Source organism: Camellia sinensis, chromosome 13 (genome assembly GCF_055761805.1).
Source record: "Camellia sinensis isolate YWXY chromosome 13, ASM5576180v1, whole genome shotgun sequence".
NCBI lineage: Eukaryota > Viridiplantae > Streptophyta > Magnoliopsida > Ericales > Theaceae > Camellia > Camellia sinensis.
In genome coordinates, this window is record NC_138973.1 from 12,401,168 (window position 1) to 12,473,256 (window position 72,089).

The 72,089-nt window shown below is 36.3% G+C and overlaps 3 protein-coding genes and 1 long non-coding RNA gene across 10 annotated transcripts; 1 reads left to right on the forward strand and 3 right to left on the reverse strand.

The window, feature by feature from the left end:
• Positions 1-20,204: 20,204 nt before the first annotated feature.
• Positions 20,205-20,910, reverse strand: LOC114300702 (uncharacterized). The gene is made up of 3 exons (XR_003642757.2): positions 20,864-20,910; positions 20,690-20,771; positions 20,205-20,569 (listed from the first exon to the last, which is right to left on the reverse strand). It is a non-coding gene; the product is annotated as an uncharacterized LOC114300702 (long non-coding RNA).
• Positions 20,911-21,112: 202 nt separating this feature from the next.
• On the reverse strand, positions 21,113-42,049 carry LOC145805212 (zinc finger BED domain-containing protein RICESLEEPER 2-like). The gene is made up of 3 exons (XM_082900281.1): positions 41,969-42,049; positions 24,460-25,305; positions 21,113-22,132 (listed from the first exon to the last, which is right to left on the reverse strand). Exons 1-3 carry the CDS (start codon positions 42,047-42,049, stop codon positions 21,113-21,115), a joined length of 1,947 nt encoding a protein of 648 aa, XP_082756407.1.
• A 5,784-nt stretch (positions 42,050-47,833) lies between these two features.
• Positions 47,834-56,193, forward strand: LOC114279483 (kinesin-like protein KIN-4A). Of its 7 annotated transcripts, none has more exons than XM_082901476.1 (10): positions 47,860-51,046; positions 51,681-51,770; positions 51,915-52,063; positions 52,275-52,365; positions 52,618-52,733; positions 54,375-54,430; positions 54,537-54,599; positions 54,723-54,839; positions 55,396-55,468; positions 55,804-56,193. In XM_082901476.1, the coding sequence occupies exons 3-10, from the start codon at positions 51,929-51,931 to the stop codon at positions 55,975-55,977; spliced, it is 825 nt and encodes a 274-aa protein (XP_082757602.1). In that variant the 5' UTR covers positions 47,860-51,046; positions 51,681-51,770; positions 51,915-51,928; the 3' UTR covers positions 55,978-56,193. The 7 variants fall into 7 exon arrangements, with proteins under 7 accessions (XP_082757606.1, XP_082757607.1, XP_082757602.1 ...); XM_082901477.1 differs by having other exon boundaries at positions 47,860-48,797; positions 49,584-51,770; XM_082901478.1 differs by having other exon boundaries at positions 47,860-48,797.
• Positions 56,194-68,153: 11,960 nt separating this feature from the next.
• LOC114300694 (glycosyltransferase BC10-like) lies at positions 68,154-69,956 on the reverse strand. Its single transcript, XM_028245552.2, has one exon. The coding sequence runs from the start codon at positions 69,675-69,677 to the stop codon at positions 68,412-68,414; it is 1,266 nt and encodes a 421-aa protein (XP_028101353.2). The 5' UTR covers positions 69,678-69,956; the 3' UTR covers positions 68,154-68,411.
• Positions 69,957-72,089: the final 2,133 nt, after the last annotated feature.

The following is a 72,089-nucleotide window of genomic DNA, read 5'->3' on the forward strand; positions in this document are numbered from 1 at the left end:
AAGAGGCCAGCCGAGGCCTATGTATCTGATTCCCAACCACTTAAAAGGCTGAGGTCTGACCAACCTGAGGGTAACCGCAGCTTCCCTCGCAATAGGACCTGGGCTTCCAAGGTCATGGTGTGGGACAAACCCTTAACAGCTGGCAACAGCGCAATGGATATTGAAGTCGGCGCAGCCCTGTCAACGACTGTTCTTTTACCAGAAAATTTGAACCGTATTGCTGAGTTGCATGAGTATGAAAACTTTGGCCTTATGATGCAGCACTTGGTCTTGGTAAGTCTCTTCCTTTTCCTTATTAAAGTTTATTAACACTTAACCAGAATCTTAACTAATTTGTTTTACTTCTTCTAGGCCATCCATCACACACATTCGTATGTAGTCAAGACTGAGATGACGAAGAAGGAGTTAGTAAAAAAGACCCAAGAAGCTTCCAAGCTCCTATCATCGTTAAACCACGCCGAGGCTAACAACCGAAAGCTGCTGGATCAAGCCAAGGCTACCAGAGCTGCACAAGGCCAAGCCGAGGCCAAAGCCGAAACTGCGGAGGCAACTACCAAGGCCGCTAAGGCCGAGGTTGAGGCTGTTAAGGCCAAGGCGGCAGAGTTCGAGGCCAAGGTCAATGAGGCCGTCAAATCAAAGGAAGACGTGGTCAAAGAAGCCAACGAGAAGGCCTTTGAAATGGGTCAAGCCACCGTTCGTGACCAATACAAAGAACAAGTCAATAAGGTTTGCAACAGAGGTTATTACCTCGGTTGGACGGCAACACTAAACAATTATCCATTCCAATGGACTTCGACCTCCGAGACATCAATTAACTCCAAGTACCTTTCCCTCCAGAGCCCAAGGACTCCAACGATAAAGTCGACGAAGATGATGCCGATGATGGTGATGTCGATGAAGAGGATGAGAAGACTGCCACTGATGCCAAATCCCCATTCTAAATGAGCATGTCCTTGACTTGACTCAAGATGAAGAGGATAACTTGGCTTCCAAAGGCGCCTCTCCTAAACCAACTACTTCTAAGGCCGAGGTCCAATGTGCCAAAAAGAGTTTGGATCAGACTCTGCTCGAGATAGATGCCAAGATAGCAGCGGAGAAGAATGCAATGCTGCTAACCGAGGCTGATATAACTCTAACAGCCGAGGTTGAGCAATCCAAGACTAATCCCAGTGCTTAGGATATTTCTTCTTTATTTTGTACTCTTTCTTCCTTCAATTGTATTTCGTTTGATTGACTTTTGAATTTTCAATTTGGTTGATGTGCCTTTTGCTGTATCCGAACAAGTTTCTCCTTTAAATGCATGTTTTTCTTTTTAAGTGTTTGGATGCTTTTCTTGTATGCTTACTATTTTCCTTCCATGCCTTGTATGCCTTCATATTTAGAATATTTTTGTATGACTTCAAAGTACACTTTAACCATATAATAACTTTGGAGTAAAGTACCTCGGATGCAGACATTGGCTATTGTCTTGGCCAACAATTTGAATACCTCGGCTAACACTTAAAAATATTTTGAAATATTTTACAAGTGTTGTTTCTCTAGAATTTTTCAGTCAAGTATTGCTCCTTCATTTCCACTTACTGTCCTCTATCAAGACTTCGCCCTTCCAACCTTGACAACCTGGTTGGTCACCTCGGGTAATATGTATCTCAGATACATTTTTTATAATTACCTCGGCTAACTCCAACCTGTAAATTTCTCTAAAATTTTGACAAGTGTTAAGCCCATCTTAACTTGTAAATTCTTCTAAAAAATTTCAACAAGTCCCAAGCTCTTAAACTTTTAAGTTTATTCATCATTCTCCAGCTCTTTACCCCCTAATGTGAACCTAAGTTCCACGTAAGTTCATATTATGCGTTTATAGCTTTTTGCCAAAGTCAGATTCGAACAAAGACTAGCCGAAGTGTTCGACCTTGGTTTCTCTGTTAATCCGACTAAAACACACTTAGTTTCATTCGAAGTTTAACTCTGTCGACATGGCAAGTCTAGGTTAATTAAACTTAGTTCAACTCTATTTTATGCAAGTATAATTCAACTCTGCCATATAATAAGTCAAAGTTATTCGTCATGGTTCATTCGAAAACATTGTCAACTTAGTTCAACTCTATTATATGTAAGTATAATTCAACTCTGCCATATAATAAGTCTAAGTTATTCATCATGTTTCATTCAAAAATATCGCTAACTTAGTGTAGACGTCCCCGAACGCCCCGGGAGGAACGAGCTCCCGTTCCGTTCATTTGGGGGTCACTACAGCTCAGGACTCTCAAATTTGTCACGGTTCTAAGTCTGAACCAAAGAGTCCAAATCCGGCAAATCGTTTTGAGAAACAGATTTTTGAAAAGAAGTGCCAAACATGGACTGCTTTGCCAGATACAGAGTCGCCACCTAAATGTTTTTTAAATGGGAAATTTAGGAAACCCTGACTCGGTGCCAAAGGCCACGTGTCCGTCATCACCAAAGTTGCCTCGGCTCGGGAACTTAGGTACGATTGGGGAAGGTCACTTCGTGAGCACCCCCGCTCGCCCGGTCGTAGACTGGCCTCTACTAACCATGATATCAATTTTTGAAAACTTTGTGTGTCCTTATTCCGGTTATTAGCCTAGGTTACTATGTGATGCACACAGCATATAAGTATAGACTGAGTTGCCTGAATTGGAACAAAACATTTCATGTTTGTTTATTTGAAAGTGGTTTGATGGTGCTACCCGCAAGTAGGCTAAGACGTGGATTTGCCACCCTCGGGTGGGCTTAGAAAAGATGGTTTTGCCACTATCTAGTGGGCTTAAAACAAACAGTTGATGAATTGTTCCAATCCAAATAACCCAACCTTCACCCACAGGCATTCAGGCAGTTATATCACATAAGCATATAGCCTCATGGTAAGCATGCTATTCATGGCATTCACTCACACGCATGCAAGGATGCTAAAGCATAAAACTCACCAAGTACTCCAAGCCAAAACATAAACTATATTAGAAATCATGCATGATCCTTAAGTATACAGAGATGCCTAATGCAACACATGCAAAAATGCAAACTATAGCAGGCTCGGCTATTCTAAACATGGCATATGAAATGCTATAACTAACATGTATTCAATTTGGAATTGAAATACAAATGCAGTTAGTATGATGCGCCGAGCCCGGTGCATGCAAAACAGATGAATGATGCAAACATGCTGTCATACTGTATGCTAATTGAGATATGCCCTAATCTAACCATCATAAGCAGGTAAATAAAAGGGAGAAAGACGTGGGGTTGGAAGACATACAACACACACACGCACACTTATTACAATTATGCCCTCACACAGAGGGTCCGAATAAATATACAGTCCCAAATAGAAGAATATTACAATCCAAAATATTACAAAATCCTAATTAATTAATGAATTAACTAAGAAAGCAAGTAAAACTGGCGTGCAAGCCAGGAACTGCCTTGTTTCTGATGGATGATGCATATCCGGGTTGTCTTGCGCGAAAATCCACCGGAATGCCCCAATTAGCCTCTGTTTACACCTGTTATTCTTGAAAAGTGTGCCAAGTCCCGGAAAGTTGCTGATTCCTGATTTTGCTGCAACAGAGAGCAGGAAAGGGGCATAGCAATGTATTTTCACAAATGTATGCATGTCTCGATCCTCGTGCCACCAATCACGCATACCGAGGCATGATGGCCGAGGAGTCGAAATGCGCAACTCAATATAGGATGAATGCACATGAAACTACAGCTAAAACCTAACTCCATCATGGATAATCCGGAGTGTCGGTGACTGGGGAATTGAGACACATTCCGTCACTCGGAGTACGAAATGTATCTCGTTTCCCGTGCTCGGGCTAACTCCTATCCCGGACACGATGCAATATGCACGACATGCATGAAATGCAACTAAGATACAATCCTAACATACACAATGCTATAAAAATGAGATGTCTCGAAGCGCGTGCACACGGGCACGCAAACCGAGAAAATGACAGGATGTGATCTAAGATACAACCTAGTATGCGCAATGCTATGAAAATGAGATGCCTCGAAATGCGTGCACACGGGCACGCAAACCGAGGAAATGGCATACGCAATGCCATTTGACATGAAAATATGATATGGGCTTATACCAACATGAGTGAGCCTCAGCCACACTCATATAGGATGCCGATGGATGAAAACGAGGCGCCTCGAAATGCGTGCACACGGGCACGCAAACCGAGGCGATGATAGAATGCGATGCAAATGACATGGAAATATGATATGGGCTTATACCAACATGAGTGAGCCTCAGCCACACTCACATAGGATGCCGACGGATAAAAATGAAGTTCCTCGAAATGCGTGCACACGGGCACGCAAACCGAGGCATGACAGAATGCGATGTAAATGATATGGAAATATGATATGGGCTTATACCAACATGAGTGAGCCTCAGCCACACTCACATAGGATGCCGACGGATAAAAATGAAGTGCCTTGAAATGCGTGCACACGGGCACGCAAACCGAGGCATGACGGAATGCGATGCAATGACATGAAATGATGATGTGGGCTTATACCAACATGAGTGAGCCTCAGCCACACTCACATAGGATGCTGGCGGCTGAAAATGAAGTGCCTCGAAATGCGTGCACATGGGCATGCAAACCGAGGCATGACAGAATGCGATGTAAATGATATGGAAATGTGATATGGGCTTATACCAACATGAGTGAGCCTCAGCCACACTCACATAGGATGCCGATGGATGAAAACGAGGCGCCTCGAAATGCGTGCACACGGGCACGCAAACCGAGGCATGACAGAATGCGATGCAATGTCATGGAAATGGCATGAAATCATTCTAATGGAATTTCAGCACTAAAATATGGGGGAAAACAGTCCCGAAATTAGGCGAAATGACACCAAATGCATGGAATTGTCCCGAAATGCGAATTTAGGCACCCGAAATGGCCTATAGCTATGCCAAACATGCACAATATGGACATGCAATGCAAAGACAGAAGCTAGACAGTCCCAAAAAAGGCACTTTCACAGTTATAAACATGGCCAAACAGCAAGCATAGGTATGGAAAAAATGGCATGCAAGAATAGGGGCCAAAAGAGGGGTAATGAAGCAAGTGATATAAGCAAAATCCAAACTGAAAAATTCCCTTCTACAACACTGAATAGGGACCAAAAATATGAATATTTACAGTATATGGCAGCCCCAAAATCAGTATACAAACATGATAGAAATGTGATGCAAAATGAGGCTCAAAAGTGGCTATAACATGAGGTATACAAAATAATCACCAAACAGCCAAAGACCCTTAATAAAACATGTAGAATGGGCCAAAATAGGACTATTTCCAGAACTGTAAAATGGCCAAAAACAAAAGCATGATAGGTTAACTAAACATGCAAGAATGGGGAATAAAAGAGAGATATAACATGAAGTGGCATATGGAGGTCCCAAACCATGAAATGACCTAAATGAAATATGAAGAATGGACCAAAATAAGTACTTTTTCAGAACTGTAAAATGGCCAAAAACAAAAGCATGGTAGGCTGCCATTGCATGCAAAAATGGGGAATAAAAGAGGAGTATAAAGGTAAGTACAACATGGAAGTCCCAAATGGTGTTGAGCCCTTCTTCAATGTTGAAGAGGGGCTCAAAATAAGCCTAATATCAGTTTACAACATGCTCAAAAACAGATTGTTCATGGGCCAAAAATAGCATGCAAGATTATGACATATAAGAGGATCAATGAAGCAAGTGCATCATGGAGGGCTCAAACAGGGTTGAGCCCTTAATGAAAAGTGAAAATGAGCTCAAAAGAGGGCCCCTTTTAGTTAGGGCCGGAGCTTGAAACAAAAATCATATAGGGCTTATAAATGGATCAAGAAAAAGGGTCAAAAGAGGAGAAATGTCACTCACCCTTGAAGATCAAAGCTTTTGTTGCTTCTTGGATCAATTTGCAGCTCCTTTAGCCTTTGAGAAGCCTTCCTTGTTGCTGGAAATGAAGTGGTGATGGTAGAGCTTGGTGGTGTAGAAGAAATGGTGCTTAGGGACTTAGGAATTTTCAAGGAAATGAGAGGTATAGAAAGGGGTTTGTGTATGGAAGCTTGAAGAACAATTTTCCCCACCCCAACAAATGATATAGCTTGCTTGTTATAAGGGCCAAAAAGGGGGTGTAAAGGTGGGGGAAAAGGAGAGAAACTTTCCCCCACAAAATATCCCCCGGATATTGATATTTTCTGGGGGATAAAGCTCCACAGCTGTAAAGTGCACAGTGCAAGGAGTTCGGCCGGCCTGTTACTTTTGCTGCAGGTGGCCGGCCGGCCACACCCCCTATCCGGCCGGCTAGGGGTCAAAAGGGTCAATCAGATTTAGTGGCCGGCCACCAACTGATGGTGTCCTCCTATCTGTGTACAACACAACCCTGTGGTTAAAAGTCCAAGAAAGTGGGTCCAAGGGGTTCAACATTAGCCCGGAAAGAGGGGTTCAAAAGGGTCAAGTAACATTAATGGCCGGCCACCATTTTTTAGGGTCCTCCCATGTGTGTACATCACAAATATGTGGTTCAAAATTCAAGAATGTGGGCCCAAGGTGTTCAACATTAGCCCGGAAGTGTGAAAAACGGGCGCCGGAGGGCGTCGGAGGATGTATAACTGGTTGCTGCAACAATTACTGGCCTCTCCCCCTTCAGTGACCTCCCCGGTGATAAAACAGAGGTACCTTCCAAAAATGAACGAAAACCGTTGCAAAACGAATGCTCGGGGACCAAAACGCGCAGTTCGAGGTCCCGGAAATGGGCTGTCAAGCACCGAAAGTGGCGTTCGGCCACGAAGTGGGTTTCTCAGCCCCCAGTGTCCCTCAAAAGGGAGTATAAAGGAAGTATGCCAAAAATCAGAACAAACAGAGATGGTTAGGCGGTCCCGAACCGAGGCACACGGCCAACGGTCCCGAAAAACCAGAAACCGGACTCCAAAATGGGCAAAATGGCCTACGGCCACAAAATGTAGCCCACGGCCACTGAGAGATGGTCTACTGGACTTCTCCCTCCCCTCAGGAAAAGAAACAGAGAAAATCGAGCCTGGTTCACAAACCGAGGCAAAGTATAAAAGAGGGTTCGGAAGTCCGGAGGCAGGGCTCACGGCCGCGACTCTGAAACTTCTGAACGAGCACATTATGCAACATCACCAAGCGCTCAATCGGTGACGTATGAGTCTTAAGGTCGGTCAAAAATGGGGTGTCTACACTTAGTTCAACTCTATTATATGCAAGTATAATTCAACTTTTCCATATAATAAGTCTAAGTTATTCATCAAGTTTCATTAAAAAAATATCGCCAACTTAGTTCAACTTTTTTATATGCAAGTATAATTCAACTCTGGTATATAATAAGTCTAAGTTATTCGTCATGTTTCATTCAGAAACATCGTCAACTTAGTTCAACTCTATTATATGCAAGTATAATTCAACTCTACCATATAATACGCCTAAGTTATTCGTTATGTTTCATTCAGAAACATCGCCATAGGACTGGTCAGTCCTATCACACAAATTTCAAATTCATAAAAATCAAACTTAAATTTTGTTATTACTTTGGCTAATGACATAAACTTCGAAAAACAAAAATCTAATGATAGAAAAATTTCAAGTTGCAAGTGTTCCAAGGTCTTGACAACTATTTGTCATCACTGTCTTCAAGCTGATATGCCCAATTACAGGCGACTGAGATGATTCTATAAGGCCCCTCTCAATTTGGGCCTAGCTTGCCCTCCCTAGGATCCTTTTTGTTGCCGACTACTTTCCTTAGCACAAGGTCCCCAACTTTGAATTCTCTTAAGTTGACTTTCTTGTTGTAAGCCTTAGCAAGCTACTGTTGATATGCCCCCAGCCAAATTGTTGCTTTCTCTCTTCTCTTCTCTAAAATGTTCAGATCTCGGGTCAGCAATGCCTTATTAGTCCCATTTTTCACTCTCTGGGTTCTGATCCCTAGAATGTCGACTTTTTGTGGGATAACTGCTTTAATGCCATAAGCCATGGCAGATGGAGACTCCCCAGTTGATCTTCTCGGCGTAGTCCGATATGCCCACAGTACATTGGGCAACTCCTCCACCCATTTTCTCTTTGTTGCTTCCAGCCTCTTTTTGATCCCATCCAAGATAGTCTTATTGGATGCTTCTGCCTAACCATTATTTTGAGGAAAACTTGGAGTAAAATAGTAGTTCTTGATTTTGTACTTTGCATAGAAGTTTTTGATTAGCTTGTTGTCAAACTGTGTACCATTGTCTACTATTATTTCCTTTGGGATCCCAAACCTGGTGATGATGTTCTTCTATATGAAGTTCTTCACATCAATATCTCGAATCTTCGCAAGGGGTTCAGTTTCTACCCACTTTGTGAAGTAATCAGTTGCTACCAGCAGAAACTTCATTTGCCTAGTTGCTTGGGGCAGTTGTTCAACATGGTCCATACCCCATTAAGCAAATGGCCAAGGGTTGGATACTGGGTTCAAATCTGCTGCTGGTTGATGTATCAAAGGTGCAAACCTCTGATACTTCTCGCACTTTCTGATGTAGGCTTTAGCATCCTTCTACATGTAGGGCCACTAGTACCCTTGAGTAATGGCCCTACGAGCAAGTGATCTACCTCTAGCATGGCTTTCACATACCCCTTCATATATTTCACACAAGAAGTCTTCAACCTGGAAGGGATGCACACACCTCAAAAGGGAACCAGTGAAGGATCTCCTGTAAAGGTGGCCATCTGCTGTTAGGCTGAACCTGGCCAATTTCAACCTGGTCTTATGGGCTTCTTTTCTGTCGTCTGGTAGCTTGCCATCTCTAAGGAACACCACTATTGCATCCATCCAACTTAGACTTATCTCTACCCTTATTGCTTCGTATTCTGTGATCAGTGGTTCCACATTTGGACCTAACAAATAATCAACCATTATTGTCTTTGCCTCCCCTGATTTCATTGCACTAGCCAGGTTAGCCAAGGCATCGACATGACTATTATCATCTTGGCTAACCTGTTATAGTGGGCAATCCTGGAACAATACTAGTAGTCTAACAACTTCTTTGACATAGGCTATCATTCTTTCATCTCGGGCTGCGTACTCGCTTAGTACTTGATTCACAATAAGTTAGGAGTCACAAAAGACTACTACCTCATCGGCTTCCATTGATGCTGTTAACTTCAACCTCGCGATTAGTGCCTCATATTTTGCTTCATTGTTTGAGGCCTTGAACTCCAAGCAAATAAAACTGCTCTAACATTCGCCCATCTAGCGATATTAATACTACTCCTACCCTCGCTCTTTGACGGTTTGAACTTCCGTCCACAAACAGGCAAAAGGAGTCACCGATGTAGATGTCGCAAGGCTTTGGTTTCTCTACCTTCCTCAGCTCTTCTATTGTGGGGTTTTTCATTCCCAGCTGGGTTTCTTTTTGCTCTCCTGGGCACCCTAAACCATGGCTCACCAGATTCTGACGTGGAATGGCACCAGGTGTAAACTCGGCCACACAATCAGCCAGCACCTGGCCCTTAATTGCTGTTCTAGGCCTAAATTCCAGGTCATACTGGCCCAATACTACTGCCTATCTGGCTACCCTGCCTATCAGATCTCCTTGCTACAGCAGGGAGTTCAGGGATGCTTAGTTAAGACCACAATCCTGTAGGCTTGGAAGTAGTGATTCAGCTTTTTCGAAGCCATCACTAGGGCTAGTGTTAACTTTTCTAGGGGTAAGTACCTGGTATCTGCACTTGCTAAGGTTTTACTCACATAGTATATTGCCCTTTGTTCTTCATTCTCTCCTCTGATTACCACTGCACTCATTGCGTGCTCTGAAACTGCCAAGTATAAGAACAGTTCCTCCCCAGGTACTGGATTTGAAAGAACTGGAGTTGTTGTCAGGTACTTTTTCAAGTTGGCCAAGGTGACTTCGCACTCTTTTGTCCACAAAAATCTATGGCCTTCTTTAACAAGATAAAAAATGGTTTACACTTATCTGAATTTCTACTTATAAACCTGTTCAGGGCTACGGCCCTTCTAGTTAACATCTGCACTTATTTAGCCAACATCGGGCTTTTCAAGTCAATGATGGCCTTGATTTGATCTGGGCTTGCTTCGATGCCCCTTTTGGCAACAAAGTATCCCAAGAACTTACCAGACCCGACTCTGAATACACATTTCGAAGCGTCGAGTCAGAGCTGATATGTCCTCAGGATGTCAAAAACTATCTTTAAGTTGGCCAGGTGATTCTCATGTTCTTTGGTCTACACGACCATGTCATCAATGTACATTTCTACTATTTTGCCAATCAGATATCTAAACATCTTGGTTACCAACCTTTGGTAGGTTGCTCATGTATTTTTTAATCTAAAAGGCATCACTCTGTAGCAGTATAGCATTTTTGGAGTGATAAATGTAGTCTTCTCTTCATCAGAGGGGGTACATCGCTATCTAGTGGTATCCCCTGTAAACATCCAAGAAGCTCATCATTCCATGCCCCGGAGTGGCATTTACTAACTGGTGAATCTTGAGTAGTGGGAAACTATCTTTGGGATAAGCCTTATTCAGGCTGGTGAAGTCCACGTGGACCCTCCACTTCTTATTCTTTTTTTTCACCACCACAGTGTTAGACAACCAAGTAGGGTAGTTCACCTTGCGAATAGCTTTGGCTTCTAGCAATTTGTCAATTTTCTTCTCAACTGCCTCAACATACATCAACGTCAACCTCCTTACTCACTGGATGACTGGTTTAGCTGACCTGTCAACATTGAGCATATGGCATGTGACCTCGGGGTCAATGCCAGGCATCTCGTATGGCGTCTAGGCAAACACCTCTATGTTTGCTCAAAAGAATGACTCTGACTCCTTCTCCTCATCCTTTTCAGCCAAGCCTGAGCCGAGAAGGAAGAAGCACTCTTCATTCCCTTGTTGGACCAGAATTTTCTTCAAGGCTTCCTCGCTTTTGTCAACCGGCTCTTTGCCGACGTCATCCAGGACCTCCATATCCTCGTCCTCAATTTCTACTATTTTCTGCCTCTCGCACGTTACAGGTGGATTTTATTGCTACCATGGAGCAATTCTTTGCCTACATATGATCCCCTCTAACTTCCTCAATTCCATGCTCGGTTGGGAACCGCAACAGCAGGTGCAGTGTTGAAGGAATAGCCCTCATTGCGTGCAACCATGGCCTTCCCAAGATAACATTGTAAGGGAAAGGGATGTCAATTACTGTGAACTTTGTGCTTACCTTCTTGGTGCTTGCCTGCACCTCCAAATTTATTGCTCCCAAGAGCTATGTCGGCATTCCATTGAACCCAACCATTGGGATGTTGGACTGCTCCAAATCATCTCTGTGAAAGCAAAGTAACATCTAACATAAATGATGTCATAAGAGCTTCTTTGGTCAATTAGAATGTGTCTTACCTGGTATTTTTCAATCTTGAGGGTTACTATTAGAGCATCGTTGTGTGGATGCTACATTATGTCTAGGTCTGCTTCAGTAAATGACACCATTGGTCCCTGGCAATCGTCTGTCCTAGGCCTCTTTTGCTGGACCTGATACACATGTTGTAAGTGCTTCACTCTCTGAGTCTCCCCACATACCTCGTTCTCATTAACCCTCGAGTGAATCACATTGATCACTCAAGGTCCATCTACTTACTGTTGTGGTACTAGTGGAGGTGGTGCTGTCAATGCCTAGGGCAGCCTTGCCTGCTCTTCCCTCGTTCTGGCCTCATCTTCTAGGTCTCTTAAGTGACCTTGTCTGACCAGATCTTCCAAATGCGCCTTTAGGGCTCTACAACCCTACGTCAGGTGTCCATCTTCATTGTGGTAAGCATAGTGCTTCCCTAGACTTTTCCCCATAAATTCGCTAGGGATCCTCTCCGACACTCTGTAATACGGCTGATTCCTTATCCTTTCTAGAACTTTATAAACTGGGATCCGGAACACAGTGGCGACTACATGTGAACCCTCAGTCCTATTTCTTGTCTATTAAATCTAGTATTACCACGGCCTCGTTTCGACAAACCATTTCTCTTTTCCTGCTTCGGTGCCTTTGCTGCCGGTGTATCCTCTTTTACTTTGGCATATTTCTCGATCCTTGCCATGAGCCCCTCCATACTTATTGGCAGAGTCTTTACCAGTGACTTTTAAAGCATGCAGTCATCCTCCAAGCCGTTCTTAAAAGACACAACCGCCAACTCTTGGTTACATCCTGGTATTTAGTTGAACACCTCATAATACCTTTTACCATAAGCCCTAAGGCTTTCACCCTCACCAATTTTCAGAGCCATCAGAGAGTCTACCCTCAACGGCTGCAACTTGTTTGTAACAAACCTAGCCACAAACATCTCGACCAAGCCTTCCTAAATTTTCACAGTTCCTTTCGGTAACTTGTGAAACCAATCTGATGCGATTTCCCCAAAGAATTAGAGGAACACCCTACAGAGCAACGGTTCGTTCTTGGTAAACAATGCCATTGAATTCAAATATAAGCCAATGTGAAAGTTCAAGTCGGACTTTCCGTCATATATCTGGAACTTGGGCATATGGAACCTGTTACCCAAAAAACAACCTAAGAGGGGGGTGAATTAGGTTTCTACAAATTAAAGTTAATAATACCCCAATAAAATTAACTACTAGTACAAGAAATTATTAACAAGCACAATGATGAACTTAGCAATAAATGATCAAGCAAAATAACAATGAAGTATAACTAACATACAGGGTAAATCAAGTGATTAGCATATGAATATTAGATAGATATAGTAGTAGTAGGAAAGTAAAGAGATTAGGGAAGATGAGACAAACAGATTCATAGTGGTTCAGCTTCAACCAAGCCTACATCCACTCCTCAAGTTTCACTTGAGATTTTTCACTATTTTCTAGCTTCACAGGGTGCTAACAACCTTTTCATAGGTGGAGCAATCCTCCATAGATTTTACACAGACTTTCTAAGTCAAGAACACTGAGTGTACTACACTCTTACAAGATTGAAAAGAATGTGTTTTTGCTTTCACAGAAAGCTACAATAATTATCTCTCAAAGATAGATATAAAAATGAAACTCTGGTTTTTCTGTAAACCTCATACAGGAAAGATGAGCTTAATTCTATAAGGCTCAGTGTATAATTTCTGAGAGAGGATATAAACAAAAATTGAAGAACACTTCTTAGAGAGTTTTTCAGAGAATAGATGTGAGTGATTATAGATCAAAGAATATTTTCTGGTTTTTTGTCACTTGTTTACATTAGAGGCTTTGGTATATATAATAAAATTTATTGCCGTTTATAGCCGTTGTATTCATTTGAATTTATAGTTGTTTATAGCCATTGTACTCCATCATTACTAATTTGAATATCTTCCACTTGAACCTTTTGATCCTTTTGGCCTGCTGCTGTGTTGGGTTGTTTGAACCTTTGTTTTGGACTGTTTGAACTCCTGATTTAATCAAATATTAAATACATTCTAACAACATTTAGGATAAAGGTTTAGGTGAGAAATAATGGGACAAAATATATTTTGATTCTATTTTTTTCCTTCATATAAATCATCAAAATAAATTTTGATTCTATTTTTCTTTTTCAAATAAATTAAAATATAATTAAATAAATGATCAAAATAAATTTTGGATTCTATTTTTTTGCTTTAATAAATTTTGGATTTTATTTTTCTCTTTCAAATAAATTAAAACATAATTAAATAAATCATCAAAATAAATAAGTATAACAATCTCTCCCTTTTTGATGATGACACACAATGATGTTTTGATTTGATTTGGGAGTAAGAAAGGCTCCCCCTCAAGTCATGCCCCCTGAATTCATTTCTAAATACATATGTTAGCACATGTGTAATAAATAAGCTTTAATCAACAACATAATATAAGATTACGATATCAAACTATAAATACATAATATCAAATTAGTTTGAAAATAATACAATAATACATAACATCATATAATTTCTCCCCTTGTGACATTATCAAAAAGAAATCATGGGTTAGAATCTGGACGAGGAGGAGAAAGAGAATGATAGTGATAAATAGCAGCTATACAATTCAAAACATATATATACATATATGCATACACATACAACCCGCCCGCGTCTCTCTTTTTCTTCGATAAACGCGTTTGACACACGGTTTCAGTTTTGCGTCATTGGTCGACAAAAGCAGGCCTCAATTTGTACTCGCCTCGGCTCTCTCTCCTTCCTTGTTTTCTTCTCTTTTGCCTTCTTCTTAATCACACACTCTTCCGTTTTCTTCTTCACCATTCTCTTCTATCTCTTATTCACCACTCTCGTCTGTTTCGTCTTCCTCATCAAGAGACAAAAAAAAAAAAAAACTGAACGGAGGAGGCCAAACCTTAGTTTGTTCTCTTCTATTTCTCTACAACTCATTTCTTTTACACCTCTCACCTCTAAACCATGGCTTCATCATCCCGTCCCCTCACTTTATTTCCGGACCTGAACGATCCCATAAGCTCTATTGGATCGAGTGCCCTTACTCCTACTCTTCCTGTCATTCCTCTTCCTATGATATCGATTGAGCAAATCATGGCAGCTCAATCTGACATAGAAGCCAATCATTACACACTAACGTCCTGTATGGAGACGGTGACGGCAGTCACAAAATTGTCTCACAGATTGCAGAACAGGACGAGTGAGCTCCATCAGGTCAACGTCCAACTCGCTTTACTCCAGTGTACGTACAAGGATGCGCGAGCAGAAATAGGCGCACTGAAGGCCGAAAATAAAGAGTTTAAACGAAAGACCACCTCTATGGCCTGATTTGGAGTAATGTCGTTCTTGGCTTTTGATAGTCAATGGGGAGTCGTCGCTCTTGACGAAAGCACGGGGGCAAGGGCGTCAAGGGTCGCCCAAGGTGATAAAAAGAAGAAGAAAACGATAAAAGAGGCGAGTAAGTAAGATCGGCGTATGGTCGGAAAAAAATGAAGGGTTTTTTTTTATGTTTATTTTGATCGGCGTGTGGCCATAAAAAAAATGAAAGTTTTTTTTTATGTAAATATTTGTATTTTGATTTGTTGTTGTGTTTATGTTTAAGTATTGAAAAATGAAATTAAAAAGCAAAGAAAAAAATAAGAAAATTAAGCCCAAACAAAAAGTAATAATGAGAGACCAAATTGTTAATGAGTATATGAGAAACATTTGAGCTTGATCTAATTCTCAATTTCTTAGCAACAGCATACCAATCTCAAGACTATAATAGACATAACAGTGCATAGATCAAACAAGGTTGCTAAGCAAAAGCATAAATATGGAGCTAAAGTTCAAGTCACTCTTCTTTGAAGAAAATGATCTTTCTCTTACATTATCAACAACTAATCAGCTCAAAGGTCATGTTGTAAGAATTAAGATACCAAAAGCATAGAGATACCAAAATAGTCAGAGATACTAAAACAATCAAGTTTCTTTTTCTCCCCTGATGACATTTTCAACAAAATCAAGCACAATGAGAGAGTATAGTACAGCATATAGGATGAAAGAATGTAAGTTTCATTATAGCACAAATAATCATCTATATCAAGGTGGCTCTATGATACCAAAAAAATGATAGCACATAATGATCATACAATTGAAGCTCATACCATTTGACAATAATTGGCAAAAAAATAGTAACATGTGAAGGTACAAGCCCATAAGTTTGATGTCAAAAACAGAATAGAAATTGAGGGGATTTTAAAAAATAATCAAGTTTAAATTCTTCCCCTTATTTCATTTGGCAAAATCAATAGGAGATATGATAAATGAAAGCTCATAACTGAAATGTTCTCGTCAATAATATCAAATAGGATGCCAAAATGATACCAACATGCAATCTACCAAGGACACTAATATGCAATCTAGAAGATTTAACAATCATAGCTCAAGCATTATGTAGAATACCAAATATTACTCATAATAGGTTAAACTCAATATAATCTCATGGAGCTAATGTAATTAAAAAAAAAATGAAGCATGTTCAAGGTATAGCAATCCATATGCCAAGAAAAATCTTGAATTTTAATATGTACCACACATTTAAGCATAGGCATGATTTTTAGGTAAGAGCATCATCAAAGAGTATACATTGCAAATCATACGAAGCATAATCAATCTTTTTTATATCAAAGTAATAACAGTATTAGCTCAAGGGATATAAGATAGAATTTTTACCTCAAAAGCTTGAGAGAGTATATGAGGCATACCTTAGGTTCAAGAGATGGAAACTTTTCAATCTTCAATTTTCTTTCATGAGGAGTTCATCTCAAAAGGGTTTAACAAGTATGTTAGCAAAATGATTTATCCCCCTAAGCTAGTGCTACACTTTTCTATTTTGTATAAATATAGAATTCATAGAACAATCATTATTACTCAATAAAAATACAACACAAATCACTTCTTATCATAAACTAAAAAGGTGAAAAATAATTCAATGATCAAACAAGAGTTTAGAATGCTATTTTTTAGAATTTTCAAGTTGTAACCCATAGCAAAATATGCATAAGAAAATAGTTTTATACTCTTTGTTTTATTAAGAAATGATGCAACAATCTCATTTAATCACATAACATTATCAAGAGGCATTTTCATCAATTCAATCCACATGCACAAGTATGATAAAACATTTTACTCAATATGGAACACAACATGAATGTTATAAACAATTAATTCAACAATTTATCAATCAAAAGCATTTCATGAGATGTATGCCAATATAATCCATATTCAATAGGATAGATGTAATGTCTCTACAAACGTATGATACTTCTTTTCATTTAGACATTGTTGATGGATCATAATTAAGGAATTTCACAACTCATTTAAATATTCCAATGTAAAGCATATAAGCATGAAATTTTCATATTGAGCATATTCTTGTAAAATTCAAAATATAGATAGTATACATCTCAAAAACATGCTATGACATCAAAATTGATTCTACAAAGATATGACTCAAAAAGGAATTAACATATTAGTATGAAGTCATATATAAGATGTGAAAAGTATGCTCACAAAAAAAATTACCACTTCTTATCTCTTTTTCATAGAAATGGATGACATGATATAAAATGTTAATGAATACATGAATCATTCATATTCTAATAGGCATTCATCAAAATAATATAATTCTCATTTTTGAGTTCAATGAATGTTTGAAAGAAACTAGCAGAACATGACTTAGCAAACTTAGTACAATTAGGTTACATGGAAGCAATGATTAGACACAACCTATTGTACACAAATTACACCTTAAAGAATATAGAACTTTAAGCTTAAAGGTGTGTTAGGAGTTATACCTTCATTTATCTCTTTGGAATCTTCACCCATACATTACCTCTATTTTTCATCTTGGTGATTTTCATTTCATCATTTTTCTTCTTGTAGGAGCTGATTTTGCTCTTTAGATTGAACACTCTTGTTGTGCATTTCCTCTCGAAGTCCTTGGTATTCTTTGAGATTCCACCTACAAAATATCTTGATTTCTTTTTTGGTACCCATACTTTCTTGGGTCCATGAAGATTAGTCTCAAGAACATTTAATCTCATAAAAGGTTTAGGAGGATCAAAACCAATGTCTACTTTGTCAAAAATACATCTTTTATTTCCAATAAGCTTGTTGAGGTTTTCTTTTCATTTTACAAAATTTTCAAGAGTTTTGTTTAAATCCTCAACATTGTTTTTCAAAATGCTTTTCTCATTGGGAATAGACGTAAAGTCATTTTTCAAAGTAGCATTTTTCATTTTAAAAACACCCACATCATTTGAAAGAGAAGTAACTGATTTCTTTAATTTAGAATTCTTAACACAAACATTTATAAATATGTCATGTAATTTATTGAAAGCACTTTCAAGTTCTACATAATTAGAAATTACCTCATCTTGAGTGGATTCTTATTCTCCAAAAGCCATGAGACACAGGTTGGCTACTCCATCATTTTCTCCTCAAATGACTTCCTTTTTGCTATCATCCATCATTAAAAGTTCATGAGCCATGAGTGAGCCTAAGAGTTCTTCAATGCCTAATTTTGTTAGGTCTTTTGCTTCTTGGATAGTTGTAACCTTAGCTTCTCATTCATTTGGCAAAGACCTAAGTATTTTTCTTACAAGCTCACCATTAGTATAAGATTTACCAAGAGATTTTAGAGCATTAATAATATTGGTAAATTTATAAAATATCTCAGAAATATATTCAAATGATTTCATAGTAAAGAGTTCATAATCATAAATAAGCATGTCAATCCGAGACTCTTTTATTTGGCTAGTTCTTTCATAGGTGATTTCAAGTTTATCCTAAATCTCTTTAGCACTAATACACCGAGAAATTCTATTGTACTCATTTGCATCTAGTCCACACAAAAGAATAAGCTTGGCTTTAGCATTAGCTTGAAAGAGTTTATAATCACGCTCATCAAATTCATCCTCAAGTTTAGGCACACTGATATGGTCTACTGCCTTGGTAGGGATTTTAGGACCTTTAGTGATAATGAGTCACAAAACATAATTGGTAGCTTGAAGATACAAAATCATTTTTTCTTTCCAATGAATGTAATTACAACCATCAAAGAGAGGTGGACTATTGCTAGCTTGTCCTACAGCAGAATAAGTAGAATACATGGTTGCTATGAATAAAAAACTCAAGATTGTTAAATCTAAACAAGAGCCCCAGGCTCTAATACCAATTGTTACCCAAAAAGCAACCTAAGAGGGGGGTGAATTAGGTTTCTACAAATTAAAGTTAATAATACCCCATTAAAATTAACTACTAGTACAACAAATTATTAACAAGCATAATGATGAACTTAGCAGTAAATAATCAAGCAAAATAACAATGAAGTATAACTAACATACAGGGTAAATCAAATGATTAGCACATAAATATTAGATAGATATAGCATTAGTAGGAAAGTAAAGAGATTAGGAAAGAGGAGACAAACCGGTTTATAGTGGTTTGGCTTCAACTAAGCCTACATCCACTCCTCAAGTTTCACTTGAGATTTTTCACTATCTTCTACCTTCACAAGGTGCTAACAACCTTTTCACAGATGGAGCAATCCTCCACAGACTTTCTAAGTCAAGAACACTGAGTGTACCATACTCTTACAAGGTTGAAAAGAATGTGTTTTTGCTTTCATAGAAAACTACAATAATTATCTCTCAAAGATAGATATAAAAATGAAGCTTTTTTTTTCTGTAAACCTCACACAGGAAAGATGAACTTAATGCTATAAGGCTCAGGGTATAATTTCTGAGAGAGGATGTAAACAAAAATTGAAGAACACTTCTCAGAGAATAGATGTGAGTGATTATAGATCAAAGAATATTTTCTAATTTTTTGTTACTTGTTTACATTAGAGGTTTTGGTATATATAATAAAAATTATAGCCGTTTATAGCCGTTGTACTATGTTATTACTAATCTGAATATCTTCCACTCCATCATTACAAATTTGAATATCTTCCACTTGAATCTTTTGAACCTTTTGGCCTGCCACTGTGCTGGGCTGTTTGAACCTTTGTTTTGGACTGTTTGAACTCCTGATTTAATCAAATATTAAATACATTCTAACAACATTTAGGATAAAGGTTTAGGTGAGAAATAATGGGACAAAATAAATTTTGATTCTATTTTTCTCTTTCAAATAAATCATTAAAATAAATTTTGATTCTATTTTTCTTTTTCAAATAAATTAAAATATAATTAAATAAATTTTGGATTCTATTTTTCTCTTTCAAATAAATTAAAATATAATTAAATAAATCATCAAAATAAATAAGTCTAATAGAACCTTTTGGGGGCCTCAAACTTATCTAATTCTACTAAGAATGGCGTTCTCGGCTTGACTGGGGATGTGATGTAGGGGTGTCCGCGGTTCAGTTTGGGACGGTTTGTGGTTCGGTTTGGACCCGCCCACATCTATGTGGTTTGGGGAAAAGTCAACCCGCAACCGCCCGCAATGCGATTTGCGGTTAGTGCGGATAAGGTTCACGGATGTGCGGACCGTTGCGGGCGGTTTGTGGATTGAACTTTTTTTTCAAAAATTTATTTTTAAACCTTTTTTTTTCTCCCATTTTGTCAATCTTTATTTTGAACCTTTTCCCTCATATTTTCTAAAATGCTCCAACATTAATAATTAATGAATTAAAACTTATAAAATAAAAAACACAACAAATTCAATTCGTAACCTAAACAAATCATTCAAAATCTATATTCATCATTAACTTGCATTCATCCTACATTCATCATTCATAACCCAAATAAAAAAATCCTACATTGAAAATTCAACATTCATCATTCCTAACCCCCTCAAAAACAAAAAAAATAATTCTTCATTAACTTACACTCATCCAAAATGCAAAAAAAAAATAATAATTCATTAACTTACATTCATCCAAAACCAAAACGCAATTAAAAAAAAAAATTGTTGTCAAACTTCATTCAATACAAACCCATGAAATAAAATTAAAACATTTCTAAGATATCAAACTTCATCTTCATAAATCACATCCAATTCAACTTTCACAAATTCCAATTCCAATTTCAATTCTAATTCCATGCATTTGGTTGATGAACCCTACACTAAAAAATATAAACTTTAATCTTCAATTATAGTAAGAAATGAAAAGATAAACAAATGTCTATATATTGCATCTCAATATAGTAAGAAAATGTGTTGAGTATATTAAAAAATTACCAATGAGCAAATGGATATTAGACATCAATTATAGGATCAACATTATAGGTTGAAGTTGAAGATGAGCTTGACTCCAAAGTACCTAATTAGAAGTCAACAAGAGAAGATTAGTAAAACTTACATTAGAAAATGAATAATACAAATAAAAATAAAGATAAATAAATTCTCATTTACCCGAGTCATATTGCTCAAATTCTTCCACATCATCCATGGCCTTTCGAAGAAAAATTGGGTGGTTGCTTTGAAGCCAATTTTGAGTACATACAAGAGCTTCAACCATAGAAGGCGAGAGTGAACTACGAAATGGGTCAAGAAACGCCCTCCCGTACTAAAAGCCGACTCCGATGCAACGGTAGAAATAGGCATGGCCAACACATCCCTTGCAAGTTGTGATAACACCCTATATTTGGTTGCATTCACCTTCTAATAATCCAAAATCTCAAATGTTTGATTCTTTGCAAAATGTTCAACCTCGGATAAATATTGTTCCAATTCCGACTTAGATCCACTAGTGCATCGCCCCTCCAAATAGGAATTAAATTGTGAGTCAACTAAAGAATAGGGATCATCATCATCATCATCTCCCACCATATTCACAAATTCACTCACACTTGGAAGTTTCTCATTTGAAGGATAAAGTGTGACATAATGGCTATACAAACGACTTAAGCAACTCTTAACCTTGACTACCATATCTTCCACCTTCCTATTATCTTCAAGAAATAAATTGGAAAAACAAAACTCCAAGTATGTCATTTTTTGGGTAGGATCAAGAACCACCGTAACATACAACAACAAATTGATTTTACTTCCATCCCCCCAATACTTGCTAAACTTTGGCTTCATAGTCTTCGCCATTGTGCTCAAAGTATCATCCTCCTCCAAAATTAATTGATTAATTTTGCTTTCAATAACAAACATCTCTTTGTAAAATGCATTGGAAGTAACAAAGAGAGACCCCGAAAATTTCTTAGTTGCAACATAAAATAATTTTAGAAACCTCAAAAAAATTCTACACTTTTTCCAATCCAACTCATTCAGACTTCTTCTTATGCCACCATCAACATCCTTGAAATAAGGTTCAAAGTTGGAATCCACAAATTTCAATCGGTTAAAAGCCTTCTCATACTTTTCGGCGGCCTCTAACATCAAATAGGTAGAGTTCCACCTAATTGGCACATCTAGGCATACAAGAGCTTTTGAATCAAGTTTGAGTGCGGCCGCACACTTCTTAAAAACATCATGCCTATGAGGAGAAGACCTCGCATATCTCACCGCAAGTCTAATGTTGGCAATAGAATCATCCATTTCTTTCAACCCATCACTCATAACAAGATTAAGAATATGTGCACAATAACGCATATGAATAAACTCATGTCGCAAAATAGTCCCCTTCCAATCTTTGGTTATCGTTTTCAAATATTGAATTCTAACAACCCCTATCTATAATTAGCCACTAATCCGTATTTAATGATGTTAATGAGTGGATTAAAATAAATTATGTGTTTATTCTGCACTTTGTATGATTTTGGCTTTCTATCTGTTACTTATAGAAATATCTGTTTGGAATTCCACTTTAATATGTAAATTGAAAGCCTTATCGGCATCCGAAATCGAAATTGATTACACCGATGTGTTAATTAGAATTTTTAGAACCATATGGCACGTTTTATTAAAAATTGATTCAGTCTGATTCATTAAGTTACGTTTGGCAAGCCAAATGTTCTAATTAATGTATTATAGCATCATAGGTATAAATAAGAGCCCTATAAGCTCATTTTGAGCTCATTTTCTTTTATCCCTTGAGTGGAAAAATCTGGTGAAACATTTTAGAGAGAGAGAGAGAGAGCACAATTCTAGAGAGAGAAAGGAAGAGATTAAGGAGAAATTGAAGGCCATAGCTTGAATTGATCAAAGATTGTGCTAAAACAAGAGTAATTCAAGACTCTAGGTAAGGATTTAAGACTTAATTATGAGTTTTAACCATCAAGTAGATCATTTCAAGAAGAATTTGTGATTGTGTACAAGAATTGGACCAAAGATGTTGAATTTAGAGTTAATTCATGCATGCAAGTACATTTTCTCACAAATTGAGCATGAACTCCAAGAATTCTCTCTTGCATGTTTGAAATTCATCTTCATTTGGGGAAATCATCACGTTTCTAGTTGTTTTGTGGTGTTTGATCATGTTTTGAGAAGTTTGATACAAGAAAAATTCATGCATGTTGTGTTCATGAACATTCATCATGTTTTAAGTTGAAATTGTGAGTTTCTAACAAACTCTTGGGCCATGATTTTATGAAATAATTCTTAATTCATCATGTTTTACAAGTTTACTATGTTATCTCAAGTTTTGGGGCCCAAGAGATGTGTTTTGAAGGTTGGAATTCGAGTTTTGAGCTTGAAGGTGCAATCTGGAAATTTCAGAATTTGCATCTACGCTCGAGCGTGGGAGTTTACGCTCGAGCGACCACTCTAAGTGCGTGCACTCCGCTCGAGCGACCAAAAGTATGCTCGAGTGTGAATTGCAAGCTCCCAGAAGTTTCATGTCTTTTACAGATCGCTCAAGCGAAGGAATGTGTGCTCGAGCAACCATTCACATTTTGCATGTCCGCTCGAGTGTGGACCTTGTTTTCAGAAATTTTGACTAAGTGTTCCAAGGCATGTTTTGGCATCCTCATTGCATCTTAGGCATTCCTAAGCCTTAATTAAGCCATAGTAATGAGGTTATGGATTATAAACACACTAAGGAATGAATGTACTAAGTTCCGTGACTGCAAGTGTGTGTGTGTTAGGCAATGTGATAAGAAAGAATAACAACCAATGTAATGAAAGCTAAGTCTTAATGACCACTTGAATGTGTAATGATAAGATATGCTTGTGTTATGTGCTTTTGTGGTTGTAGGTCAAGACTTGAGGATTGATTGACCGTTTACTGGAACCACTGTGAGTAACGTTATTGTAAAGATAGGTTCATATGAATTACGTTCCAAATGAAATATGATAAATTTTGATTTCTGAAATGATATCTGTTTTCGTGAACGAATATTCCAAGTTTGAAATCTATTATGGCATCCATAGATAGTCCCAAGTCATAGGGGATGGCATGAAAATGCGGGTCCATGACATACAAGTAATTACGAGATCTCGTTAGCCACTTCATTGTGGTGATATGTGTTTAATCGGTATCCGGAACTGATTACTCTAGTCGGAAGACGTTCTGTGATGTGTTCTATGGGATGTACCATTATTATGTTCTGATATGAGAATGATTATGCTTTGGTCTGTTTTCTGCTTATGATATATTCGGATTTCGTTCACTAACCCCTTTACCTTAATGTTATTCATTGGGCTTTAGCTCATTGTGTGTATATATATGTATAGGTGAGCATTTTGGAGCCCGAGCCTGAAGGCTTTTGTCTGGATCTGTGTTATGTTATCAGCCAACCATTGTGCCTCACATGGAGGTTCCCGAAGCGTCTGGTGTTTAAGTTCTGTGGGTTCTGTTTATTTAAGACTTAATTTGATGTCGTTGGTTGTACTTAAAATACTGTAATGTGTGTGGGTATAATGTATGACTACCGGTTATGCATATAAAGTTTTAAATATTCTGTTTCATTTAAGTCAGCACAGCTCATTGGACAACTATATTTATGTATGTGCTTCCGTTAGCCCCTAAATCTTGTTAATCTGTTTAGAGGCCTTCGGTGATTCAAGGATTACTGGCCGGTCATGATGCTAAACCTATAGGGGCGGGTTTGGGCCGTGACATGAATGGTAAGATTATTAGAACTAGCATTATCAACTGTTAAGGTGAATATGCTATCAATGTTCCACGCAATCAAATACGACTCAATTTTTGGACCCAATGTTTCTCTTTTGTGATCCTCAACTTGTTGAAAATTTATGATTCTTTTTTGAAGTTTCCAATTATCATCAATGAAATGAGCAGTCAAACACATGTAACACAAATTCTGAATAGATGTCCAAGTGTCTGAAGTAAAACAAATTCTACGACCCTTCATGACCTTCTTTAACTTATCCCTTTCATTCTTGAATATATTGAGCATTTCTCTAGATATGGTTTGACGAGAGGGAATTGGTGTGAATTTGGATTGCATGACATTACAAAATCTTCTAAACCCAACACCCTCCACAAATCTAAATGGCAACTCATCAATGACCACCATCTCCGCAAAAGCCCTTTTACAAGTATCAAAATTAAAAATTGTTGCTACAACCTCAACACCCTCTTCATTTTGTTTCGGTTTAAGATTTAATGTTTGTTGACCATCTGTATCCCTATTTGGATATTCTTTACAATTGGGTGTATGACTCCTCAAATTACTAGTCCCATGAAGTCTAGAGTCTGCCATATACTCTTTCTTACAATATTTACATACGGCTCTACGCTTCCCATCGGTCCCTACAACCATGTCAAAATGATCACAAACTGTGGATGGTGCTATCCCCGCTCCACCCTCACTCTTTCTCTTTGGGGGTCTAGGAGGCTTAGGTTTAAGTTCAGGTTTGGGTTCAACTAAGAGAGGATTCATTTGAGAATTAGAGGATTCCGGTGGTACAAGATTAGTTGCGGGAGATATCCTCCATTTAAACTGGATTACAAAAATACAGTCACAGAATCAATTTTACAGACACAGATTCAATTTTAATTTTAATAACAGATTTAATTTCAAAAATTAAATAACAGATTAAATAACAAATTTAAATAACAGACAGATTTAATAATAGATTTAATTCCAAAAGTTAACAAATTGAATCAAATTAAATCTTTCAGACATATACTCTTTCAGACATATTAAATAACAGACATATACTCTTTCAGATTTAATTTAATTTTAATAACAAATTGATTCAAACATATACTCTTTCAGATTTAATTTGGACCAACAAATTTAAATAACAGATATATACTCTTTCAGATTTAATTTAATTTTAATAACAGATTGATTCAGAATTCCTGAAAATATAAAACAACTAAGAGTAGTAGTTACAGATTCAAACCATTCAAATTTCAAGTTATAGATTCAAACCATTCCTTAAGCACAAACCATTCAATTCCAAAACAGACATATACTCTTAAATAACATATTCAAATTTCAAGTTACAGATTCAAACCATTCCTTAAATAACAGACATATACTCTTACCTTTGATCTAAGATCAAATAGATTCAGAACACACAGAACACAGATTCAGACCAAAACAGATTTAGACCAAAACAAACACACAAAACACATATTCAGATCTGTTGGTCCAAAAAAAATCAGATTTATTTCCAAAGAAACACACAGATTCGATCGGTGCAGAGATGAGAGATTAGGGAGAGAGAGAGAGAGAGAAAAAGAAAGAGAGAGAGAGGCTTACTTGTGAGTCGATCGGTGCAGAGATGCAAAACCAGAGAGTGAGACTGATGAGATGAGAGAGTGAGGGAGACAGATCAGAGAGATATCTGATATATATATATATATATGTTGTAAAAAAAATCAACGATCGGGGCGAGAGAGAGAGAGACAGAGATTGAGAGAGAGAAAGGCTTACCTGTGAGTAGATCGGTGCGATGAGAGAGTGAGACGATCGGTGCGATGAGATGAACAACGAAAGAGTGAGAGAGACAGTAATGAGATGTGAGTGATCGTTGATCGGTGCAGAAGATGAAGATGAACAACGAAACGAGAGAGTGAGAGAGACAGTGATGAGATAAGATAAGACTGAGAGAGTGAGGTAGAGACAGCGATTAGGGGTTTTTTGTTTTGTTTGTTATAGATGAGATGAGTGAGATGGTGAGCTAGACAGTTAGATTTAAAAGAGGGGAAAAAAATAATAATAATTTAATGCGGGAGGGCGGGTTGGGCGGGTGCGAGTCAAACCCGCAACCCGCCCGCAACCCAAAATTTATATAAAATCCAAGTCGCACCGTACCCTAATGTGTTTGCGAAACCGCCCACATGCGTGCGGTTTGGATCGGGTAGGGAAGTTTAGGCGGTTCGGATAACCCTACGCCCAGCCCTAATGTGATGGCATTCTGCCACTTTTTCTGGAGGTAGTATCTTAAATCCTCCTTAGTCCAGCCAGGAGCTCAGCTATCAACGGATTTTAGCCTTTTTGGTGCGCTGCTCCCGATGTCGTTATGAGTCCTCTTGGACTTCTCTTCATTCACCATGTCAAAACAAAATTCATTTCCTTGAACATGTCGATGCTCTCTGATAGACGTCCCTTTGGTACGAGTCGTCCTTTGAGACTCTCCTCTTATTGATTCGGCTCACTCGGCGTCCCGTGAAGGCCGGTGTGAGCATTCCTTCACCTTGTCATGCTGAGGAACTGCTAGGATTGCTTTCTACCTGCCTTTCTGGGCATCATTCTTGGCCGCTGGAATTGACGGGTCCTTCAATGGAAACGGTGGTTGCATGACGTTGTTTTGCATCATCAAGTTGACAACCGATTGTAAGTCTGCCAACTTGTTTGTCATTCCCTTCATCTCGTCATCCCTCCTCAGGTATCTATCTTTCCATACCTCAAGGTCGCTTTTGTTGTAGTACTCGTCTCAGCCTACTTTCTTTGGTGGGTCTCCCTCTTGGCCGACGTCCTTCTCCGCGGGATTCTAATCCTATGGTCCTTTATTATGGTTTTCTCCATCCATGTTTAGATCGGCATGCTTACCAGTCCCACTAGGGATGTCATCCTCGATCTTTTCTTTCTGCCCGTTGTTGGCCATCTATTCTCCTTACGTTTCCACAGACGGCGCTAAATTGTGGGTGTTGATTTCCGACCACACAACCAAACGGGAAACTCAGCTGGAGAGCACTGACAAAATAGATTAAGCCCGAACAACCTATTAGAGAAAAATAAGAATCCAGCAATGGTTCGTCCACCCAGGGGCACTCCGACGCTCAAGTTAGTATTCAGTATCTCTCACAGATAACAAATAATGCTTAACTCACTAGAAAGAACATAAAAGGCATACCTCAGACCTACCGAGGGTGCCTTACTTTTATAATGATCAGTGTCCAACTTTCCCTAGAAGTCTTACTACATGGGACTCTAGCACATAATGCTTAGCTTGGACTCTTAGCTAGACAGGGATAAACTCCCTCAAAGCCTTATCCCTATCCAGTCTAGAGCCCTCTTTCATCTAGGATTCCTGCCCTTCCCTATCCGTTTATCTTGGATTCCAGTATCTGTGCAGATAACCTCAGCCAAGCTGAGATCATCTAGGCAAGCATGACCAAGCCATGTAGCACCTCGACTAACACTTCGGTGTCACCTTTTTCCACTTGCCGTTATTCACGAAATACTTCCCCACACATACTTAATGATGTGTTTAACAGCAAGCGGATGAGACTCTTTAGGACAGGCTTGGTAATGGGACACAAATACCTACACTAAATGCAATGTCAGGACGACTGGTTGTGAGGAACAAGAGACTCTCTATCATACTCCTATAAAGGGTAGGATCAACATCAGTACCAGAGGAATCTTTGGAAAGGTGAATACTGGTGCTCATGGGAGTATGTGCATGTTTGGCCGACTCTAGACCAAACTTAAACACAAGGTTTTTGGCATACTTGGTCTAAGAGACAAACATACCCGAAGGAGACTATTTAATTTGAAGATCCAAGAAGTAAGATAACTCCCCTATCATGTTCATTTCAAACTCATGTGTCATGCAATCCAAGAAATATTTCACAAGAAAATTAGTAATGGATCCAAACACAACATCATCAACATAAATCTGAGCAACAAGTATATAAGACTTAGTTTGTTTCACAAATAAGGTCTTGTCCACACTACCCTTTTGAAAATCATTATCAAGAAGAAAGGTAGTAAGTCTATCATACCAAGCCCGAGGGGCTTGTTTTAACCCATACAACGCCTTGTATAACTTGTAGACATGATATGGACATTTTGGGTCCTCAAACCCTTTTGGTTGCTCAACATAAGCATGTTCTTTCAAGTACCCACTCAAGAAGGCACTTTTCACATTCATTTGAAACAATTTGAACCCAAGAAAGCATGCAACACCAAGTAAAATACAAATAGATTCGAGACGTGCAACAAGGGCAAACGTCTCATCATAATCAACACCCTCTACTTGTGTATACCCTTGAGCAACCAACCTCACTTTATTTCTAACCACAGTAGCATTCTCATCTGATTTATCTTTAAAGATCCACTTGGTACCTATCACATTCATGTCTCTAGGTCTGAGAATAAGAGTCCAAACTTTGTTACGTTCAAATTGACTTAATTCTTCATGGATTGCATTTACCTAAGGGTGTAATTTTGGCCCCGCCCGGCCCATTCGGAAGGGCCCATGTCGGGCCTTGCAGGCTCTCACCAAAAAATCAGGTCGGGCCGAGCCGGTCCACGGGCCAGAAACTAGGCCCAGGCTCAGGGGTATTTGTGCTTTGGGCTGGCCTAAACAATTTTTTTTAATTTTTCCCACCAAAATTTTATTATTTTCCATTAAAAAAAAATGGCCATCGGGTGGGTCGGGCGGGCCGGGCTTTTGGGCGAGCCTTGAGCGGACCAATGGGCCGAGCCACGGGCTGGGTTTGGGCTTGGGCTTGAGCCCAAACACAAAAAAGGCACAAAAGGGCCAAACAAGGCCTAAGAGGGGGAGGTCGACCCCAAACATAAAAATGACCTTAAGAAACATCTTAAACATGAAAAATAAGAACTTTTATCAGTTATAAAAAAGCTCAAAATAGCATGCAAAGTAGGTTAAAAGTTAGTGCAAGAATGGGAAATATAAAGCAATAGTGCTCACCCTTGAAGAACACTTCAAGAACCAAAACTCCAGCCCCCTTTTCTGATCAAAACCAATTCAAAAGCTCCAAAAACAACCTTTCAACACCTCAATAACCAAGGTACGGTGTAACACTAGGTGTCTTAGTGCAAAACTAAGAACAAAACTCACTTTTAGACACTCTAACACACACAAATGTAGAGAGAGAGGGAGATATAGAGAGAGAGTGGTGTATATGCCATATATATCTCTGATTTTGCTGAACCTCTCTAAAGGAAGGAGAGGCCTCCTTTTATAGAGCAAGACAAAGGCCTAAGCTTCTTAGAAAAGCTAAGGCAAAGAGGTCAAGGCTTTTTAAAGAAGCTAAGGCAAAGGGGTCAAGGCTTCTTGTGGAAGCCAAGACAAAGGTCCAAGCTTCTTGAGGAAGCTAAGACAAAGGGTCAAGCTTCCTCAAGAAGCTAGAGCAAAGGGTGCAAAGGGTGCAAATCCACCATACATGTGTATGGAGGATTAGTATGTGCACTCCAGCTGGCACAGCTGGTGTGCACAATGCCTAGAAAAGGCAAAAAGGAGGTACCGGCCAGAAAAAGAGACAATCGGCCAAATAAATGGCCGATCGGCCAGATATCTGTGCTGACCGACCAAACAATTGGTCGGTAGACAGAAAGCAAGGCCGGTGGCTTCATGCCACAGCCGGTGGGTTTAAGGGATGGCTAACAAGCCACTTCCTACCCTCAGGTGCAAAAACCACAAGTCCTTGGTCCACAACCAAGCATAAAACAGTCAAGTCGAGAGATCCTAAGGCAAGGCGCGTAGCCGAGTCCTTCGGGATCTCAAAATGAACACGAACATGGATGATCACCGAGTGTTCAAATGATGACGTCCAAGTCTTGAGGACGGTCAAAAATGGAGTGTCTACAGTTGCCCCTCTTTGACAGAACTCAAAAGTCATAACAATCACGGGAGTGAATGTCAAAGCCCAGAGACGACCCATTTTTAACAAAGCCGAAGACTTAAACAAAGCATACAAGTTACAGACAAAGATATGCGCCCGAGGGCAGAGGCAAAATGCAAGACAATGCACAAAACCGAGCATAACTTATGATCATGCAAAGTAAGCTGTAACGAAGCATAACATGTAACAATTTTAAGCTAGAACCAAGCTACATTACAATGCAGAAAGGATGTAAGAGAATTATTCAATTCTCGCTATGTCTCACACGGAGGAAAGACTAAGAGTGACCATTGGGGACACCTGAGATCTCAAACAAGATTCCGACGCGTTACACACGAAAGGAAAAAGAGTGACACAACCATTGGAACATGTTTCGAATGCTCTTAACTGAAGAGGGAGAAACATAAGGACGTATCCCGGTGTTTCAGAAAGAGAGAGAAACATAGGGACGTATCCCGGTGTTTCAGAAAGGTATAAGCATTAGAACGTATTCCAGATGCTCTTAACCAAAGGGGGAGAAACATAAAGACGTATCTCGGTGTTTTGGAAGGAAGGAGAAACATAGGGACATATCCCGGTGTTTCAGAAAGTTATAAGCATTGGAACGTATTCCAAATGCTGTTAACTAAAGGGAAAGAAACATAGAGACGTATCCTGGTGTTTCGGAAAGGTATAAGCATTGGAATGTATTCCAAATGCTTTTAGCCAGAGAGAAAGAAACATGGGGACGTATCCCAGTGTTTCGGAAAGGTATAAGCATTGAAACGTATTCCAAATGCTCTTAACCAAAGGGGGCGAAACATAGGGACGTATCCCGGTGTTTCAGAAACATATAAGCATTGGAACGTATTCCACATGCTCTTAACCAAAGAGGGAGAAACATAGGGACATATCCCGATGTTTCGAAAAGGTATAAGCATCGGAACGTATTCCAAATACTGTTAACCAAAGAGGAAGAAACATAGGGATGTATCCCGGTGTTTCAGAAACGGTAAAAGCATTGGAACGTATTCCAAATGCTTTTAGCCAAAGGGGAAGAAACATAGGGATGTATCCCGGTGTTTCGAAATGGTGTGAGCATTGGAACGTATTCCGAACGCTTTTAACCGAAGAGGGAGAAACATAGGGACGTATCCCAGTGTTTCGGAATGGTGTGAGCATTGGAACGTATTCTGAACGCTTTTAACCGAAGAGGAGGGGGAACATAGGGACGTATCTCGGTGTTTTGGAAAAGGAGAAGAAACATAGGGACGTATCCCGGTGTTTCGGAATGGTGGGAGGAACATAGGGACATATTCCGGTGTTCAACAAAAGGTGAAGAAACATAGGGACGTATCCCGGTGTTTCGGAATGGTGGGAGGAACATAGGGACGTATCCCGGTGTTCCGGAAAAGAAGAAGAAACATAGGGACGTATTCGGTGTTTCAGAAAAGTGAAGAAATATAAGGACGTATCCCGGTGTTTCAGAAAAAAGAGAAAAAACATAGGGACATATCCCGGTGTTTCAGAAAAGAAGATTGTAAGACAATGCAAGGGAAAAGTGCATAACAATGCAAGTGAAAAGGTGCATAACAATGCAATTGGAACGTGCATGACAATGCAGGTATAGTGCATGGCAACGCAAGATAGAAAAGGTGCAAAACAATACAAGTGAAAAGATGCACAACAATGCATTTTCAGTGCAACATTAACAGCATGTTTGACGTAAACTACTGAATAAGGAAATACACACCTTAACGAGACCAATTCAAACGCAACCTCCGATTTACCTCTCGGAGGACTTGGCAACACGCTTAGCTCAAAAGGGTATACCCTGTTCATATTGGCAGGAGGTAGCATCTACATGTGAAACCCTCAAGTGCTGCCTGAACTGCCATTCTAGCTTGAAGCAAGCTTAGACTTGGGGTCGAGACACACTCATACTCCAGAGAAACGGCGAGGCCTGAGAAGGTGCACCTGGAATGCAATCTCGGAACTTGTTGGAGTTAAACACACTGAGATGCTCCACATTTTCCTTCCTCTTCTTTTCTTTTTTTTTTTTTTTTTTTTTGCTTCGCAGCCTAGAACCTAGATAGCTTCAGATAGGTCCTGATTTTACTGTTTTCACATGACCTGGGTTGAACCCTGCAGTTTTATGAAGGAACAAAACCTGTTTTACACAAATGTGGAGAATGGCACAACACTCTAAGCACAAAACGATTTATTTTGAAATTGAGAGTGAGAATAAGTTTTTCAACTGGGTATTGAGCCTACAACTGAACACAGCGTATAATGACTCAACAAAGAAAAACAAAGGTAAAACAACCTAAACATATCGAGAAACACTCGAAACGACTCAAAACAAGAATCGAGACAAAACAAAGTGACTGACACGATGCACAAACGTGTTCCAATGGCAAGAGACCTCTCAGTGCACGAGGAGCCAGTTTCTCCGGGTATTGTTTCCCACCCATTCTCCGTTTGTGATTTCACATCACTCGGCCCTCAAGCTCGATTTTTCTCTCAAAACCCTTTTCTCGTTTTTTCTCTCAGCGCACACCTCTCTATTCTTTAATCTCTCATTTTTCATCCCTCCTCAGGGTGGTTGATGGATAAACGGGAAGTTGCGGGCTCTTGCCCTTAGCATTCTGCTAGATTCTCTTCTTCTACTCACAACAGTGAACTTTCTCCCACAGAGGGGTTGCAATGCGACCAAACGTGTAGCAGATCTGCAATTGACATCGGTTGACGATGCTCCGCTGGGGAGTTTGGACATGATCAGATCTGTCCGGATGAGGGAGTAGAATACCTTGCTCCATTCCAGTTCATGCTTCGCACTTGGCTTGATACCTCACTGCTCGGAGGATATGAGAGCTTTCAGCCCTTTTCTGTTAGCTTCTGTTGTGCCCTTCTTGGCAAATAAGGTGCCCTTTCCGGCAAGTATGGTGCTCTTTCTGGCAAATGCATTGACAACGGGGGAAAGGCAGGAAGCCTAACTCAACTGTGCCCCTAGTTCATCATTTTGACCAATTTTTTTGTTTTGGTTTTCTACTAAAACAATTTTGACCGACATGAGAGTTAGATTAACATGCTTGTTCGATTTTCTGATTTGAAATCATGCAAGTTAGGTTATGAGCACTAAAAATTTTCCTTTTTGGGTCCAAGAAATGATCCAGTTTTGGAAAAATAGAATAATTTTCGAGAAAATTAGTCAACTTCATTAAAAATTCTCAAAACTGTCTTTATAAATGGCCATTGCTCAACAAGTGTCGAATTTACTCTTGAGATGCACAACCTCAGATCCAAAATAATGGAAAACTGCCCCTTTGTCTGAAGGATATCGCATGGCAACGGAAAGTTGTCCCTTGTTTGAATAGCACCACGGCATAGTGTATGGCAACGGAAAGTTGCCCCTTGTTTGGATAGCACCACAGCGCATTGTAATCAGTCCTCAGAGTAACGATCACAACCGAACTCTCGGATGCAGAGAAGGCAAAGATGATCAAAACCAATACATGGACACAATCGAATTTGAAGTGTTTTACGGCTGGACTTCAGAATGAAGTTGCCTACGTATCCCAAAAATAGGAATCAAGCCTTACGTAGTTCGGGTTTAAGGTACACTCGGGTATTAACCTCTCCTTTTGCGCTCTAACTTTTGCCAAGGCCGCCCTTTTTGGGTTTTCAACCTTGCGAGCTTTATTCTTTTTTCATTTCTTTTTTCTTTTTTTCATCTTTTTTCTTCTTTTTTTTTTTTGCATTTTTCTCTTCTTTTTTTTTTGTTCTTTTTCTTGCTCTAACTTTTGCTTGGGTCACCCTTCTGGGTTTTCAGCCCAGCAAGTCTCTCAAGAGTAAAAGTGTAGCTTTGTCCATGTCAAATGGTTTTGAGATCCTAAAGTCATCTGAATCTAGGAAAATGCCTGCTGTTTGTTGACGATGCAGGAGTCCATTCAATGGGGGGCTGAATTTGCCCCTAGTGTTGTGGATAGGAGCTCAATTGTCCTTCCGCAATGTTTTCTTCTTTCCTCCCTTCTGGGATTTGGCATTCTTGCCAGTCTTCGTCTTTGACTCTTCGAGCACCTTTGACATTTTTGCCCCTAGTTCGAGGGGTGCTCCTGATCTAGCTTCACAAGCTTCTTGATCTGACTTTTCTTGCCCCTAGTTCGCGCGCTGCTTCAAATCTGGCCACACAGGCCTCACATCATGATTGGCCTTGGAACATTCTGAATCCAAGTTCAAGGTTTGAAATCAAGAGGGGTCGAGTCTCGAGGCTGAGAGCAATCCTAAGCTGCACAATCTCAAGAGCGATTCCACACAAGTCTTCGCAGGACGGCGCAAAATATTTTTTGAAATTTTTTAAGAAAGCGACTAGTCGCTCGCGCTGAAGACAATGCGAAACCAATCTGGATCAAGCCAGGATCCTTCTCAGTACTCACGTTTACAAGCATGATTTCATTCATTAAGTGCTTAGCATGCCTCTCTTTCTCTCAATTGATCAAATTTTTTACAAATCCCGAGGAATTCCTTCCTCTTTGTTTTCATCACAATGTTCAAAAAGTTTTGAAAAAAACTCAAGTCAATGCAATGATTTGAAAACACAAAAAAGACACAGTTCTGGTCAAATATTGCCATCTTATTCAGAACTTCTGGCACAACTAGTACAAGGTAGAAGCAAACACAATAGTGTGAAAATCACTGCTGTTTCATTCAAAATCTGTTGGCACAACTGGCTCCCAGGTAGAAACAGACTCAAAAGAAAACGAAAAGACAAACACAAAACAAGCAAGCGATGTCCGAGGTAACACCCCCGAAATCACCCAACTCTAACAAAACAGGACTGACTCGATACAACAAGACAGACCCAACTGGCTCAATATGAAAAGACTGACTCTATACAACGGGACAGACTCTAAATGACATAACAAACTGACTCAATACCCGAGTCAGAAAATACAAAAACCAGCATTCACAAATGCTCAAAACAGTGCGTGCCATACGCCACATCTAGAGTAAACTGAGTGTCGCTCGCAGGTGGTTCATCCACTTATCACATCACATTATCCCCCACAAGTTCACTGATCAAGTGTCGATAGACTTTGTAGGACCTGGTGCGGGGATGGTCCTGTTGTCAATCAAATTTTGTATCCCGTGGCGGAGACGGACGCAACTATCGGTGTCATGACCAGTTTGTTGATAAAAAGTACAGTACTTAGTCGGGTCATGCTTTGGAGGGAGAGGATCGGGTAGAGGCCGTTGTTCTAACGGTTTCAGATGTCCTTTCCTGAGTAAGACCCCCAGAGCTTTAGACAAAGACATATAAAGCGGGGTGAAAATCCTCTTGCCCCAGGGTAGATAGTCTAAGGTTCGGGGGTTTGGATTGGATGTACCAACAAAGGGGGTGACTGTTTTGGTGGTGACCATTCCAACTTCAGAAGATCTTGCAGCTGCATCACCACTGGTGGTCGCATTTGAACTGCGGGAAAACGCCCTCCTGGGCTGCTCTCTGTCATTGTCAATCAGGCCTTGTTTCAAAGCATCCTCGATCTGTACTCCCATCTCATGCAAATCTGAAAAGGTAGGGAAGGGGAGAACGATCATCTTCTACATGAGCTTGGGTTGGAGGTTACGCGCAACCATCAAATCTGATCTTTGTCGGTTGGCCTAATGGTCATCATTGAGGCCTTGGCCCTCCACCAGGTCACAAAGTCAGAAAAGCTCTCCTTAGGCTCCTGCCTAGTCATCTCAAGATCACGGGTTGTAATCTCGATCTGTGTATTATAGGAGTATTGAACGACGAAAGCCTCGGCCATCTCATCCCAATTCCTCTTGACATCGTCTTCCAATTTTGCATACCAGATGGCCGCTACACCTGACAAGGTCCGACCGAATAAAGAAAGCTTCTGTAGTCTGGTGAGGCCCATCGGCCTTAGTATGTCTGAAAACAGCCGCAGGTGCACCATGGGATCCTCGGATCCATCAAATCAATCAATATGCGGCATCTTAAATCTGTCCGTCAGCGTCACGGCTGTGTCGGTATACCCATCCTCGATGTCCGGGATGGACTTCACTCCTTGGGATTTCTTAAACAGCTTTTCAAGCTTGTTCAGTTTTAATGCCGTGGGGTCCACCTTAAATTCGAAGGGAGAGTTCGGTAGATTGGTAGGTGTTTTGGATAGCTGGGGTAGGACTGGGGGCTGAGCCGGTCCTGTTGGAATGTCTGTACCTTCCTGGATATTTGGTGTTTCCCGGGTGTCAGAACCCCTGGTGGTAGAGGAGCTTGATGCGAAGCAGATGACCCGTTTTGCTGTTGCAACCTGGTGATTAGCTCTGCCTGCTGGGCCATGATCGCAGCCTGTTGTTTGGAAAATTTCGCTTGGCGGACAGCGTCCTACTGCATAAGTTTCATACTTTCTTGGAGTTGACGCATCATTTCCTCTATCCCTGCCATGTTCTGTTGTTCCGACTGACTGACCGGTATTTCTATTTCTGTGGTAAAAACTGAGACCTCAGCCTGACTGTTCACTGGTGGGGTGGATAAGGACCACTGATCTGGTAACTGTTGAACTGGTGATTTGTGCCTGACTGGCCTTTTTACCCTGCTTCTGGCGAAGGAACACTGATCTGCCCTTGAACTGAATCTCCGACCTGACAAAGTCTATCAACACGGATCCAATATACCCGAGGGATATTGGAGCCCTCTGAAGCTATAGTTCCACGACTACCTTGCAAAAGAGAAAACAGACAGTATCTCAGCTTGATTTCACCAGAACAGGTATACACATAGCTGAACGACTGTGCTCTCTACTGAATTCTGCCCAAAATTCTACCTGTAAATCGATACCCTTAGGTAGAACTGATTCCCCAAATACTAATGCCCACAAGCTTGATGCCCGGACTCGCAAACTGATACATGCATTACTGTAGAGACGCACTCCAAAAGCACATAACAAGCAAGTGAGAGCCAAAACACCCCTATGTTGGGATAGGGTTTCCCTGTCCTAATTTCTCAGGAGCCAGGGTTTCATTACGCACGCAGCGGTTTCAAACAACCTACAATCGGGTAAGCAACCTGTCCTAGTTTGGAGTAGTCACTATAGATTCCAAATATGCACTAGGTCGAATGGTCAAAAAGGGTACTCTGGTAAAAATCGGGATTTGTGTTCCCATCGTGGCAGAGCCCGTAACCGGTCAGCCTTATGGCATGCTTCTCAAAGCGAGCCTCCGACAAACCGTTCAGGAATAGCAGACGGCAAACACGGTGTCCTAGGCACACCGATACAAATGCAATGCAAAGAAACACATAAGTGTAGTCAAAACAAGATATTATGAGTTCGAGTCAAGTTCTCTAAGTCCCTAGCGAAGTCGCCAGAAACTGTAGACGTCCCAGAATATCCTGGGAATGAATCCCCCTCGTTTCGTTCATATGGGCTCACTACAGTTCAGGACTCAAATGTCACGGTCCTGTATCTAATCTCGCAGAGTGCAATGCAAGACCGATGAATCATCAAAGAGTCCAAATTCGGCAAATCGTTTTTTAAAACAGATTTTTTGAAAAAAGTGCCAAACATGGACTGCTTTGCCAGATACAGAGTCGCCACCTAAATATTTTATTTTGGAGAATTTAGGAAACCCTGACTCGTTTGCCTAAGGCCACGTGTCCGTCATCACCAAAGTTGCCTCGGCTCAAGAACTTGGGTACGATTGGGGAAGGTCATTTCGTGAGCACCCTCGCTCGCCCGATCGAAGATCGGCCTCTACTAACCATGATATCGTGTTTTGAAAACATTGTGTGCTCTTATTCTGGTTATTAGCCTAGAATTACTATGTGATGCACACAGCATACAAGTATAGACTATATTGCCTAATTTGGAACAAAGCATCGCATATCCGTTTGTTTTGAAAATGGATTGAGGTTTGCTACTCGCAAGTAGGCTAAAACACGAATTTCGACGAATTATTTCAATTCAAGCAATCCACCCTTCACCTACAAGCATTCAGGAAGTTTATATCACATAAGCAATTAGCCTCATGGTAAGCATGCTGTCATGTTAATACTCACACACATGCGAGATGCTAAAGCATAAAGACTTACCGAGTACTCCGAGCCAAAGAAAGAAGCTAATTAGAAAACATGCATGAATCCTAACTATGCTGAGATGTCTAATGCAACACATGCAAGAATGCAACTAAGATAGGCTCAGCTATTCTAAGATGGCATATGAAATGCTACAAAAATCATGTATTCAACTTGAAATTGAAATACTATGCAGTTAGTATGATGCGCCGAGCCCGGTGCATGCAATACTGATGAATGAATGCACACATGCATGGCATAAGGATGCTAATTAAAATATGCCCTAATACTAACCATCAAAGCAGGTAAGTAAAAGGGAGAAAGAAGTGGGGGTTGGAAGACATGCATCACACACACGCACGCTTATTACACAATTCGCCCTCTCTCGGAGGGACCAAAAGAATAATACAAATTTAACTGACTAACAAGCTAATTAAATAGTTACAGACCACTTAATTAATTAATAAATTAAATACAAAAGGAGGTGGCTGCAGCCCCGCCTCGGAATGCTTGAATGATGCATGCTCGATCGCCTCGCTCGGAAACCCGTTGCCATGCCACTGTTGCCTATGTTTGCACTGTTCTGCACCTCTGAGCATTGTGAAAATATTCTTGATGCTTTTGAACCACTCCCTGATCATTATGGGATGCCACCGGCCAAGGTAAAGATCCACTGGCCATTGATAGATTGTCATCGACCAATTGTGAAGCCATCGGCCAGATATTTTTGGTCGATCGGCACTGTGTGTAGTCGGTTGGCCAAATATTCCTGCAGAATCCTATTTTGACAGCAGCAGAGGACAGACAGTGCATGGCAAGGAAATTTCAAAGCAATGTGTGCATGGCCACTTTTCCTATCATTCTATAGACTTAAGGGAGTGTGACCCTCGGCCCTCGGGCCACCAATCACTCATTTCGATGCATGATGGCCAAAGGCACCAAGCTTGCAAATCAATGTAAATGAATGAAACAAACGAATGAATGCTTCACGCCCTATCATGTTGAGATCAAGGGCGTCGGCGACCGAGGATTGAGACGTGTTTCGTCACTTTGAGTACGAACACACCTCACTCCCCATGTTTGGTTTGACACCCCAAACCAAACATAATGCAATGTATGTATGCAATATGGCTCAATTGTACAAAACGGCATCAAGCATGCAATATTAGGCTAAGTTAGCAAAACATGCCAAATGCAATGCAACCTATACATGCAAATATGCAATATGCCAAGCATACAAAAATGCAATATAGCAAATATGGAAAAATATGCAATGGAACTAGCATGTGCCAACACTCAATGAACCAAATATGCAACAAACATGCAACGAACATGTAATGGTGGACTTAAACCGCAAAGGGCAGACCTCAGCCTTGCCATAAACAGTGGCCAAAAGTGATCGAAATGATGGAGAAATGCTCATGCAAACATGCACACCAATGGGCCTAAAACTAAGGCATAAAAGGGAGCATTCCACTACAACTATCATGACCATACATGGCATGGATTATGCAACCAAAAACAGAGTTTCAATGTGTCAAAATACACCCCAAAACCCACTGATATGGCAGCCCAAGGATTTAAACAAAAAGGCATACACCAAGGACTCGAACATGGAGCATAGGACCATAACTCTTTAAGGCATTGAAAGGGTAATCAAATGCAAGCATGTAAGCATAAAACATGGACTGAAATGGCATGATAAGTGATTCCAAGTCACTGAAATAACCTAAGTAATGCATGTTAAAGACTCATACACCCAAAGCCAACAAGCTAAAATGTAAAGAGGCTATACAAAGTATGGAAAGCATGACCAAATCAACACCCAACAGAGCTTGAACATGATAAAACATGACCAAAAACTTCACAAAGCTAAGCCAAAACATGCAAGCATGATGATCCAAATGCAAGATGCATCTCTGGGCAAAATAGAGGAATGCAAGGCAAGTGTATGGTGCATGCAAGGGTCGATGAACCAACATGGAACAGAGGTAAAACAAGCTAGATAAACACCAAATAACCTCTGAAATAAAGCCAAACAAAACTAGGCATGCATGCTTCCCTTATGAGCCAAAAACACAAGCATATGAGACAAAAGGGGAGAGGGGTGTCTCTTCCCTATGCAAGACCTCAAAACCCCTTCACCACCATTGAAAATCCTCTAGATTTCAGTGGTGAGAAGGCCAATACACAAAAGTTCTCAAAGCTCAAACAAAGAAGGCACAAAAGGGCCAAACAAGGCCTAAGAGGGGGAGGTCGACCCCAAACACAAAAATGACCTTAATGAAACATCTTAAACATGAAAAATCAGAACTTTTATCAGTTATACACAAAGCTCAAAACATCATGCAAAGTAGGTTAAAAGTTAGTGCAAGAATGAAAAATATAAAGCAATAGTGCTCGCCCTTGAAGAACACTTCAAGAACCAAAACTCCAGCCCCCTTTTCTGATCAAAACCAACTCAAAAGCTCCAAAAACAACCTCTCAACACCTCAATAACCAAGGTATGGTGTAACACTAGGTGTCTTAGTGCAAAACTAAGAACAAAACTCACTTTTGGACACTCTAACACACACAAATGTAGAGAGAGGGGGAGATATAGAGAGAGAGTGCTGTATATGCCATATATATCTCTGATTTTGCTGAACCTCTCTAAAGGAAGGAGAGGCCTCCTTTTATAAAGCAAGACAAAGGCCTAAGCTTCTTAGAGAAGCTAAGGCAAAGGGGTCAAGGCTTCTTAAAGAAGCTAAGGCAAAGAGGTCAAGGCTTCTTGAGGAAGTCAGGACAAAAGTCCAAGCCTCTTGAGGAAACTAAGACAAAAGGTCAAGCTTCCTTAAGAAGCTAGAGCAAAGGGTACAAATCCTCCATACACGTGTATGGAGGATTGGTATGTGCACTCTAGCTGGCACAACTGGTATGCACAATGCCTGGAAAAGGCAAAAAGGACCGATCAACCAGATATCTGTGCCGACCGACCAAACAATTGGCCGGTAGACAGAAAGTAAGGTCGGTGGCTTCATGCCACAGCCGGTGGGTTTAAGGGATGGCTAACAAGCCACTTCCTACCCTCAGGTGCAAAAACCACAAGTCCTTGGTCCACAACCAAGCACAAAACAGTCAAGTCGAGAGATCCTAAGACAAGGCGCGTAGCCGAGTCCTTCGGGATCTCAAAATGAACACGAACGTGGATAATCACCGAGTGTTCAAACGATGACGTCCAAGTCTTGAGGACGGTCAAAAATAGGGTGTCTACATAAGGCCACTTTTATATTTTTAGGTTCAATTAACGAAACATAGCACATGTGAGTTACCTCTTCCCGAACTTGTTTTTGGGTTTTCATTTTGTCTAAAACACTTCTAATTACCTGTTGAACCAAATGATTCAATTTTACCCTTGCTGATGGTTTTAATGCATAACTGGTAGTGACTGGAGCATCAAAGGTGGTGTCTCTTTGTGCACTCTTTGGACTCGGACTGACCATAGATGTTCGTGTTGGCTCACCTTCTTGAGCTTAACCTTGTGCTCTTCCTTGACTTTGTGGTTCAGTATCCAAGATTGGAGACTCACCATTTTCTTCCTCATGTATCATCGGAGTAGGAGAACATGTGCCATCTATAACCACATTGATTGATTCCATTAGAGATAAAGTACACAGGTTACAGACGCGAAAAGCTCTATTAGTGGTTGAATACCCTAGAAAAATACTTTCATCACTTCGGGAGTCAAATTTTCCCAAGGGCTCTCTATCTTTGAAAATGTAACATTTACTCCCAAAAGTTTTGAAGTATTTTATATTAAGTTTCAATCATTTCCACAATTCATATGGAGTTTGTAAAGTCTTGGGCCTTAAATACACACGATTCATAACATAAACAGTGGTATTTAAGGTTTTAGCCCAAAACTTGGAGGAACTTTCTTGCTAAGGAGCATGAGCCTAGCCATCTCTTCAATAACCATGTTTTTCCTCTCAACAACTCCATTTTGCTGTGGAGTAATAGGTGCAGAAAACTCATGCTTAATTCTATGCATATCACAGAAATCTGAAAACAAACTATTTTCAAACTCACGACCATGATTAATTCGGATTCTTATGATACGCCCAATAGAGACACCCTGTTCATTTTGGATTTTAAGGACTAAGGCCTGGAAAGCATCAAACGTATCAAATTTTTCTCTTAAAAAATAAGCCCATGAAAAACGAGTGTAATCATCCATAGTTTAAAAAATGTATCTTTTACCTCCAATGCTTTCAGTGCGAGCGGGTCCTATAAAATCCATATGAACCTGTTCAAGATGACGTTTGGTTGTGAAGTTGTTCACCTTTTTATGAGGGGTACAAGTTTGCTTCCCAAGTTGACATAGTCCACACACATGGTTCACATTCTTAACCATTTTGGGTACTCCTCTCGCAAGCTCTTTGTTGGCTATCTTGGTTAGGTCCTTGAAATTCATGTGACCTAATCTTTGATGCTACAAGTCAAGATTACTTTTGACGGCTAAGTGACAAGTAAAATCATTAGTGGTAACAATCCCATAGGAATTATCAAATGTGTGAAGCCCATGCATGACAGTATTTCCCTTCTTATCCAAAATTTCACATTTATTTTTTGAAAATAATACTTCATGATGGGAATCACACATTTAACTAATGCTCAAAAGATTTTCTTTAAGGCCTTCAACAAGTAAGGCATTTTCGAGCTTAGGAAGATTAGCCACACTTATAGAGCCCTTACCAATGACTTTAGAAGTGCCACCATCTCCAAAGGTAACAATTCCTCCTTCATATTTTTCAAGAGATGTAAAGTAGGATATATCACCAAACAAGTGACGAAAGCACCCACTATCAAGATGCCACACGTGTGAGTCACGTGCTTTCAGTGCAGTGTGAACAACAAAACAAGTTAAGTTCATCTTTTTCACCCATATTTTTTTGGTCTTAACAGAAGCAGGATTGGCAGTCTTGGTAAACGTCTTAACGTTGTGAACACCTTCATGAATCTTGGTATTCCGCCTAGACATATGAGGTTGTCTCCTAAACCAAAAAGTATTAGAATTTCTACCCTTTTGAGACACCTTACCAAACAACTCAAAACAATAAGAACAAATGTGACCATACCTATCACAATGATGACAAACAAAACAAGTTTTACCTCCATTTTGTTGATCTTACCCCTGTTAGGTAGATAAAGAGAGGGATCACCCTGTTGAACCTTCAACTTTCTCTTTGTTTGAGTCTTGATGTTATGTGATGTAGAGGTCTGTCCCTTTTGAACTGTTGCATTACCATAGCCTAGCCCACTTTTGTCACAACTCATCTGTTGAGACCCGAGGATGTCTTCCAATGTCTTTGACCCTTTGTTCCACATAGCAATTGTGGTTCTAGCATCTTTGAGTTCTTCATCTTTTTGACCGACCATCTCTTCCAATGCAACGTGTGACAACTCAAGGAATTCAATCTTCTCTTTATATGTGGCATAGATTTTCAGAAATTCATTCTTTTTAGTCTCACAGGACAAAAATTTTCCACATAGGTCTTGCCTGTCATTGGAGATCTTGATGACATCCTGTTTGGCTGTTGCAACCTCTTCCTTTAACTTGACATTCTCGCTTTCACATGCTTTGAGCTTGCAAGTCAGTTTGTCATTGATCTTGGACAGGTTCAAAGATTCATTGTAAAGCTTTTCATAAACTTGTTATAGGTCATCACCATCAATCTCATCATTGACTTCCAAGGTTTCATCATCTACTTTTTGCTCCTCTTTCTTTTCGATCTCATCCAGTCGAGCAACTAAAGCATGAAAGTTGATGGATGGTTATGATGACTCACCTCTTTCATGGACTTGACTAAGAATGTTCCATGCATCTTTGGCCTTCGAGCAGTAAGCAATCCGTTGTTGTTCTTCTTTAGAAATTACTTCACGGATTGTGTTTAGAACTCTTTGATTGCTCAGATTGTCAGCACTTTTAGCACCCTCTTCAATTACTTGCCAACCTTTAGGGTCATGAGCTCTAAGATACATCCCTATTCATATATTCCAGAATAAGTAATCACTCTCATCAAAGATAGGAGCATGGTGCAGACTCTAACCATGAGCAAACTCGACTGGCTTTAGAGATGGTTGCGTGACAGTAGACCATAATGCCATGTTGGTACTATTTTCATCTTTACTAGATTCGGTTTCTTTGGGTTCTTACTCTGACCCGCTTTCATCATCTCAGGTCATAGTATAGACTTTTTTGCGGTTCTTTTTTGATGGACATTCAAGTGCAATATGTCCAAACCCTTGACATTCATAGCACTTGACACCTTGCCCTTTCACAGTCTTCTTCTCAGTATTTGAAACAATTTTTGAAGGAAAAGTTTTGAATTTTTCATTACCCTTATCTTTTGAACTAGAGTCCTTGAAATTTAGCTTTTTTTTCTTTAAAATTTTTTAAAACTGTTTGGCAAACATCGTCGTCATTCGGACTCTAGATTAAACTCAACCTCAGGGGTCTTAGTAGTCTCATGAGCACTAGTAAAAGCCGCACTATCTTTTTTGTTTTTTCTTAGAAATCTGGTGGGCTTCATAAGTCTGCAAGTTTCCAACCAACTAATCAAGCTTGAGGTTCTCAACATCCTGAGCCTCCTCAATAGCTATCACTTTTGATTGAAACCTCTTGAGTAAAAACCTTAAAATTTTTCCAACAACCTTCGATTCAGGGATTTTTTCACCGAGTGTGAAACAGGAATTCACGATGTCACTAAGTTTTGCATAAAAATCATCAAACGTCTCATCATCACGCATAAAAAGAGTTTCAAAAGAGAAGGTGAGACGTTGAAGTTTCGATCTTTTAACAGCAGTAGTGCCCTTGTGAATAGTTTCAAGAATGTCCCAAGCCTCTTTTGCTACCTTACACGTGCAAATACAACGAAACTCTTTTGGTGTGACAGAGCAAAAGAGGGAATTGAGAGCTTTACTGTTCCAACTCAAGTTTTGATAATCAATTGCGTCCCATCTATTGAGTGGTTTAGGAATATCAGCACCATCAATGGTAGCAACAGGTTCACTCCACCCATAAAGCACACAGCGCTAAACTTTCCCTCGATAGATTTTAAAAATACTTTCATATGAGTTTTCCAATTACCATCAAGTAATAGAGGTCTATGGGTACCTTCGCGAATTGAATCCATATCACAAATCACACAAAATCACACTCCTATAGTTTTGAAAAAAAAAAAAAAGAGTGACCTGCTCTGATACCAATTAAAAAACCTACGTGATTCATGATTCAGACTAGGTTAATTGCAACAATACTCAAACAAATGAAACAGACAATCTAAATCATCTAACACATACAAAAGTGATTTAGATTGTTGTTTCAAAATCCATAAACCAACACAATAGATTTTTACATGGAAAAACCACAATTGGAGCACCTCCAATTGTGATTAAAAAAACCACGGGCTAAACGCCACTAATTAATCCACTATGAAAGAAAGAAAGAATACAAATTACCCAAACTCTGTCAATTTGTCTTTAATAATCTGTATCTCTTTCACCGCAACCTTCGTCTTAGAATTGATCAGATTGATGTTGTATCCACAACATTCGTGTCAAATCAACGGTTGCGCATAGCTTCGAATCTCTGAATTCCACCGAAGTAGAACACTCAAACAATCAAACTCCTTGATGTATGCTTGTCAAACCATATACTGAATCAAGCATCAAAGAAAACTAGCAAAATAACCCTAGAAGAAAACCCTAGAACCCTTAAAGAAGATCTCGAAGCATACACGCTAAAAATAGACTGAAACAGATATTTATAAAAAACAGGGGCGCGATCCCCACTCGAGCTCAGGACTTGCCGCTCGAGCGGTGTCACTAAAACGCGTATGGCTAGACAGGGTCTACGCTCGAGCGTTGGAACTTATGCTCGAGCATAAAATCACACCTCCCAGTAGTTTTGCAGACAAGCCAAACTTTTGAGAGTGTGCAAACTCCGCTTGAGCGCAACTTTTCCCGCTCGAGCAGGACGACCAAAAAACAAAGAAAAACAACAACTCAATTAAACTAAGTTTTTGTTCGTGGAATTAGCAACAAGTAGGAACCTAACATTTTCACTTTCATGTGCTATAATATATACAGCATAAGATTAGATTAATAAAATTAATCCTCCATTTGAAACATTTCATACTTTCTTCTTTGTCTTTTAAACTTTATTCAGACTATGTTTGGCATAGGTTATTTGGGCTAAAATAGTCATAAAAAAATAAAATAGGTTAAAAAGTCAATAAGATAAAATGTCACATATAAATCATAACCATTTTATTTTTTCTCTGACAAAAGTTAAAAAAACTAAAATGTTTATCCCAAACGAAACTTTTTAATCCCAAGTTAAAATAGTCAAAAAAACTTATCCATATCCCAAATAAAGGTTAAGTAAAATATGAGCGACTAGGTAAAAATGCTATAGGATTACTCTAAAAAAAATGTCTTGAATGAATTTATGAAATGAAAAATCTACATATAAAGTCAATGGCCAGAACAAACACTGTCATCACAGTTCAGCTAACACAACACATTTCATGTGCTTTGTTAATGAAAGGTCAACCCCACCTGTGCCATTGTTGGTAAAATACTCCAAAGGGTAGTTCATCTGTCCTACCATTTCACATGCACTAGTTAGTGTTGACTCCTTTTCATTAATTTATTAGATGTCCCATTTTTTTTTTTTTTATGTATGTACCATTTGCTGCATTTTGCTTTCCTTTTTTTTCATTTTAATTTATTATTGATAATTAAAAAAAAAGGTAAAAATAAAAGTAGGGGAGATTTTTTTTTTTAAATAAATAAAGATTTGACTTTAATAACAAATCAAATTCTTAAACTTTAATTTCATCAATTTAAATTTTAAGTTTCAACTTGATAATAACTCTAAACATCTATTTACCAGTCGAATGATAGTAATATTTTTTTATTTTTTATTTTTTTAATTTTTAAAACACATCTCATCTCTTAGTTGTTATTTTAAATAATAAAATATAAAAAATTATTTTTAAGATGCATAGGATCAACCCTCCTTATTCCCAAACCCTACCCTTCCTTGGTGGCACCTTGTTGATCCACCTCCCCTCCATCCAGCAACGCCCCCTTTGCAGTAAAATAAAATTATAAAGTTATGTGATTTCTTATATAGAATGATGTAATTTTTTGTTGTTCTTTAATTTTTAATCAAAACATCAATTGTTATTGTTATTATTCTAAAAATATTATTAATATATCATTTTGGATGTGTTTTTTTACATAAATCTTTTGTTTGCAAATTATTTTGACCACCCCACCTTGTTAATATTTTAATAATTCACTACAAGAATTTACACAATTGGCGACCACTTTTGCCGACCAAAAAAATTTTGGTCGCAAAAAAATGATATTTGCCGACCAAAATATTAATTAGTCGCAAATGATCGTTATTTTTGGCGACCAAAATGAGTTGGTCGCAGAAAGTCACATTTTGGCGACCAAAAATGAGTTAGTCGTAGAAATTGGTATGCTTTTGGCGACCAACTTCAAATTTGGTCGCGGAAGGTTACATTTTGGCGACCAAAAAAAATTAGTCGCCAAAATTGTATTTTTAGCGACAAATATTTTAGTCGCCGTTGATTGAGATTTGGCGACTAAAAAAATTTGTCGGCGAAAGTACCTTTTCTGCGACTAATCTGGTCATTTGGTTGCGAAAAGTTTGGGAGGGAAATTTGAAACATGGAGGGGGAAATGAAAATTTTTTGCGACAAAAAAAATTTGGTCGCCATTTATAAAACAACATCGTTTTGTACCCACTCCCCCTAAAAATTTGGTCGCCATTTCTAAGTGTTGCCATTTATGAACCCTAAACCGCTGCCCCCTTCCAACTCTCTCTCTCTCTTTCTCTCTTTCTCTCTCTGTCTCTAATGGAGAATGGGGACGAGTGGTTGGTCCCCGAATAAGCTACAACACATTCTCTTCTGCTTCTCCATCACCATTATTTTCTCTCTCCTCGCTTCCCTAACTCGCTATTCTTTCCTCTGCCGCCGGACCATCTGGTTCGGATCCATCATCTCCCTCTCCGCCGGCGCTGCCAAAGAGGTCGCCGACGAGCTTGGCTTCTTCAAGTCGGCCGGAGCCTCCTCCAAAGACACTGTTGCTGATCTCCTTGGCATTCTTCTCGCTGTGCTCATTCTTTCTCTCACCAAATCACTCTCCCTGCGGATCAAACCCGATCAATCGGGTCAAATTTGAGGGGTCGAGATAGTTTGATCGATGGCTTGGGTTCCAATTTGTGTGATCGAGCATTTTGGAGTGATCAGGTTAGTCTGTATACAGTTGTCTGTTTGGTTTATGAGAAGATGATATACAAACAGAATTTTCTTACAAAAGTGAAGATTTGAAACTTGAAATAGGATCTATTGAATTTAAATACATAATAGGAACAACTCATTACTTATATCAGTTTGTTTTTAAATTTGTTTGTTCAGCATTACTCCCAAAAAAAAAATGAAACTTGGAATTGCTATTGGATTCAAAATTTTCATTTTCAAGCTAATTTCAAGAAAAAAAAAATGAATGGATATTGGAATGAATTAGCCATTAATTTTCAATAGCAATTTCAGTAGAAGAAATGAAATGCTTATTCGGTTCTGTAAGTGTAGATTCAAATGTATAGTTGTTGCATTTTCTTACTGGTGACGAATTTTTTGGCGGATTGATCAAGGTTAGTGCCTTGGTGGATTGAACAGGATGCATTTCTTCGGTCCCCTGGTTTCTTCTTCTTCTTTTTTCTTTTTTGGTTGATTCTCCTCTCTCCTCTCACAACTCTCTTTGAATTTGATTTTCATTAAGGTGTTAGGAACTCTCGCAAAATATATGCACTGGCTCAGCTGTTCCTTTTTTTCGTGACTGGTCAATAATTAATCAATTCTGTGATATGAATTGATTTGTGCAGTGATATAATAACGTCGTTCTGTGATATGAATTGATTTGTGCAGTGATGGTTGTTCAATAATTAATCAACTCTCGCAAAATACTAGTTTCCATTTCACTACTCTCTGATCCATATCATAACGTTGTTCTGTGATATGAATTGATTTGTGCAGTGATGGTTGGTGGATCAATACCTTATCGTGTGCTCAATGTGGCCAAAAGGGCTCATCTTCAGTATGATATTATATTTATGTATTATCTTCGATCTTATTCTCAACCATACATTATACATTACATACACACACAAGCACAGTTCAATGTATACTTGGATTGGGATGTTTTTTGTTTTACAATGTTGAGCAATCAATAAACAATTAGGGCATTTAGGAGGATTGATGGATTTTTTATTACTCAGAAATTAACTTATGGAGACCCTTTTTCTTACCTCCCTTGATATTTGAGAAAAATATAGTTAGCGTGATTACACTCAACCTCCCTTTTGGTACAGTTGAGCATGCTATTTTTGTACATCTGTTTAATTTGGATTACCTATCATTCATTAGTTATTTTCATTTTGGTAATGGTTTTGTAACTCTCTTCCAGGTAAATCAACCCTTTAGTCTTACTAGACTTCTGTCACTCCAAGTTTTCAAAATTTGTAAAGTCTTACGTCTCATGAACGATTAAAGTGGAAGCTGAAAGTTTTATTCAATAAGTGATTATTAAATTTATAAAATTGATGATCCTTGGGGCAACAGAAACACCATTATTAACTTTCATGTTTTCAACCTCTGTGCTAATTTTTTTTTTGTGACTGGTAATGTTGTCACAAATGGGTAGTGATGAGGTTGCAAACACTCTTATACTGCCAGCTTTCTTCTAGTATTTGAGGTCCTTTTTCCTGTTTGGTATGCAAGTGATTTATGCTTTTTATTTTCCCCAGTTGCGAAGATCACATTGCCCTGATTCAAATTTGATGAATAAAGAGCTAAAAGTGAGCTACATTGCCCTGAATTACAACAGCCCAACAGTCAGACCAAACACAATGCCTTGAATTAAAGCTCACTTTTAGCTCTTTATTCATCAAATTTGAATTTGATGGATGAAAGAATTGGTGAAGGTCTGGTGACTGATTAATTAGAGGGCAGATGGTATGGATGTCATGGTATTGACTCTTCAATGTTTTCTGTTCTCCAAATGTGGTTTTTGCAAATATATTATTTTTGGGATCTGTCTCTTAATCTTGCAGTAGAGACCATGGGAACACAACATCACTTGGAGGATAGTGGGATATGAGGCTTTGACTACACTATATTCCCATACTTCCGACAGCTTTAAGTTTCCAGCGTGTTAGAGTGCTTATCATGTTGGAGGCTTGCAGCAATCAAATTTATGCACATAAACACAGTTAATCACGTAGTTCAAAAACAAAAATGTACACCAATTTGTAGTGTAGTAAGAAATGACTAGTAATCAAACAGAAGTATTTTTTCTTGGCCAAATTACTATGTTGGGTGGAGAACTATGAACAGATGAGACCAAAGTAACATAAACCTACAACGCTTGAGCTCTTGAAGCCCTTGTTCCAGATTGGTCAACACCATCTTGCACTCTTCTTGGCCTGCAATTAATGGTGGTATGGATTAATAACTTAATTCCTGTCATGTACAGTTAAATAATGTACTTTTGGATGCGGACTTTATTGCTTTTCTTCTGCATGTATCAACATACATTTTTTAGCGCATATGCTCTACCAAAATTTTCGTGAACTTGAATGTTTGCAATGTAAGCTTGTTGCAGGGTTAAATAATGGTTTTTAATAAATTTAAAAATCCGAAGAGTTTAAATTAGTGGGAAACAACTTGTCAAGCTGCAGGATGATATACATTTTTAATACTAAATGCCTGCTTTAGCCACCAATTAGGCAGGCAACTCATAGTTGATATAGCAGATGAATATACATTTGTTGGTCCTTTTGCTGATTAAATTGAGCAGTAGAAATATATATGAAAAGACTCCATTTTTTATCAAACAGTTTACTTGGGTTTGTCTTGAGATTGGGTGGGTCTCTTAGTGCTTTCGTCTTCCAAATCTGGAAACCAGTTATTGTTGTTTATTCTATAACTCTTTTTATTTTCTAATTTTTTTTTTATCAATTTGCCCCCCCTCATCTTTTCCTGGGGATAAGTTGGTTAGCCTGTGCACCTATGATTATTGTTAAAACCTTTTTCATTCTTGTCTGGTTGATTCTGCCATCATCCTTCTTCCAGCCTGCATCAGCCCTGTTGACATCAATGTTGAGGAAACTCTGAACACTCAAATATGCTAATCGTGCTCGAAACATTCAGAATAAGCCTGTTGTAAGTAACCTTGATGATTATATGTTATTATTATTTTCTTTTTGTTAAATATTTCCACTTCACTATTTGGAGATGGATAGATTCTATTGGCATCAAGTTCTGTATCTTTTGATTTCTAAGGGAGCACATCATCTTGTTGTACAGTTAACAGAGATGTTATGTCGAATGAGATGCAAAATATGCGGCAGCAGCTAGAGTACTTGCAGGCTGAACTTAATAAGGAGCTTTCTCGAGAACTACATGAATACCACAGCAGACGTGTTGTTGTAGAGCCGAGAGAAACAGATGCTGAAGTACGCTAATATAATTCCTTCTTTATCTTCGAAAAAGAAAAATAAAAGAATTATATATATATATTGCAATTTTAACTTTCCTCTTTATTGCCACTAAATTGTGGTCAACAGACCATATTTATTGAGGTTTTGGTCATTACAATAGTTTGATTGATAGTTATTTTTTTTGGTCGGCGCTTGATTGATAGTTATGTGACATTTTCTATCTCAGGATGGCTCCTGTTTTGTTAAAAGGGATGAGCTAAAGAGGGGCTTACAGAGCATGGATGCATCTGGTTATCCCATGGGTGAAGCCATGACAGGTAAGCTACTTACTTGTGAGATTATTTCAGATGAATGAGGCTGAAAGCAGAGGGGAATAAGCTTCAAGATGCCATACCCTTAGTTAATGCATGACAGACTTTGATTTTTCTGTCATTTAGTTGGCATGTTATCAGTTTTTATATTACAAGTATGTGTAAGAGAGGTGTGTTTAGTCTCTAAAACATGCGACTCATATTGCATTTTTCTAGTTCAGTTCTTTATGTTTCAAATGAATTTGCCAAAAATTGCAGGTGAAAATTACATGGAAATTGATGAAGCTGTAGCAAAAGAGTGGGAGCATGCACTCCTGCAAACAACGATGGGCAAAGAGTTTAATGAGTTAAATAAGCGTTTGGAGCAGAAAGAGGTTTCACTGATGGGCTTTGTTTTATGCAGTTTTCTGCCATACATTTGTTATGATATAGGCTCAACCCTTAACGGAGAACATGTGTTAAACATCTAATATGCCTTTTTTTTCTAATCTCCCGCATAAAAACTGGTTGTTGGGTCACACATCTTGAATATTCAATTTTTTCTCTATGAAAGTTGATACACCCAAAGCTAGTGTTTTAGTCTGTTATTTATGACATAGGCTTAAAGGAGAATACAACTAATGTACCTCTTTTTTGAGCAAAACTGCTGTTTTCGACCCTTACAATTTTACCCAAACTACAAGGTTGGATATGCCCAGAGCTAATGTTCTAATTTGTAATGTAAATAATTCTGCTAGATTTTTTTTTTTTTTTTTTTTGGCTTAGGAAGCCTATTCCCCATTTTTGTCACTATTCCTTCCAAGAGATACAGCCGAGATGAAACTACAGGCTTGGGATTCTGATTTCTACAAAGTGTCTTGCTTTGCATCCTTAAAAATATATTCTTACTTTTTTAAAAGCTGCTGTTGCCTTATTTTCAAAGAATACATTGATAATAGTGGCCATTTAGTTTCATTCTTATGCCTACACACATTGACACATGTTCACATGATGCTTGTATGGGGCTGTCCACACACATTGATATCCATTAGGAGCTCAGCACTTGTCAGGGGGAAAGTATGAAGAGTGCTTCTAGTGCTTTGTTTCACACGATACATGCATGGGGCTGTCCACTCACATTCATATCCATTAGGATCTCAGCACTGTGTCAGGGAGAAAATATGAAAGAGTGCTTCTAATGGTTTGTTGAAAGACAGAACTGATTATGATTATGATTATGAGTATGCAGGTTCTCATGGTCGCGATACTCTTGGGATTTTCCGAGTTCACCAGTTTGAGAAGGTGGAGCAGTTCTGCCTTACTAATCAGACTATGTTACTAATCAGACTATGTTATTAGTGGGACTATGTTATTACTAATCAGACTATGTTATTAGTGGAGCAGAGGGGGGGGAGCAGCTTCTCTATAGGTCCCGCATACTCTGCTTTTGAATTGGTTGTGCTTCGTCTGGCACCTTCTATGAAATTTTTCTTTGTCCACAAAGGAAAGGAAAATAAAATAAAATTCATGTTAGGAAAAGCTACGTTTTGCGTCACTTGTCATTATCTGAGGCATATATTATCTTGTAGATGGCCTTTGGTTGTTTTTCTAGCTTATTAGTTCCTATTTTCATTACTGCTGCTTGAAATTTCCTTAAATAAGATAATTTCATCAAGCAAGAATGAACTTGAACACATTGTTGCCAACATGTCTCATATCTGTTGACCCTTCTTGAATGACATTCCACGAACAACTTGATAAACTACCTACTTTGAGCGCATACTTGGATGGCGTTGCTTTTTTATCATTACACTAAAACTGTGGAAGGGTACCTTATAGTTTCTAACTATTTTTGTTGTAATGATTATGATTGCATTTGCTCCTCATCTTGTGAATTTGTCTATGCGAAATGTTCTTTTTTGAGTAGTGTGAAGAGTCTACAGATATGTTATCAGCTTTAATTTTGGTAATTATTGTATTTGCACTCATTGCTACATTTCAGTTGCTTGATTATTGTCTAACTGCAAACTTTTCAGGAAAACAAACAAGGACTTTTGCTGAACTGCTCCACTTTTGCTCTGCTGTTTGAAAGGTATTCCCCTCACACCCCCCCTCTCTCTCTCTCTCTCTGTTCTTTGCTCTATGAGAGAAGGTTTTAAACTAATCAGACTATGTTATTGACTATAACAAATGTACAGGAAAGTAAGGCCAAGGATGACCACTTCTGTCTTCTTGAAGATAATGTTACTGGGCTTGTTGGAGTAATTAATTTATCTTTTCACCTCAAAAAACAAATCCTTATAAATTAATTTAATTATGCTTTAAAGGTGAATCTAATGCATGTATGTAATGTTTTTACTCTTATTTTGTGTAATTGTAATCAGGCCTGTGATAGACCAAAACTTGTTCTATACTGGAATGAAGTACACAACAGCTACTTTTGCCACTGCCATGTGTAACATTGTTCCTGCCATGTTTTTGCTAATGGCTTGGATACTCAGGTAAATTACCTATGGATTTTTTTATCATGTGGAATTTTGTTATGCATTAAATAAGGTAAAATAATAATAATAATAATAATAATAATAGTCCACAATATATTTCACATATTTTTATGTATTTTTCATATATTTGTTTTATATATGTTAATATAATTTTTACACATATATGAACATTAATCACCATCCAATGGAGATGGTTAGCATTTCCTATTAAGTATTCTATTATGACAACCCAAGTTCACATATGCGCAAGGAAATTTTTTTTTTTTTCTTTTTTTAGAAATATAGGCAAACAAATTCAATATGTGATAGATTCATTAAGGGTGACCTAAATGAATGTCACTCATAATGAATTTAGATCAAACAATTCTATATATATATTTTGTGAGTTGGAGGTCATAGTCCAGGAAGGAGAAATCTTCCTTGACTCTTACAAGGCAATTAACAAGGCACAAAATTTTGATCAGCCCAATTAGATCCACTTGGTTCACAAAATTAATTTCTTTATGCTTCTTTTTTACCTTATATGTGCGTAACTGTTTTAAATCACATATAGTAGGTTTAACATATATGACTCTTGGGACATGCACGAGGAAATGATAACGAACTCAGAAGAGTTTTACAAGATGGTATAGAGCTTTCCTGCCCTCAGAATTGTAAGGGAATGATGTGTATAATTTTTGGTTATTTCTTCGTTATATTCATTTTTTTTAAGCTGGAGATACTTGATAATGTTTCTTATAGGACTCATATAGATTATCTTGCCAGGTTTTGTAATGTCATGTAAGATGAGTGATTTTGGAATTGGTTGTTTTGTTTGGTTAATGCTAAAAAGTTTGCCACTTGACGCCAAAGAAATTCGAGGGTCCTATATATGGGCTCCTGCTGATGACGAATTGATTTTTCTCTATTTAATTATGCATTTTTCTTTCCTACAAGTATGACATAATTCTCTCTATTGCAGCTAAAACTACCCTATCAAATTGTGGCTATTGTTTCCGGTGCTTTGAATGATGCAGCTGCAAAGAAGTATGATTTGGAAGGATGGTTTCCTGCATCCAGCACTTACAGAGAACTTGTTTCCTGTTCAAACTGCACTGACTATCAGTCCAGGAGATTAGAGATTCGATATGGGTAGAAAAAGGGTAGACTAGTAGTTATATTTTTGGATGGGTGTGTATAGAAAATATTTAGTAGACTACTAGTTATATTTTTCGGTTGATGTACATGGATAAAAATTTTAAACATAATAACAAGTATTTGTTATGTCTTAAATTTTTATGTTAGATGAAATATGTAGTTTGGAATTATTTGTGGATGAAAACTTATAATAGTTGCTGATTTTAATTAAACATGTTCAGAAATGGTTGATCTATGTATTTTGTTGAATGTTCATGATTCAATTTATTTGTTGGTTTGAATGATTTTTGCAAATTACAGATTATATTGAATAAATTGGATGGATTATTATAAATTACAGGTTTATTTTGTTGGATGTTGGCGACCAAACTAATTTTGGTCGCAGAATGTCACAATTAGCGACCAAAATTTTTAGTCGTGGAATGTGACAATTGGCGACCAAATTAATTTTGGTCGTGAAATGCCACAATTGGTGACCAAAAATTTTGGTCGCGAAATGTCACAATTGGCGACCAAACTAATTTTGGTCGCAGAATGTCACAATTGGTGACCAAAATTTTTGGTCGCGAAATGCCACAATTGGCGACCAAACTAATTTTGGTCGCAAGATGTCACAATTGGCGACCAAAATTTTTTGGTCGCGAAATGTCACAATTGGCGACTAAGAAATTTGGTCGGCAAAAGGCAACTTTTCGCGACCAAAATGTTTTAGCGACAAAATAAATTAGTCGCGGTAATTAAATATTTAGCGACCAAAAATTTAGTCGGTAAATCCAACTTTTGCCGACCAACCAAAAATTTGGTCGCGAATTACTTTTGCCGACCCTCAATTGGCGACCAAAGTAGCGACCAAAAAAATTGATCGTGGATAACTTTTGCCGACCAAAAAGTGACTTTTAGCGACCAATTTTTTTGTTGCTAAAAGTGTTAATTCTTGTAGTGATTTCACTTATGTTAATTTACGAAAACCTCTCAAAAATCTTTATAATGCTATAATTTTTAAAACAATTCAATGTTGGATGGGTTCATTGGAACCGAAGTATCACTTGACATCTCTTTTGTTCGCATTAGCCAAGGCCTGGTTGGGAGATTCTATTTACAACTAAATAATATTAAGTATGCCTAATTTTTTAGTATATTCTATTAAATTATTTAAAATTATAATTTACTATCAATACATTTTATATTTTTTCTCAAATTACCTTTTAAGATATACCTAAATAATAAACAAATTAAAAAATTTAAATTACAACACTTTAAAAAGTTCATTAAAAAATATTTAATATACTCATCAATATTCTTGCACAAGATAATATGAGAGATAAATAATATATTTCAACAATCACCTAATTCGGGTCGTTTGGCAATAACTTTTTTAGTTGGTTTTTTGACTTTTTTGATTTTTTTAAGCTGAGACTTTTTTGTTTGTTTGGTTTTCTTTTTTGACTTTTTGGCTTTGGAATGACAAATATTTTTTTTTCCTTTTGTGATTTTTTAGCCTAAAAGGAAAACCAAACCGGGCCTGAATTACACTGGACAATTGAACTTCCATTCTAAATTATACTGGATAATTGAACTTCCTAAACATGGATTCTTCATTCTGATGCTTGCATATTATTGAATAATATAAGAGCAGAAACTTGCCCTGCTTGTTCGGGATAGCTGTGATTTATAGTAGGATATGTAGGGAACCAAATAATAGGATGGCCTGCGGCGTGTACAGTGCGGTTTGGACAGTTTAAAAATAAAATTATAATTAAATAGCAGATTAGCAAATTACGATTTAAGCAGTTTTGGACAGATTAGCGAATTGAATAATATTCAATCAATTCTCAAGCCTTTGCATAATATATAACACTAATTTGCATAATATTTTTCATATATATAACACAAGCTAATTTTATATAATATTTTTCATATATATAACTACTAATTTATAATAAATTTCATATATCAAATCTCTTTCACACTTATTTTTACTTTAATATTTTATTATAGGTTAATATGTATATATATATATGTACACATTAATTGTAGTGGAGAGAAACATATTCAAAAACAAATAATAAATTTTAAAATATAAATTTCGATTAGCGAATAAAGCGATATAAATTAATATGAATCAGTACAATGTTAACAAATTAGGCAATATTTTATGCAGCCCTAATCAGTACCACTCAAAGGCGAGGAAACTGCAACCATTTTCCTTGATAAGTAAAAGGCCGCCATGTCATCATCATTGTCGAGAAGTTGTTTTAAGTTCATCCCTTACCTGGAAATTATCATTCTTTTTTAGACAATAGACAGTGGACTAGTTAGAAAATTTAGGGAATATTAATGGTTGGCTCAAAATTTTTGTCCAGGATCTCGTGTCATTTACCTAGACAAAGGAAAACTCACTAGACGATCAAATTTTATTGATGAAAACTTGTAGTTTCAGTAGTAGATGAAGAGTAGGTATAAGTGATTTAAGTGTATTATGAAAAAAATATATATATTTTATTTTAGAGTTTAATGTGTATTGTCTTTATTAATAAATTTATATTAAGATATAATAAGAATTAAAATTTTAAAATTTTAATTTAACGTACTAAGTTATTATTTAGATGAATGATTTTCAGCTTTGAAAAGTGTGACCCTTTGGGCTTTTTCAAATTTGATTTGATCTAAAAATACCAACTTTTGCATTGGATTGGGCCTCCCAGCAGGAAGAACTTAGAATTAATTTGATTTAAAAAAAAAAAAATTACTTGAGCCCAAAAGATTAAATGATGATGCAGTTAGACACATTAAATGGGCCAACTTATTAAATTTTGTTTTCCAAACACCCAAACCATTGGGCTTTTTTAATGGACCAATGCCTGTCATTTGGGTTGTGCTGATGTATCACCACGTTTCAATTATGGAGAACTTATTGATAAGTCTTATACACAAAATTTAAAATTCATCTATTCCTAAAATAAAATACTTATACTAATTAGTCCTGTGTATTTTTAATTATTACCAAACAATCCTATTTTTATTATAAAAAAAATTCAAAGATGTTCTTACATCCTACTACCTTCGGACTTCCGTCAGACAATCATTAAAGACTTGCTGGAATATTCAACATCACCGAGAAGTTGCCAAAATATCATTGAAATTTTGCCAGAATATCGTCGGAATGTTCTAAACATTACCGGAAGTCGTCGGAATGTCTAGAATATTCAACATGATGTATCACCATGTTTGAATATTCGTTGGACGTCAACAATATTGCCGGAGACTTATTGAAATGTCCAGAATATTGCCAAAAAAAGAAGAATAATAAACTAAGAAATTAAAGTGAAAAAACATAGCAAAATATGCTAAATATTGATAAACTAAAAGAAGGGAAAAAAAAAAAAAAAAAAAAAAACTAAGAACAACAAACAGCAACAATGGACAAAAAAAAAAAAAACATATGTTATTTTCAATTTTTGTAGGGTTTAAGCAAATAATTGCTAATATTGACCAAACTGAAAAGTAAGCTTTGAAATTGTAAAATGTTACAGTTTCAAAGTATGATTCTATTAAGTATTTATTTTTATTAATCAAACTGAAAAACATATTATGAAACTGCAAAATTTTACAGTTCTAAATGTTTCAATTCAGCACCAAAAAAGTTGAAATTGTAAAATTTTACAGTTTTCACCTCCTGTAATTAGAATGAGAAAACAACTTGTTCATAACATAAAAAAAATTTCCATGATAATAGGGAAATAGAAGTGTATAGGACAAAAAAAGTATTAAAACTGAGAGATCGAATGAAAGTGACAGATATAGATAGACGTTTATACTCTGATAAATATTTTTTGATTTAGATTTAGCCGAATCTAACATAGATCTACTCAAATTTGATGTAGATCTACCTACATTGGATCTGAGTAGATCTATTTATTTTTTTCGTCAGTAACTCATATCTTTCGTCCTTAGTGAGTACGAAGCAAGGAGTTGGTGCTCGATGGTCGCCCGTGAACCCCAATCAATGGTGGTTACCGATCGCCGGTGACTGTAGATTAAAAAGATAAAGAAAAAAAAAAAAGACGCGGTCGTGGTCGTGGTCGTGGTTGTGGTTGATATCGGAGAAAGAGAAATATAGATAATAAGTAAGGTGTAAGGAAAGAAGAGAAGATAAATAGGTATAAAACTTTTGGATCTATCTAAAAGATTTTGAAATTAATCACACTTTTTAAAAATGGCTTATGAATAATTTGCCCTTAAATTATAAATTTATGAATAGAAATAAAAAGTGAAAGAAAAATATAAAATATACTAACTATTAAACATTACCTAAGAGGTTATAAATGAATTTTCCAATGAGTTAATTACAATTTGACTCTTTTAATTATCATTAGATATCACTTTATCTTTTTAAATTTTAAATTGTATATTTAGATCCTTAACTAACAATTATCAAATAATAAAAAATAAAAAAAAAAACTATTTTCGATACGTGAAAGTAATTTTATTAGTTGATATGTTTGAATGTTGGATTTTCAAATAGAGATGATTAAGAAGCATTTTGGAAAGTGAGAAACAAGCTTCTTAAAGGCGTATTTGAAATTGAATTGATTAAGTGATAATTAATTAAGTCTGTTTAATAACTATAATTGATATTACTTACAAATTTAAGTGCCTCTTAAAATGTAAGTCAAAATTTTAGAAAATTTTAAGTCATATAAAATGTACTTAATTCTAACTAAAGTTTATAAATACTAAACATAAATATCAATATACGCTATCATAAATTCACTACCACCACCGTCATGACACCGCCACTATTAACACCACCACTACCATCATTACTGCTACCACCATGCCACCGCCACTACCATCGCTACTACAGCCACCACAACCATCATGTCACCGCCACTACCACTACTACTACCGCTACTACCACTACCACTACCATTACTGCTACCACTACCACCACCACCACCATGCCACTACCACTACCGCTATTACTATCACCACTACCACTATGCCATTGTCATTGCTACCAATACTACTACTCCCACCATCACAATATAAAAATTAAAATATATAATTTAAAACTAATATTATACATATCAAACAATTTATTTTTAATTTAACACTTAAATTTTTATTAAATAATTTTTCAACTTAAAAAATTTAGTATTCAGTTTTTAATACTTACTTTTTAGTTTTCAATTTTTAATTTTACCAAATAGCACCTTACTTTTTCAAATAAGCAAAAAGTCAATTTTTTAAAACATATTTTTGCATTTGAAAAGATGAAAATAAGTCAATCAATGAAATTATCGAAATATCCTTACTTAAAATGATAATTTTAAAAATATGCATGAAGATAATATGAGAATTTTATAATTTTTACAAATGATATGATACTATATTATAATAATTTTTAAAAAAATATAAAAAAAATACTTATTTAATACTTCTGAAATACATTTATGAAAAATTCAAAAAAACAACAAAATAAATAAAAAAAATTACTTATTTCCATCTTAAAAGCACCCTTAAAAGATGTTAAAAACGATAGTGGAAGAGGAAAGTGGTAATTAAACATTTTTTAAAATCTGCCTTTGCTTTATCCAAGGTCCTTTGTTCATTGCTTTCAAACTCATTTCACGGTTTATTATGCCACATGCCAAGCATACTCTTCCTATATACCTCACTTGTAACGCACACAATCCAGTGGCCTTTCTTCTTTTTTTTGAGAGGTTGACTATTTGATTTTTTTAAATTATTTTAATTTGATTAAAATAATTATATATAAAAACTTTTTTAATTTTTTTATATAATTGATTTAATGATTATTAAAAAATGAAATAATTATAAAATAAATATTTTATTTTATTTTTTTAGTAAATTATTTTAATTCCATCCTCCTTTCAAATACCTTAATTGAGAACTTATACTCACTCTGTTTTATAACCAACGTTTTATTTTCAAAAAAACACAGGTGGCAATCTAATAGAGCGAATAACAAACATTACAGGTGAGTATGGTATCTCCTCGGCTGATTATTCAATATTTTTAGAAGGTGATTATTCAGTATTTCTAGAGTATAGATATGTGGTATTTTATAAGATTTTGGTTGATAGATAGAGGTAAGAGCCTACAATTTATGTTGGAAATAAAATAATAACATGAAACTAAATAGTTGTTTGGCATGTGCTAAACAAAATCATCTTATTTGGATCACATCACAAACTATTTTAGCGCATCATCTTATTTAAATCAAAATCATCTTATTTGGATCACATCACTTCTTATTTGAATCACATCACCTCTTTGCAATATCATTTCAAACTCAATCTATATTTCACATTTTTTTTTTAAAAGTCAAAAAATATATTAATTTAATACTTTCTAAACAACCCCTAAATAATCTATACTATATATTAAGCAAAAGGGGGTTTCTAACCCCCAAGGTTTGCTGGAGCTCCAATATGCCAATCCTAATATTCTAATTTTTATTTTTTAAAAAAAATTAATCTCAGCATTTATTAACTTCTCTCAACCCACAAGGCTTTTTGGCTTCTCTAATAATTACTGCAGTACTTTTTCCAAAACAAATAATTTGTATATTAAAAAAAATTTAAAACAAATGTAAATATCTATATCTATATCTATCTATTTATTTATATCTATCTCTAACCCACAAGTTTTGTGGGGGTTCCAATATCCCAATCTAAATTTCTTAATTTTTTTATTTTAAAAAAAAATCTTAGCATTTATTAATTTCTCACAACCTCCAATAACACTTTAATGCATTAAGAATAAGTATAAAAAAAATTCATTGAAAAGTCCAACGTATATGAATTCCTTGAAAAGTCCCAACACATATGATTATTATCTCTCATATAACACATGAATGCATTAAGAACAAGTATAAAAAAAAAATTCTTGAAAAGTACAACACATATGATTATTATCAAAATATTAAACTTTAATATAATATAAAAAAACAAGACATTTAATTCATTGAAAAGTCCAATACATGATTATTATCAAAATATTAAACTTTAATATAATATTAAAAAAAAAAGACATTTAAAAATCACAATTCAGCTTTAAATCCCATGATCAGCAATTATTACATTTTTTCAATTCACTTGTCTTTCCATATGCTTGCATTTATTGATTTGGTTAAAATTCTTTAATCAGCATTTAAAATCTCCTCATACAGATAATTATAGATACAACCCGTGTATAATTACTGTAGTACCCTTTTCAACTTCTCTCATACACTCTAGTTAGTGATAAGATTGTTAAATTATTTTTATAAAAAATCTTAAAAAACATAATTTATATATTAAAAAAATTTTAACCCTCAAGGCCTGTGGGATCTTCAATATCCCAATTTGAATTTTCTAAATTTATTATTAAGAAAAAAACTCAACATTTATTGATTTTGTCAAAATCCCTTAATTAGCATTTATTAACTTTTCTCAATCCACATATCTTTCCACATGCCTGCATTTATTGATACAATCCCCTGATCAGCATTTAAAATCTCCTCATAGAAATAATTATAGATACAATCCGTATATAGTTACTGCAGTACCCTTTTTAACTTTTTCCATACACTATGGTTAGTGATAAGATTGTTAAATTATTTTTATAAAAAATCTTAAAAAACATAATTTATATATTAAAAAAAATATAAAATAAATATAAATATCTATAATTATTCTGTGCATAACACAGGTAATAGACTAATTAATAATTAACTTAAAATATGATGTAATTTTTCAAAGTTATTGAATAATTTTTCTACATCCTCACAGCCACCGATTAATTTAAAAACGGAACTGCTGTAGAGCACTAATTAAAGCTGCTGTAATACAGCTCTAATGAGCTGGCGAGGTATTAAAAAAAAAATTGAAGTAAAAGACAAAAAAAATAGAAAAAAGAAAACAAATTAATACTCAATTAAAACCCTATTTTTTAGAAGTCTGAATCATTTCTCATTTAAAAAAAGATGAACTCACCGTCCCGCCACAAGACTCGTCCTGCCAACTAGCGGCTCGGAAACCGAGTCATCGATTCACGAGCCCCAAAGACTATATGGATACGGGGAAGAAAAATTATAGAGTGAATTACACTTAATTGTCGTTTTGGAAATCAAAATAAAAAGTTATGTTTTTATTAAAATATTTAAAAATGTAAGTGGTAAAAACATAACAAAATTAGTTTGGAAAGTATCAAAAACACAAGCATGAAATTATAAATTGGGACTTATAACAAAAAAATAAAAAAATAAATTTCTTATGTTGGGTAAGGATATTTTGGTCATTTTAATTTGATTTGACACCATAAACAAATATTAAATTAAAAAGTCAAAAGTTAGTTTTTTACCAACTTTTCAAATCACTTTTCAAAAAACTAAAAAGCTTGATAAAAAATCAAAAATTAACTTTTTACCAACTTCTCAAAACATTCATAAATTTCTTACGTCTTGGTTTAATACATATTATTCTTAACATTTGAAAAATAATACTAAATTTTTTATCATTATAATTATTTAGACAGAATGAAAATATTGAACTCATGCACTTTTTCTTTTCTTAATTTGTTTTACTTTCTCTATTTTTTTCCCTTTTTTTCTCTTTTACTTTTCTTTTTTAAATGTAATTTCTTATATTTTTCTATTAGGAGTTATTCAGTGTGGTTGGTTTGAATTTTTTGGATTAAATTTTTTAAAAATTGATTTTTTTGGTTTTCATGTTTTTTTTTATTTTATTTTTAGTGAATATTTTTAAAATTTTAAGCATTTTTTTTTACTTTTTTAGATACATCTTACTTAGATGTATCTAAAAAGTAAAAAATTTGTGAAAAAATATTTTAAAAAATTAATAAATACATAAAAATAAAAATAAAATGTATTGAATTTTTATTTTCTTTTTTGTATTTTTGATATTTGGTGAATTTCTAAAAGGTTTTTTCACAATTTTTTTACTTTTTAGGTATATTTATGTTAGGTATGTCTAAAAAGTAAAAAAAAAAAAATCTTAAAATAGTAAAAAATTCAGTAAAAATAAAAAAATACGAAAAACAAGAAAGTAGAATTTTCTGAAAAGTGTTTTTGGAAAAATGAAACCAAGCAAAGTGATTGCTTTTTTTTTATATAAACATGGGGTTTATGAATTAGGCTATTAATCACAGGGAGAATGTAATTTTTAGAACGTCAGGAAATGAAATGTAATTTGACCAAACTTCAAGGGTGTCAGTGTAATTTATCCAAAATAATATACAAATTCATTTTTTATACCCATTTTATAAACCTAGTGATGTATTAAGAATATTTAATTTTCTACCAATCATTTTCTTGATATATTACTGAATTTATAATCTGAGTCTAACTTTTAGATCTGAATAAATAATATTCATGGATAAAAAATTAAAAATAAAATAAAATTTTGAAATAAATTTATATTTTATTCATTTCTTTCTTTCTTTTTTTTTCTTTCTAAAATCCCGTTTTGAAATTGATAATTTTAATTAATTTGTTAACTTCTTCAGAAAAAAACGTAAAGTAAAAAAAAATATATGGCAAAAGTCTCTAAACAAAATCCCTACTTAGACTTTGTTTGATATGTATTAAAATAATATATGTTATTTTAGCATATTATTCTATTTAAGTCATAATTATTTTATTTGAGTCAAATCATCTCTCTATTATATCACTTCAAACTCAATTCATATGTTATATTTTTTTGTAAAAAGTCAAAAATATAGAAATCTAGCAATTTCCAAATTTTTTTTTAACTTTTTATGAACATGCATTTATTGGGTAAATTACACTTACCTCTCCTAAGATTCTGGCGACGTTACTTTACTATCTAAAATGACCATATTACCCATTTGAATTGGGCGGGAATAAGTTGTTTAAATGAAAATTTTCACTTATCTCCCCTGAGATTTTGCACATATATTTTTAAAAATTGATGCATATTTTAACATAACACTCTAATAGTTTAATATAAGACCCTAATAATTAATATAATGTTTATAAGATTTATTTCATACTATATAAACAATGAAAAATTTATCAATTTTAATTAATGCATTTATTATTTAATTTTTTTCCCTTCTTTTTTTAAGTTGAAACAAATGGATTATTTTTTTTCTAACAATTTGTCCTACTTATTTATTCATATATAAGAAAATTATTTATCTCTAAATTGTTAAGATATTATTAACAAATTTTAAATTTTATCTTTGAGTCATTAAATTTTTAGTCAATGCATATTTAAAAAAAAAAAAAAAAACACGCAAGTTTTTCTTACATGATTAAAAAAAATATAAAAATAAAAAAATCTAATCACCTCATAATAAATTAAAATTAGTTACGAGGGAATGAAAGATAAATAAATTATTTGAGAATAATAAACAATTCAAATAATTTGTCATTTCTTATACCTAAAATTAAAATTAATCTTTACTTGAATGAAGAAATTATTTGAGAATAATAAAATATTCAATTAATTTGATGTATAATACTTAATATGTATTTCTCCTTTATTTTTCGTATTTCAACAATTTTTATTAAATTAATTCTTAAATTAATTTCTCACCTCTATTCAAGTAAAGATTAATTTTAATTTAGTTGTAAGAAATAACAAATTATTTGAATTGTTTATTATTCTCAAATGATTTATTAATCTTTCATTTCCTATTAACTAATTTTAATTATTGTGAGGCAATTAGATTTTTTTTACTTATATTTTTTTTTTTAGATTTTTAATTATATAAGAAATATTAATTTTTATTTTTTTAAAATATATATATAGACTAGAAATTAATGACTCAAAGATAAAAATTAAAATTTGAGAATAAAAGATAAAATAATATTTTTTTTTACATATTAATAAATAAGTAATGTACATTTCTAGAAAAAGTTAGCCCATTTATTTTAATTTTTTAAAAAATTAAATAATAAATACATTTCTTAAAAATAATAAATTTTAAATTATTTATATGGTATGAAGTAAGTCTTATATTAAATTATTAAGATATTGTCTAACATTAATTTTAGATAAATTATTTATTTTTAAATAGTTTATTAATAAAAATTAAGCTTTTTTATTAAATAATTTAATAATATCTTAACAATTTAATAATTACATAACTTCTCTTATTTTTGAAATTAGGACAAATTATACTAATGGTCTCTATAATTTGAGACTCGTATCACTTTGATTATTGACTTTTCAATTGTGATATATTTGACCATAAATTTTAAATCCTGTTTCAAATAAGTACAATTGAAGATATCATTACTCAATTTTAAGAGTAAAGTCGTTAATTTTAATTTGACAAAAATAAATGTCAAAAAAATATTTTTAAATTTTTAAAAATTAAATTTACGCACCGAAACTAAAATTTTGTAAAATTAATAAATCTTTTACACATTTATTTATTTTACTAAACTAATTTTTATTATGTGTTTAGAAGATGATTATGTAATAGATGATTGTTTTTATTGATACTTTTCGATGGTTACTATGTAATCGATGGTTGTATTTGTTATTAATAGATATTTTTGGATGATTATCATGTAATTGATAATTATTAGAATTTTAATATGTAATCTATATATTTGATATGTGAAATGTTTTTAATTTTTAATTTTTTACTTTAATGGATTAGTTTAATAATGATATTAAAATTATCGCTATATTTGACTTTTAAAAAATAAGAAACTAATATAATGAATATAAAAAAAAAAGCATCCATACTCATTATCATCCAAATATTTACTAAAAATTAATTTGGTGAAAAAAAAATAAATATATAAAAGATTTATTAATTTTACATAATTTTATTTTTAGTAAGTAGAAATAATTTTAAATTTTTTTTTGTTAGATTAGCTTATATTTTATCAAATTGATAACTTTGTCATGTGAAATGGAGTAATAATATTTTTAATTGTCCTTATTTAAAATAAAATTCAAAATTCATGATCAAATACATCACAATTAAAAAATCAAAAATAAAATGACACGAGCCCAAACTATGAGATGGTTAGTATAATTTGTCCTAATTTCAAAAATAAGAGAAGTTATTGTAATTATTAAAACTACAATAAAAGTTTCTGTAATTATCTAAAATTTCGGAGCTGTAATTTATTTAGTTAATTCGCGAGCAACCCCTTAAGTTGGAATCAGTCAAGCGAGTTAGTCAGAGTCGTGACTCAGAGCTTATGTAATATAAAAAACCAGCCGTGCTGAAAAAAAACATTTATCCACCAATCACACCCCACTGGGCCTGGGGGTCACCGCCAGTGGGGCCTGCCTCTTTTTCCTATAAAAAACCAACAAAGCAACGGGTTTGCCCGCCTTTTTCTTTACAAAATTATTACCCAATAAACCCAAAAAAAAAAACCTCAAATTTTTAAAAATTTACAATATTACCATTCTAATCTTTGAAGATGACGTCATTTGCTATTCTCAACAACGGCTGGATGGAGTCTGGAGAGAACTTCCTAGCGAACAAGAATGGGTCATGTCGTCTGCTCACAGACGAATCAGAGCCGTTGATTTCATCATCACCGTACCTAGGCCGGTCCGTCCGTAGCGACAAGATTAAATCAGGCCCCACTTCAGATGCAGTGTACGTGCGAGGGTGACCGTCGTGGCGATTCCTCCAGTCCACGTGGGTGAGAGTAGCAGGCACACATCCACGTGGATCGTCCATGTTGACAAGTGTAGGGAAGTAGTGCTCCTCAGGGTAACAAGCGTACTCGTCCAAGCATGGTAGCTTGAACTTTGACCACAACCTTCTGTCACTCACTACTATCCTGGCGTGCTTACGTGTCAATACGAAAAACTGGGACCCAATTCGAAAATCATGGAAGGGTAGCTCCGGGAGCATGGTTTGTTCCCCACGCGCCGCCCAACGCTGGTACGCGCCGCCCTCGTTTTTTAGGATCTCAATGAAGCTCTTCTTAGTCTGAATTAGTATTTTGTAGGTGAAATTGAAGGAGTGGAGAGGGATACAAGAAGGGGAGAGAAGGGCAAACATGGAATTTGATGTGTCGTGGAGAAGCGCGTGGGAGAGCAAGCGACGCGCCGCCGAGACGAGAGTGGGGGAGAAGCGGCGAGTGGGTTTGGAATCGGGTATGACTCGGTTCTCGAACAGACCCGAGAACGGCGGGTCGTATGGGGAACTCGGGGCGGCGTGTATGTATATGTTGTATAGGTTCGTGGGGGTTTGGTTGAAGAAGATTTCCCAAAGAGGTGCAAAAGGGAGTGGTGTAGTGGTTAGGAACATGAAGGCTACTTTTTTGGGTGTTGATGGGTTCGGGTTGACCCGGGAAGCCCGTCGGAGCAGCGGTTCATCATCATCGTCTTCTGCGGCCGCCGGCGGCGGTGAAGTGGTGGTGGTGGTGGTGGTGGTGTTTTTTATATTTTCTTGGGTTTTGATAGTGGGTGTGAATGTGGGTAATGGGTTGACACTAGTTTTGTTAGTAGTGGTGTTGGGGGTTGGGGCAGCGGTGGCGCCGCCGTTGGTGGTGGCGGTGGTGTTGATGGTTGAGGTGGCGGATGTGGTGTTGGTGGTTGAGGTGGCGGAGGTGTTTGAAGTGGTGGTGGGAATGGGAGGTGTGATGATGGTGAAGATGATAGCAAGGGGCAAGCAAAGGAGGAGAGCACAAAAGAGAGAGAATGGAGTTGGCGACAGCATGGTTTTCAACTTTAGAGAAAGAGAGAAAGTGGGATAAAGATAAATTGACGGCAGGGATGGGACGCGAGCGATACATGCCAATTACGATACAACCCAACAGTTGGGATGGAATTCCAATTACAATACAACCTAAAAGTAGGGATGGAATTGAAAAAATTATTGGTGGGTCATGTTCAAGTCAATTATAAATTGTCATTCTTCCTAATATTTTTTAATTATTTAATATAAAATTATAAATTTTATTTTTTTATATTAATTATAATACATATGAAATGTCACATGACATTATCTGTAGACCAACCAATAACTTCTCGTGAAATTATGTGTTAGAAAATAAAACTGGTTATTTGGCTAGAACTATAAAGGTGTGCTTATTTTATTTTTTTTATTTTTTTGAATTATACAATCTCTATTTTTTTTGTAAAATCATAGAAAGTATTATTATTTAGATCATCTCCAATAATCACTAAATGTTTGATTATTGAAGTAAGGTTTCGTTTCAGAAATAGGTTATTCTTTTAGTTATTTTAATCTGGGATTAAAAAGTTTATTTGGTTTAGACATTTTATTTTATTTTATTTTATTTTTTGTAAGAAAAAAATTGAAATGATTATGATTTAAATGTGATATTTATTTTATTAATTTTTTAATCTATTTTATCTTTTTGCGACTAAATTAGCAGCCAATCTAAAAAAAAACTAATTTCAAACGAGGGTTAAGTTGACAAATTCGATTAGATATGTGAATGAATTATATTTATTTATATATTAATGTAATGATATTAATTAATTAAAATTAAATTTATAAAATTAGTTAAAAAATTTCAATACAAAAGGTGAATTGAGGCCTGTTTGGAAATAGCTTATTTTAATTAATTATTTATTTATTTTTTTATAAAAAGATGTATAAAAATATAAAGAGAGTACTCCAATATAATGGAATATTTTGTTTTGTTAAGGCGGTGTTTGGCAACTTAGTTTTTAGTTTTTTTTTTGATTTTTTTCACTACAAGACAAATGTTTTACAAAACCAAAAAAAATCAATCCAAACAAAATATCGCATCAAATCCCATAATCATTTCACTTTTTCTTTCACAAACATCACCTCCAACCACAAAAAAACCTAACTATCATCCTAAACACAAAAAAAAAAAAAAAAAAATTCCAATAATATCCTACAATTAAAAAAATCTAAAAAAAAACTCACTTCCCAAACACTCACTTAGTTATTTTAGCCAAGTTTTCGTTTGACATAAGTTAAAATGTGATTTTTTTTTATTACAATAGCCACAAAAAGATAAAATAGACTTTTTACCCAATAAGATAAAATGTTACATCTAAACTATAATCATTTCATTTTCTTTCTCACAAAAGTAAAAAAAAAGCCAAAAAAAACTTATCCCAAAGAGGCTTTTTAATCCCAAGCCAAATCTCTCCAATTACAATAGTTTAACCCAAGGTTGTGGCATTGTGGTAAGGCCTTGGGGTTTAAGCCCCAAGGTCACAAGTTCAATTCCTCCCCTTGGGCCAATCTCCTGGGCGAAGCACTGTTGGTTAGGAGATTAGACCTCAAGGATGCCTAATCAGCTACTTGGTGTGGGTTTAATGCTCCCCCGCTGTGCGAGTCATGACTTAATCGAAGCTTGCCTTGGGAGGTCGGGACAAGCTTCCAGGTTATAGTCTCTTACTCGGAACGGACAACAGGACACCCTGGTGATCTTCTCATGGGGCGCTGCCTTAGACCTGCGGGAGGGTGGGAGGATTTCCCTGTAACAAAAAAAAAAAAAATCCCAAGCTAAAATAGTCAAAATGTCAACCCACATTCCAAACGAATCCTAAAAAAGTATTTGTTATAATTTAAATAAGTATATTTTTTAACTTTTTATAAAAAGATGTGTAAAAAATTAAAGAAATAATGTGTCTAAAAAAAGATTAAAAAAAATATAAAATGTGCTAATATAGAATATGCCAAGTAGTGCCTAAAATGCAAATTCTACTTTGTAAGGGATTCATAAATCCATCAAATATGAATATTATGTTTTCATTTGGCATTGGTTGGGATTAAAAAAATACAAAAGATAAAATAAACAAAATAAATTAACAAGATAAAATATTTCATCCAAACAATAATTATTTTACTTTTTTTCCATAAAAATTAAAAAAATTAAAAAATTATTCTTAAACGAACTTTTTAGTCTCACTTAATATTTTTTTGTTTTGATCTCAGTCTCACTTATGGTTGTCGCTTGCCTTTTTGTCACTAATTAAATTGGAGAGTTTATTTCAAGGCCTTGTGGATTAATTTTGGGTTAATTTCATTAATTTGATTTCTTCATTTTTTAGTGTGATGAAATAAATCAATGATATAAAAATTATTAAATTGATTAAATATTAATAATCATATTAGTAGACC

Bases quoted from the DNA above. Each gene is read 5' to 3' on its own strand.
- LOC114279483 (XM_082901475.1), top strand. From the start codon at position 51,929: ATGTCGAATGAGATGCAAAATATGCGGCAGCAGCTAGAGTACTTGCAG. The intron at 54,840-55,395 runs GTAAATTACCTA...AATCACATATAG, and splicing joins CTAATGGCTTGGATACTCAG to TAGGTTTAACATATATGACT. The intron at 55,469-55,803 runs GTATAGAGCTTT...TCTCTATTGCAG, and splicing joins CAGAAGAGTTTTACAAGATG to CTAAAACTACCCTATCAAAT.
- LOC145805212 (XM_082900281.1), bottom strand. From the start codon at position 42,049: ATGAGGAAGAAAATGGTGAGTCTCCAATCTTGGATACTGAACCACAAA. The intron at 25,306-41,968 runs GTGAGCCAACAC...TTTGTAATCCAG, and splicing joins ACAAGGTTAAGCTCAAGAAG to TTTAAATGGAGGATATCTCC. The intron at 22,133-24,459 runs GTCACGGCCCAA...GGCTAATTATAG, and splicing joins CTAATAATCTTACCATTCAT to ATAGGGGTTGTTAGAATTCA.
- LOC114300694 (XM_028245552.2), bottom strand. From the start codon at position 69,677: ATGCTGTCGCCAACTCCATTCTCTCTCTTTTGTGCTCTCCTCCTTTGC.